General features: G+C 40.6%; 5 protein-coding genes across 5 annotated transcripts; 1 reads left to right on the top strand and 4 right to left on the bottom strand.

Moving 5' to 3' along the window:
* The first annotated feature begins 9,549 nt into the window (after nucleotides 1-9,549).
* On the top strand, nucleotides 9,550-11,641 carry LOC121772745 (pectinesterase-like). The gene is made up of 2 exons (XM_042169954.1): nucleotides 9,550-10,472; nucleotides 10,815-11,641. Exons 1-2 carry the CDS (start codon nucleotides 9,599-9,601, stop codon nucleotides 11,504-11,506), a joined length of 1,566 nt encoding a protein of 521 aa, XP_042025888.1. The 5' UTR covers nucleotides 9,550-9,598; the 3' UTR covers nucleotides 11,507-11,641.
* A 509-nt stretch (nucleotides 11,642-12,150) lies between these two features.
* On the bottom strand, nucleotides 12,151-19,746 carry LOC121772205 (phosphoglucomutase, cytoplasmic). Its single transcript, XM_042169214.1, has 19 exons — nucleotides 19,619-19,746; nucleotides 19,435-19,531; nucleotides 17,550-17,631; nucleotides 16,796-16,851; nucleotides 16,424-16,537; nucleotides 16,283-16,345; nucleotides 15,808-15,927; nucleotides 15,561-15,661; nucleotides 14,999-15,058; nucleotides 14,795-14,894; nucleotides 14,168-14,325; nucleotides 13,990-14,085; nucleotides 13,731-13,794; nucleotides 13,574-13,655; nucleotides 13,323-13,498; nucleotides 13,141-13,217; nucleotides 12,760-12,892; nucleotides 12,516-12,632; nucleotides 12,151-12,427 (listed from the first exon to the last, which is right to left on the bottom strand). The coding sequence occupies exons 2-19, from the start codon at nucleotides 19,513-19,515 to the stop codon at nucleotides 12,356-12,358; spliced, it is 1,752 nt and encodes a 583-aa protein (XP_042025148.1). The 5' UTR covers nucleotides 19,516-19,531; nucleotides 19,619-19,746; the 3' UTR covers nucleotides 12,151-12,355.
* A 3,447-nt stretch (nucleotides 19,747-23,193) lies between these two features.
* Nucleotides 23,194-24,055, bottom strand: LOC121770180 (lignin-forming anionic peroxidase-like). The gene is made up of 3 exons (XM_042166961.1): nucleotides 23,963-24,055; nucleotides 23,715-23,880; nucleotides 23,194-23,582 (listed from the first exon to the last, which is right to left on the bottom strand). The coding sequence occupies exons 1-3, from the start codon at nucleotides 24,053-24,055 to the stop codon at nucleotides 23,194-23,196; spliced, it is 648 nt and encodes a 215-aa protein (XP_042022895.1).
* Nucleotides 24,056-27,107: 3,052 nt separating this feature from the next.
* LOC121770878 (lignin-forming anionic peroxidase-like) lies at nucleotides 27,108-28,520 on the bottom strand. The gene is made up of 3 exons (XM_042167664.1): nucleotides 28,066-28,520; nucleotides 27,823-27,988; nucleotides 27,108-27,641 (listed from the first exon to the last, which is right to left on the bottom strand). Exons 1-3 carry the CDS (start codon nucleotides 28,453-28,455, stop codon nucleotides 27,253-27,255), a joined length of 945 nt encoding a protein of 314 aa, XP_042023598.1. The 5' UTR covers nucleotides 28,456-28,520; the 3' UTR covers nucleotides 27,108-27,252.
* Nucleotides 28,521-46,347: 17,827 nt separating this feature from the next.
* On the bottom strand, nucleotides 46,348-49,734 carry LOC121772608 (putative receptor-like protein kinase At4g00960). The gene is made up of 6 exons (XM_042169780.1): nucleotides 49,502-49,734; nucleotides 49,276-49,412; nucleotides 48,908-49,118; nucleotides 47,328-47,562; nucleotides 47,088-47,238; nucleotides 46,348-46,914 (listed from the first exon to the last, which is right to left on the bottom strand). Exons 1-6 carry the CDS (start codon nucleotides 49,563-49,565, stop codon nucleotides 46,522-46,524), a joined length of 1,191 nt encoding a protein of 396 aa, XP_042025714.1. The 5' UTR covers nucleotides 49,566-49,734; the 3' UTR covers nucleotides 46,348-46,521.
* Nucleotides 49,735-60,948: the final 11,214 nt, after the last annotated feature.

Below are 60,948 nucleotides of genomic sequence, written 5' to 3'. Positions count from 1 at the left end.
AACAAAATTACTAAGTTGTCAAATTTTGCATACATGTACTGCATTGAGGTTATTTTAATCTACATGTAATTTAGCATAATAATCAATATTTTACACCAATAATACCAATAAGAAATATAGCTAGCATAAATCATGATATATATCATAAAATAATTCTTTTAAGTGTCATTTTTTATTTGGGAATAAAAATAATATAATTTATTTATACAAATAATCATTTTCAAATAATTTTTAATCATACATGTCTAATTTTTAAATGAAAATGGCACAATATTTGGTGTACTTAAAAAATAAAATTTAATTGTAATAAAATCTAATTATGGAAACACTTAAGATGATTCGATATTAAAAAAAGTAAAATTGAGAGGGGAAAGTTGAGCATAATTGAGTTGGTCCTAACGGAAAATGGACTTGTTAAACACTAACATCAACTTTAATCTGTTATGTTTGTTGAAGTTTGACAAAATTTTGCCATCTCACATCGGTGGGGTATTAGGGAGTTAGGGGGAGTGGCTGCCTATAAAAGGAGCATTCCTCCCTCATTAGTAATGTACCTCAAACATTTATATTCTCTTATCTGTTTAAATATAAGCGGGCTCTACAGAGGGTGCTCGGAGACGTAGACAATTTGGCCGAACTCCGTTATCAAAGTTTCGGGTGTGTTCTTTCTTTATTATTTATTTTGTTCCACATTTATTTCTGGGTTTATTTTCTGTTGTGATATTGTAATCATTATTATTTGCGGGTTTGGTAGTAGTGTTTTGTACGGTTCTTTTGGGTGTTTTTATATTGTGATAAATACACCGACTGATAAATTCTGTTAGGAATCTGGTATTTAAGAGGGACAGTGTCCCCGCCAGTCTTTCCAAAGAATTTATTTGGAGAAGTAATTTTATCGAGTAGACCCCGTTGGGTTAACTTTGAAATTACTGAATCGGTTCATTTCACTATTTGAGAGAAAATTACCCGGTTTTCTCAACAAGTGATATCAGAGCCAAAGGTTCGTCCTTGGTTCTGTTTGTTTGTAATATTGAATACTTTATTTTGAGTCTGTAATGGCGGGTAATGATCAAGAAAACAAGGCTAATTCTTCGGCATCGTGGTCGAGGTTTCCACTGTCAAATATGAAATTGACGGTGGAGATAACTGGCCATTTTGTTATGTGGCAGGGGAGGTTCTAGACTCTCTTTTCCAGCAGGGTCTTGACATTGCCATTGAAGAAAAGAAACCAGAAGATATAGATGATAAAGATTAGAGTACCATAAATCGGTTAGCTTGTGGAACAATTCGGTCGTGTCTGTCCAGGGAGCAGAAGTATGCTGTCAAGAATGAGACTTCTGCACATAGATTGTGGAAGACACTGGAGGATAAATTTCTGAAGAAGAGTGGTCAGAATAAGCTCCTTATGAATAAAAGGTTGTTCCGGTTTGAATACCGACCAGGTACCACTATGAATGAACACATTACTTTGTGTAACCAATTAGTAGCAGACCTGCTAAATTTAGATGTGAAATTTGAGGATGAGGATCTGGCATTGATGTTGTTGTCGTCTCTACCTGATGAATTTGAACATCTGGAGACCACATTACTCCACGGTAAAGAGAATGTGTCTTTAGATACTGTATGTTCTGCTTTGTATAGCCATGAATTGCGAAAGGCAGATAAAATGAAAGGCAAAGCAGTTACAGATGAAGCATTAGTGGCAAGAGGTCGTCAACAAGGCCGATTAAAGGAGAGAAGAGGACGGTCCAAAGCGAAAAGACGAGTTGCTAAAGATGAGTGTGCTTTCTGTTATGTGAAAGGACATTGGAAGAAAAAAGAAAAGGCTTCGCAAGATGCAAATGTTGCTGAATGCAAAAATGATGCGGAGTCAGATTGTTCTTTGACGGCTTCACCTTCAACATCGCATCCAGACGAGTGGATATTGGATTCAGGTTGCACCTATCATATGTGTCCCATCAGGGAGTGGTTCTTCGATTTCGAAGAACTCAATGGCGGACTTGTTTACATGGGGAATGACAATCCATGTAAGACAGTCAGGATAGGCTCAATCAAGCTACGGAATTAGGATAGATCCACCAGAATTTTGAAGGATGTGCGGTACGTGCCCCAGTTGAAGAAGAATCTCATCTCATTGGGGGCCTTAGAATCTAAAGGCTTAGTTATGATGATGCGAGATGGAATTCTTAAAGCAACTTCAGGAGCATTGGTGATGTTGAAAGGCGTGAGGAAGAACAATTTGTATTACTATCAAGGTAGTACAGTTGTTGGGACAGTAGCAACTGCAACTTCGAGTAACAAGAAGGATGTAGAGGCGACGAAGCTTTGGCATTTGCGATTGGGACATGCCGGTGAGAGATCATTGCAAATTTTCGCCAAGCAAGGATTATTGAAAGGTACGAAGTCTTGCAAATTAGAGTTTGGCGAGCATTGTGTTCTGGGAAAACAGCGAAGAGTGAAATTTGGCACTGCAATCCATAATACGAAGGGAATTCTGGATTACGTGCACTCATATGTGTGGGGACCTGCCAAGACTCCGTCACTTGGAGGTGGACACTATTTTGTCACTTTTGTTGATGATTTTTCCAGGAGAGTTTGGGTGTACACTATGAAGAGCAAAAATGAAGTCCTTGGGATTTTTCTGAAAAGGAAAGCTCAAGTTGAAAATCAGATGGGGAGGAAGATCAAGGTTCTCCGATCTGACAACAGTGGAGAATACAAGAGTGATCCTTTCCAAGATGTATGTCAGGAGTGTGGCATAGTGAAGCGAGCGAGTGTGCTGATAGACATGTGTTCGTGTTCTATTGTTCTAGGTCGAGCCACTAAATCCAATGAATCCACTAGATCACTTGGTCTAGGAACTTAAGAGAATATAGAAGGCTCAGTCGTTGGACACACACTTCTCGCGTTCAAAGATCCCTCAACCCGTTATACTATAGACTAGTATAGAGAAGTAGGGGTCGATCCCACGAAGATGGATACGTAGGAGAGCATCTGAGGAACTTTGGATTAGAAAACGGCTGCTGCCACGCAAATTTTGGTTGAGGTTTAACCACCACTAGACCTAGGCATGAAATTAACCTCTAGACCTAGGAAACTGTAAACATCATGCTGACATCGAACAACCTTGTGGTAACAAAATAACTAACTAGCTTACTAGACCGAGCAAATGACTTCCTAATATCTCTAAACAGAAAGCAGGTAAACAATGGGGACCATATTCCAGAAACAGAAACGTACGAAATTAAAGCTGCAACTAACTAACAAAGCATTTAACTAACAACGACATGTATCTTAGGAGCTCAATCAAACTCGAACATGAAGAAAATAGAGCACATATCTAGATTCAAACAGAATATAGAAATTCGGGCGTTGGAAACTTGCAAACAACCGGAAATAAAACAGGTCTACATATACTAGACGGAATGAAATGAAAACACGAAAGCTAGGCATAAATCTCGATCACTCTGTTTCAGATCCAACGTCGGATGCTCAATCCACTCCGGATCCAAGCAGTCTGAAAACAACAACAACCAAAATCAGCTCCATAGTTCCCGATTCAACAAGATCTACTCCGATCAACACCAGATTCCAACGATTTCACCCAAACTCAACAACCAATACGAAGTTCAAACATCAAACTCAGCAATCACAACAAACTCAGAATAATAAACATCCATAATCGAAATCGACATAAGCAGAGAAATTACGGAAAACAGAAATTTAATAACCAAAAGCAATTCAACCGCAAACAAAGCCGAACTTCGAACGGCGAAGCTCGGCGAGATCCACGACAGGAAACTAAAAATGAAAACGTTTAAATTGTATCTTCGCCCTCCTTGAGGACGGTGTTACCCAACTACTGTCTAGCAAACTATAACCCAGAACTACCCTACGATTCCCTCATGAATACCCAAGTGTGCAGAAGTGAGTGAGCTATGAGCTACGATCTGTTAATGAGGCCTCCACCGAGAAGGTCCCTCCAGATTGCATGTTTTCTCCCTTATATAGGTGCAGACATAATATTCTAGAAGCCTTCGTAGAAATCTCCATTCTACCCTTCAGCATCTTGATTTCCTTCGTCTTGTAATTTTTCTTCAAATTGCTCACTTATCCGCCAGTTCCTTGGACCATGCAAATGTCCTTCTCTTTTCCTGGATCTGGCAAAAACCTTCTACATACCTGGCTTAAAACATGTGTTAGACCCCGCAAACGTGTGAATTTAACCCCTTAACCAATGCACGAAATTAGCCTTATCACATAGTTCGGCACTTCACAGTGAGAAATACACCACAACAGAATGGAGTGTCAGAGCGTATGAATTGAACTCTAGTGGAGAAAGTTCGTTGTATGCTGTCTAATGCTGGGCTAGACAGGAAATTTTGGGTTGAGGCCATCACATACGCTCAACACATTGTCAATCGTTTGCCATGTTCTGCCATTGATGGCAAGACTCCTTTAGAGGTATGGTCCGGTAAACCTGCAACTGATTATGATTCTTTGCGTATTTTTGGTTCTATTGCATATTATCATGTGACTGAATCAAAGTTGGATCCACGTGAAAAGAAGACTTTGTTTATGGGCTTCAGTGATGGTGTTAAAGGATATTGGTTATGGTGTTTGGAGTCTAAGAAGACGATTGTAAGTAGGGATGTTACCTTTGATGAATATTCCATGTTGAATAAGGTAAATCCAAATAGTAGTGATACTTCGCAGCAGATGGAGTATACACCAAAGCAGATGGAGTTCGAAGAAGCAGTTGTGATCCCAACTACGAACATCACATATGACTCTCCTACGGAAGAAGAAGAGTCAGATGATGAAGAGGTTCCACCCCAAGAACCTTCGCAGCAATCAGAGCCAATTGCAGTCAGGCGAACGAAGTGGGAAAATAAGAAACTTGCTCGATTTGCGGATATGGTAGCATATGCGCTTCCAGTTGTTGATGATGTTCCATGTATCTTCTGAAGATGATACAATCTCTTCAGAAGAACAAGACGTGGAAGCTGATGCCATTGCCGAAAGGCAGGAAGGCAATTGGATGTAAATGGGTTTTTGCAAAGAAATAGGGATTTCCTGACAAAGATGATGTTCCCTACAAAGCAAGATTGGTAGCTAAAGGCTATGCCCAGAAGGAGGGAATTGATTACAATGAGGTATTTTCTCCTGTTGTTAAACATTCCTCCATTAGAATTTTGTTGGCTTTGGTAGCGCAGTTGAATTTGAAGCTAGCTCAACTTGATGTGAAGACGGCGTTTTTACACAGTGATCTGAAGGAGGAAATCTATATGACCCAACCGGAGGGATTCAAGGTTGCTGGTAAAGAAAATTGGGTTTGCAAATTGTACAAATCGTTGTAAGGATTGAAGCAGCCTTCAAGACAGTGGTACAAATGGTTTGACAAATTTATGAAGGATCAGATGTACACAAGAAACAAATACGATCACTGTGTGTATTTGCGCAGACTTCAAGATGGTTCCTACATCTACCTACTCATATACGTTGATGATATGCTGATAGCATCAAAGAGCCAAGTTGAAGTTGACAGATTGAAGGCTCAGTTGAGTAAAGAGTTCGAGATGAAGGATTTGGGGGAAGCCATGAAGATTCTCGATATGGAGATTACAAGGGATAGAGAGGGAGGCAAGCTTTGGCTGACACAGAAGCAGTATTTAATCAAAGTACTACATCGTTTTGGTGTAAATGATGATTCCAAATCTGTAAGTACCCCACTTGCTCCTCATTTGAAACTTAGTTCTCAGTTATCTCCAAATACGGAAGATGAGCGAGAATATATGGTGAAAGTTCCCTATGTTAACGCAGTTGGAAGCTTGATGTATGCAATGGTGTGTACAAGACCAGACATTTCACAGGCCGTAGGTATTGTGAGCAGATACATGCATGATCCAGGAAAGGTCATTGGCAAGCTGTGAAATGGATTCTGCGATATATCAAAGATACTATAGATATTGGTTTGTTGTTTGAGCAGGATAAATCACTTGGCCATTTTGCAGTTGGATATTGTGATTCCGACTATGCTGGTGATTTGGATAAGCGAAGATCTACTACTGGCTATTTGTTCACTTTAGTGAGTGCGCCAATTAGTTGGAAGTCTACCTTGCAGTCAATGGTAGCTTTGTCTACGACAGAGGCAGAGTACATGTCCATTAATGAAGCTGTGAATGAGGCGATTTGGCTTCATGGGTTGCTGAAAGAATTGGGTGTTGGTCAGAAACAACTTGAAGTATATTCTGACAGCCAGAGTGCTATTCATTTAGCAAAGAATCAGGTCTTTCATGCAAGGACGAAGCACATTGATGTTCGCTATCATTTTGTGCGGGAGATTCTCGAAGAAGAGGAAATTGTAATCAGAAAGGTTCCAACTTTAGAGAATCCTGCAGATATGTTGACTAAGGTGGTGACGAGAGCCAAGTTTGAACATTGTTTGGACTTGGTTAATATTCTTCGTTTTGGAGCTGGCGCTTGACTGCGCCAATATGAAAGCACCGCGAATCGTTTGTTTGGATGGAGAAGATTTGTGTTCGGTGGGATTTGAAATTTTGGCAAGGTGGAGATTTGTTGAAGTTTGGCAAAATTTTGCCTTCCCACATCGGTGGGGTATTAGGGAGTTAGGGGGAGTGGCTGCCTATAAAAGGAGCACTCCTCCCTCATTTTTAATGTACCTCAAACATTTGTATTCTCTTCTCCGTCTAAATATAAGCGGGCTCTGCAGAGGGTGCTCGGACACGTAGGCAGGCAATTTGGCCGAACTCTGTTATCAAGTTTCGGGTGTGTTCTTTCTTTATTACTCCCTCCGTCCCCTAATAGGAGTCGCTCTTTGACCGGGCACGAGTTTTAAGAAATGTAGAGAAAAGTTGGTTGAAAAAGTTAGTGGAATATGAGACCCACAATTTTATATTGGTTTTATAATAAAATGTGAGTGGAGTGAGTTAGTGGAATGTGGGGCCTACTACCATTTATGGTAAAAATAAAGAGTGACTCTTAATGGGGGACGGCCCAAAATGAAAATTAGCGACTCTTATTCGGGGACGGAGGGAGTATTTATTTTGTTCCGCATTTATTTCTGGGTTTATTTTCTGTTGTGATATTGTATTCAATATTATTTGCGGGTTTGGTAGTAGTATTTTGTACGGTTCTTTTGGGTGTTTTTATATTGTGATAAATACACCGACTGATAAATTCTGTTAGGAATCTGGTATTTAAGAGGGATAGTGTCCCCGCCAGTCTTTCCAAAGAATTTATTTGGAGAAGTAATTTTATCGAGTAGACCCCGTTGAGTTAACTCTGAAATTACTGAATCGGTTCATTTCACTATTTGAGAGAAAATTACCCGATTTTATCAACAAGGTTTACTTTTACTTCTTTGGATACCTAATATGAGTTCCGAGTGGATATGCTTATATATAGGGAATTGAAGCGGGTGGGTATCCACTTATGTCATGATCCGTTTGAGTTTTCGAGCTGTTGGGCTACAAGTTGTTTGGGTTATAATTTTTTTATGTTATGAATTTCTAACACTTCCTAAATCAATTTGTACTAACATTTTATGAGGTTCGTATTAATTTGTGGGATCGTTTCAAGTTTCAACACTAAATAATGAGAATTAACTCATTTGGTGACCGTTAACAGTATTTGGACCAAACAGTGGAGCATCAAATTGTGATATATTCGTGCAGTTTCAGAATGAGGAACATATTACATAACTGATGGATCTGACTTCAATTCGTTCACAAATAAATTACCTATCTTATAAGATCTCCATAATTTTAAAAATCAATTTACTTTTTCTATTTTTTAAAATTGATTCTATACTCTACTAATTAACTCATTACACTCTTATTCTATAATTAAAAATTATTAAGAATGGCGAAGGATAGATTCCACTACTGTCCGAATTAGTTGCAACACATTTTAAGTACAAGTGTGAGGCTTTGTGAGGCGGGCTTCTGGCAGGACAGTGGGTTACACCCTCTCATTAGCAGACCACTACGTATTCTGATTGAAAATCTCGTATAATATTATTAGATCGGGATGTGGGAGGCCTTGGGATTTCAACCTTTTGCAAAAGAAAGATTATCAAATTAAGCACATCGAACTCAATATGGGAATTTATGACGAACCATGCATATATATTATGACGTGGCAGCATGCATGTGAGCCAGATATATATAGCCAAGCGGGTGAAGAGGGTATCAAAATCAGCAACAACCACACCTTGTAAACATCTGATTATGGTTCACAGACAAATACTCGGATTTAATTAATAAACATCCTTATCTCATACTAGCTTTTTAAACCTTGAATTCACGAGTTAAACACTTCGTGGGCACTTGCTAAACCACATATCTGATTTTGATGGGACCATGCTTGCCGCTCTAATTAAATGAAACTTTCTATAAATGTTGTTATGCTTATGCATCGTCACACCTAAAGTTTAAATTATCTGATGCCTCCAAAAAAACCTAAAGTTTAAATTATCTGGTGCCTCCAAAAAAACCTAAAGTTTAAATTATCTGGTGCCTCCAAAAAATATATTTCTCATATACTCCATATTTTTAAGGGAAATGAAAAGGGATCAAGAATTCCGAGAAAAAAAAAATGATTACGACTTTAATACACTGATATAAATAAATTTTCAATCCTCAATGTGTTTTTCCATAACAAGTTGTGAAATTATTATTTTAATATACAATAGGAAATTTTGGAACAATCAGACAGTTTTCAGACCGCAATGAAATTTGCCTGATTTAATTAATGATCAGGTTTCATTAATAATTGTTTATGCTTAGGCGCCAACGCTATTAATTCAGCCCAACCCCACTCCATATGGATACCTGATTTTATTTTTATTTATTTATTTTCATATTCCTTGCACTTGTTGAATTATTCCTTTTGTTATCAAAAGATACATCACTACATTTAAGGATAAAAATTGTAATCGTATTTTTTATAAGGTTAATCTAGCTTTTACAAATAATTTTATAATTCTTTGAATTCAATATTTTTATATGCATATTCCATAGCACCCATGCCATATAAAAGCTCCAATAAAATGTTCACATGGATGTTTCGTCCAATTTAGATTTTAATTTGATAACAGAAGGATCTCCCTATATATTTTTACTTTTAATTTCATTACCAAATAGAATCCCTGGTCCCTACAAATTAAAATAATCATTTCATGTTTTTTGAAGATATACGTACCCATGCATGCTCACACATATTATGGAGAAAATGCATATTATCAAGTTGTGATTTTCGTCATAATCATTTCTTTTAAACTAGTATATTGATAAATTACTAGTACAAATTAAAACTCCAAGTACTATAATAGTGCTTCATACGTTCACGTCTCAATCCTCGTGTACACTTTCAATCCATTGACTGACTAAACATCGTATTGTTCACACATAAAAAAAATATATAATTGAATTAATTTAATAGAACCGAATGGTGCCAACTTCAAAGCTGCCTCTATAAATATAACGAGAAAATTCTTCATTAGCTTCATCCTATAATTATTTGTAACATTATTTGGCTTCAACACAAAATCTTTCCTCTCCCTCTCTTTCTCCTCATGGATAAACAAATTTCTATTATTACCACATTCCTATTCTTTCACATACTTTTGCTACATTTTAGGTTGGCAAAATGTGGCAATGCAACCTCAATTTGCACCTCCGCACCTCACCCCGAACTCTGCAACACTCTCCAAACCACCTCCCCTCGTAAAACCCTAGACGAAAACGACGTCGATTTAGGTCGTCTAAGCTTTAGGGAAACCCTAGCACAGGCTACAAATGCCCACAAGATCATCTCCGAGATGGACTCAAGTTCATTCGATGTGCTAGGGCGGTCAGCATGGAGTGATTGCGTGGAGCTCTATCAAGACACAATCCATCTACTCAACCGCTCCATCGACTCAAAAATCGATGCGTTCGATGCACAAACATGGTTGAGTGCAGCCATCGCCAATGAGCAAACATGCCACAGTGGATTTCTTGATTTCAACAAGTCCTCACAATTGGAATCCTTACAACTCATGCTTGGTGACTTCTCCAAAACCCTAACAAATTCACTAGCCATCAACAAGGCCATTTCTCCATCCACCTCTAAGCAGAAGAGAGATAGTGACCATTTTCCTGATTGGGTTTCGGCCCGTGACCGGAGGCTGCTCCGGTCATCCGTGAAGGCCGATGTGGTGGTGGCACAAGATGGCTCCGGTGACTACACCACGATTTCTGAGGGGTTGGCTGCGGCTAAGCGAAGAGGAGGAGGAGGGTTGAGGAGATTTGTTATATATGTGAAAAAGGGTTTTTATAGAGAAAACGTTGAGATCAAGAGATCAATGCAGAATTTGATGTTGATTGGAGATGGAAATGATGCAACTGTTGTTAGAAGTGATAGGAGTGTTAAAGATGGCTTCACCACTTTTCGCTCTGCAACTTTTGGTAAGATTATGATCATCTCAATTTCATCACAATTCTTTAATTTAATAAATAGTACTACGTTATTTCATCAACTAGATGAGAATTGTACACATCACAAGCTAGGTACATGGTAATAGTAATAAGATAATATGTCCTAACCATTGAATTTTTATTCAAGGCCCAAACTGTCCCAATTTTCCTCGAATCATTAAAAACAACAATAACAACCCCATCAATAATAAGGACATACTATATGTCAAAAGATATGATCCACCATTAATTTCCAATTAAAATTTATAGTAATCATAAAAAATAAAAATAAAAATAAAAACAATTACTCTATGTATATATTTATATATGCAGCTGTCTCCGGCAAAGGGTTCATCGTCCGGGGCATGACATTCGAGAACACGGCCGGGCCCCAGAAACACCAAGCCGTGGCCCTCCGGTCGAGCTCCGACTTCTCCATCTTCTTCGAGTGCAGCTTCAAGGGCTACCAAGACACCCTCTATGTCCACTCCCAGCGCCAGTTCTACCGCAACTGCGACATCTACGGCACCGTCGATTTCATCTTCGGCGACGCGGTGGCGCTCTTCCAAAACTGCAACATCTACGTCCGGAGACCCATCATCAACCAGAAAAACACCGTCACCGCGCAAGGGAGAAAAGACCCTAACGAGAACACCGGCATCGTCATCCAAAACTCGGTCATCACAGCGGCGCCGGACCTCAGGCCGGTTCAAAGTTTGTACAAGAGCTATTTAGGGAGGCCGTGGAAGGAATATTCGAGGACTGTGTTTTCCAAGTGTGTGATCGATGGGTTGATTGACCCGGCCGGGTGGCTGCCGTGGAGTGGAGATTTTGGTTTGGCTACTTTGTATTATGGTGAGTATATGAATAGCGGTGTTGGTGGGAGTACTATGGGGAGGGTTAAATGGCCGGGGTTTCATCGTATACGATATGCGGCGGAGGCCGGAATGTTCTCCGCCCGGAATTTCCTCGCCGGGGACTCGTGGATTCCGGCTACCGGTGTGCCGTTTACGTCTGGCCTGTGATATTGTCACAATTGTTGTTATACGAAGTAAATGTGTGATGTGTGTTTAATTTTTGTGCCATGTTACTATAGATACTATGTTGTAAGGTATTTCAAAATTAATGGGAATGTATATCACAACCTTTACCTGTTATGATTTAGGAAATTTGATTCCTAAAACTATAACTTTGGTCGAAATAAACTATACCTCCAATAAATTTTACGAAGCATGCTTTTTTCTATGACAGGTCAAAAGCGAATCCAACTAGATTACGTGACATATGGGTGCCAAACCAATAAGTGAGGTCTAAAAAAATACTCCCTCCGTCCCGCACTACTCGCACTTATTTTCTTTTTGGGCATCCCAAGTTACTTGCACTCTTTCCATTTTTAGTAAAAAATTTCACTACAGCCGTCATTCTTGACTTTCCTATACACTCATTCCTTAATCTCCGAGCCGAAAAGGAAATGAGCGAATAGCCCGGGACGGAGGGAGTATTAAAGAAACAAAATAGTCCATTAAACATACACACTTTGTAAAGTATGTAGTTGGTGAAAATAGCAGATTTTAAATTTTAGAGATCAAAATCCCTTTGTTTTATTACCTTGATTCGGATTTAATTTTAAAATACAATAAACAATTTGTTTACCTTAACACAAAGAAGATAAGTACCAAATAGTGGGGCTAAAATTATACTCAAATTCATTACCCTCATAGCAAGGTAAATAGACCGTGTTCAGAACACGGTTTCCTGCCTGTGCATACAATGTCGAACTTGTAAAGTTATTGCATTGCTTATTTTCGCAACAAAATTATGTAAATGATCGATATCGAGATGAAACAAACACCTCAGCACCGTGTCTGCAGCATCTATGTAATAACAGTGGGAGCAGATCGGCCAGTGTATTCTTGCATCTTAGACAGCTTAAGAGCAACCTCAACCTGCATAGGAAGAATACAATCGATTGAGTGTATGCATCTTGGCCTGCATTGTGGAATACTAATCTTGGATGTTAAATCTAGCACTTACAAGAGGAGCAAGCGCATCTTGCGAATCTCTCCCAATCTTGTTTGGGTCCTTCTCGTACTGCTCTATGTAGAGACGGATAGTAGCACCTTCTGAACCAGTTCCAGAGAGTCGGAAAACCTAGTGAATCATAAGTGTATATCACTCAGTACTTTCAAGTGATCCTGATACACTCGTATACTGAATGTACGGGATGGTTGAAAAGTGCCTGAAACTGTGTTTACAGATATTTGACGGAGTAACTTACCAGTCGAGATCCATCTTCAAATAGGTATCTGATTCCTTGATGCTTTGAAATGGAACCATCAACAGGATCCTTGTACTCAAACTCATCAGCATTGACAACATTTGAGACATCTGGTCGAATCCCCTTTATAATGCTGTCGGAACATATGTATACAAGTAAATCGAATTAAGACTACAGCTACAAAAGTGGCAGAATCCATTATTACTAAAATCCATCTCAGGCTACATGGTAGCAGTCAAAACCAACTACTTAGACTTTTTACTTGAAAGTGAATTCTTATTGCGGCAGAGAAAAGTCTAGGAACAAATGCAAACGGGTTGCCAAAAGTGTGAGAGAAGCTTTAGTTTTGAGGGGAGAATGGAAGAGAGGCAGGAGGCTTACTTGTTGACTTCGGTTAGGTTTGATTGCAGCTTGACCAAATAAGCCATCAGTTCCTTGGCACCACCAGCATCAACATTCTTCATTACATGGGGAAAAAGAATTAATGAACAAAGTATATAAACTAATACATTCCTCAGAGTAATAAGCACTTAAAGAGGAGGAAAAACACGGCATGCATCCACCTCGTAATCGTATCGAGTGTAATAGTGACGCCCATATGTGGACCAATGCTGGCGCACTATGTCTTCAACAGTGACAAGTTTATCTCCCCCGAGATTGTCTTTGTTCTTATAGGCAATAATAGCTAGCCAAGCCAACACAGCCCATATTCCATCTTTCTCGCGGATGTGGTCCGAGCCTGTTAATGAATATTAATAAAAATGCTCAAGTACATTGCTTCCTTCAATGGTTCTGTATGAAACATAGATCCTACCAGTTCCAAAACTTTCTTCACCACAAACAGAACACTGTCCATCATCCATCAGGTTGCCAAAAAATTTCCATCCAGTTGGAACCTTCACAGAGATAGCATTAGTACACCTCTAACACCAATCCATGACCATTTTATAAATATTCATGTCATATAGTACCTCAAAGAATTTCAGATTCAAGTGCTTAGCTACGACATCAAGAGCAGCTGATGTGGGCATGCTCCTGAGGAGAATAATGGAACATATAAGATTTCATCTTCTAAAAGACTTTCAATTAATAAAAATATAATGAGAGATGAATGCCTCATGTCATGTAAGATAAAGATATTAACGGGAAAGAAATGATGCATCGGCTTCCAGGAGTCAACTAATAGCATCAAAGAGAAAAGTTCAGGAAAAGCGAAAGCAGGATCAGAACCTTGCAACTCCTTTTAGACCACCGGAAAAGTAGGGTATTGCCTGTACAGCATTTGCAGCTATAATAGCAACAGAGTCAGATGGAGTAACAAAGAACCTGAAATCAAAATAAGACTGATTCAGAATAAGAATTAAGTAACAAATTGATGTTCAAAATCAGTTTTTTTTAGAAAACCAGCCTTTTTCCAAGAACCATATTGCGGTCGGCATCTCCATCAGCAGCTGCACCAAACTCTGGCGGGTCTGGATTGTTGTCTGTCTTGCTCAATCCCATACGAGCTACTAGTTCTTTTGCATATGTCAGATTAGGATCAGGATGTCCTCCACCAAAATCTTCCTGCAGAACAGAGAGTATAAAATCATGTGAAAAAGCAGTGTTATCAATCTCGTATGGCGGCTTATGGCGGTTCGCCTAAAAACCGCCACAGGGATATGGCGTATTAGTATGGCGGATATGGCGGTCAATAATTAAATAAATAAAATAATACTTATTATTTATATATAATTCAAAAATTGGAAAATAACAAAAATATAACATCTAAAACTCTTAAAACAATTAATAAAGCATAAAATACAGCTCTAACATCCATGTTTCTTGCATAATGCCTCATTCCTAAATGCAGTACACACGCAATGTTGTCAAATGGCGGATATGGCGGTGCTATGGCAGCGCCATGTTGCTATGGCATTTCCACCACAGAACGCCATGCCATAGCGCCATGGCACCGCCATATCCGCTATTTGATAACATTGGAAAAAAGCAATAGTACTATATACATATAAATTTTTTTGAATAAAATTTTTACCTTGGGTACACAATTAAGCAAAGAGCTTTCCTTTGCACCTAGCTCTTCCACAAATATGCGTTTAGCGTAAGCTCCAGCAACGCCATGAAGTGCATCATAGCTAGAAAATGCAAAGCATAAATAGTGGAATTGGAATAGGCCTCATTCAAACAATCAGTTTGAAATTTTTGCAGAAATGGCATCAAATTTGAAGTCATAGGATACCAGAAAGTGAATTTTGGAGATGACAGAAGCTTCTTGATACTCTGGAAATCAAAAATAGACCTGGAAAACAATACGTATGACAAAAGTGCAGCACAGCTTAGTGAGAATATGCACAGCACCAAAGATTGGACAGAGAATAATATTGAGTTATGTCACCAAATATGTACTTCAATGATATGGGATGGAGGGAGTATGTACAGCACCAAAGATATCATGTACATACTCTCTCCATCCCAATACAAGGGATGGATTTCTTTTGGCATGGGATTTAAGATATTGAGTTAAGTGGAGAGAGAATAAAGTAGTAGATGAATAAAGTAAAAAAGTAAAGAGAGAATAAAGTAGAAGAGAGTAAATGGGTTGCTTTTTGCTAAAAACCGAAATTGATCACTCATATGGGACAACCAAAAAAGAAATATCAATCACTTGTAGTGGGACAGAGAGAGTATTTAATAAAGTTGGATCAAACCCTATTTTGCACCAATCCTTTCCCTTCAAGGGAATCATATAACATATACTTAATGGGAAAATGAGCTTTATGCAATCCTATCAAGATACGTACTTCATCAATTTGACATAGTCACTTGCTGAATCAAAAACATCAACATCAAACTGTCCATCAGGACCAGTAAAGTTGCTTAATCCAATTTTGGAGATATCCACCTGCAATTTCATTTTGATATTGTTAGGGGACAAAAAGAAAGGTAATTCCACCACAAGTGTGTATATTTGGGCGCATAATATACATACATATAATATACTAATATAGGAGTATATCATTATATGCACTTCCATGAAACAAATCATACATCAGGTAGGCCTTCAGCAATCAAGTATTCCTTAATTGTGGTCGTGTTTGAATAGATCTTATCAGTGACTCCTTCTGGAGCAGGTCCACCATTTTCCATGTTGTATTTGATTCCAAAGTCCTATCAAACAAAGAGAAGACAGATAAGGGAATTGAATTAAGGAGCCAGTTTTAGCACAAAACGCCCATTAATGAGTGACCAAGACAAGAAAGAAAGAGAATATCCTTCCGAAGATAGTCTTTGACTAGAACATTCTACCGTAGTGATATACAATATTGAAAAGGAATACTAAGTTCCTGGAAGGAATACTAAGTTCCTCGCACTGACCTTGATGCAAGCGTTGCTAGAAAACAAGCATAATCACTAGACATTGAAACCGACTCAATGATGTACTGGAGCAAAATACAAGACTATACAAGCATTCCAATAATGACAACCAGGGGTAAAGGAAAAAAGAAGTAATTCAGGCGCACACCTCATTTGGCCCCCCCGGGTTGTGGCTTGCTGTAAGTATAAATGCCCCATTTGCCTTGGAGCCCTGAGAAAGTTCAAGATGTGAAGTGTTTAATGTCATTGGTTAAGATTTTTACAGAGGAAGTAAAAGGTCAATACTCACATCAGCGCCTACTCTTTCACGTACAACAGCAGAAACAGCTGGAGTAGATAGTAACCCGTTCTGCCCAACCCATATACGCCTTACTCCATTTGCAGCAGCCATTTTGATGATGATCTAACATTGGATACAACTACTTAGAACTTATACCATATTTGAGATCAAACAATACATAAAAAGCATAGGGTCACAAGTGAGTCCTAGAAGTCCAAAACTGAACACGTGATATTTTTCACCGAATGAGCTACTTTGTTGTTCACTTCCATTACTCGGTTATTTTTCAGACATTACAGGACCAATAAGTGTATTCACATATGCTTCACTCTAATAGACCAACCAATGATGACTGTATCATAAAGTGACAATGCATCTCACCTGGATAGCATCCTTCGAATAGTAGCGGCCATCACCAGAGACAACAAGTGTAGCACCTGAAGAGTTTTCAGCAAAAACAATAAACACTTGACAGTAAAAGAGAAAACTAGAGCTGGTGTGCCTGCTAGGGTATGAGAACTAGAACCTGAAGAGTTTCCAATTCATGGCCATGTATTTCAAATTTTCAATAGCAACAAATATTAAGAATCGGTTCAAAGAACTACATGGAAATCTACTCCAAATATTAAATACTAAAGAAAATCAGATCAGATAGTTATAAAATGACATAACTCCTTGCCCAGTAGACAATCGCAAAAGCTAATGTAATTATTATGATTGTTACCAATTGATAAATTATGAGGGTAACATAGACATTATCAAGCAAACTATGATAGACTAGTGCCTACCACTTATTTAGAAAATCTCAATTATTATGCACACAAATGTACAATGACAAGACTGCTATTGAGAGCATCATTACACGTATAGTGTATACAAACAAAGCTATGATTTGTCTATTGCTTGAATAAAAAGTAAGTATATGTACATTTAAATTTTCTGAGGTTGCTGCTCTGAAGCAAACACAAAGTTACTTTTGCAATTTTTTCATATAATGATACAAATCATGTGTCGGTTTGTCCATCACTCCATCTTAATATTTGCTTGTCAAAGAGTAAGTTGTGCATCTTGATTTTAAAATCACACCATATCAAAGAAAACCAAGAGCACGCAAATGCTAAAAGATATGGAGTACCCTTCATCTTATCAGCTCCAAGGGCATTAAAAGTAGACTGGACAAAATTTTCCAAGTAATGGGGCTGCACGAATACCTTCACCTGAACCATGCATTCCAAATCAACAACAGGAAACAATTTTGCACAGCTTTTAAAACACAAAGAGCAAATAAATGTACTTATAATGCAGACCCATCCTGAAAAAATCAGAAATTAGTAGCAAGGCTAAGTTAAGACATTTAAAAAATGATAATAGTTCTTGCTACAACAAATCGCTTCAGAATATGGTGGCCTTCTATCTTTCTGATTGAACTCTGAAAGCTAACTTTTGTGACTCCCAATCATATGTGATATGGGAAACACCATGACGAACATGTGTAGCAACAATGAAACATTGGTGTTACATACTCCTCTGCTCCATGCAAAAATGGTGAAAATAAGACTTCCTTTATTTCATGCAAAAATAATGTGATGCCTGAATTCACTTCCATTTCACTCAGAATTCTGAGAGGAAACCCCTTTAACATAAAAATGGAAAAGTATCTGGATAAAAATCCAGAAATCATAGTCATGCGAATTAACTTTTAAAAAGTTGATTTCACATTTAGTTTCAAGAAATTAATTAATAGAATTAAAGTAGAGTACACAAATCAAATCTCATAAAAGGGGAAAATTCAAATTTATACAGATATCATATGAGAAGGTCATGATTTCTCATTAAACATGATAAAAGTAATTTCGATTTAGTATTCATATATCAGTTCAGATTACAGAAGAACTTGAGATATTTGAAAGAATTGGTATGGTAAACATTCGAATTCATCAGACTCAGACAACCTAAAACTGTAATGATACACCTAGAGCTTTTCCTATCTTTCTGTTGGCAAAGAGAAAGAGACAATCTAAAGGTCCTCCCCTTTTAATATATCAACTTATCCTGTTTCCAAGACATCTACTGAGTCTTAATCAGTATAGTTAAAAAAATGCATGTAAGGATATATCAGGCCAGTTATCTAAGTTCTACAGATACAGAGGTTTATGCCTCACTTGCAGAAGCTAAAAAACTGTAATTTCTATTTTCTAATGAATGTTATCATCCTGATGCAGTTAAAAGTTTCCACATCAATAAAGAATGCATGCATGTCCTTAGGGATAGCTTCTAGAACACCGAGCACACGTGTCATTAGTCCAAATCACCCTATTTACATGGCCAAAGTATCTTTCAAACCAAGGCATCCACCTTCCTACTCTTCAAATTGTTTTTGAGGAATTCTAAAGTTTGCATATTCAGTTAAATGATAATGGATGAAAAATTAGCATGTTCTGGCTCTGAGTCTGTCAGATATAATTCATGTTTCTGGAGTGGGAGGGGGCGGGAGCTCATCCGAAGACTGATCCTGATATTTCACTATAATGTGTTTTGCAATATGCAAAACCATGCCTTCCACCAGAACAGTTCTCAAATCCCGATTCTTAGAACAGGATGAATTTGGCAACTAAAAATATAGACTTATCACACCAGCTTGGCTTGGCATTTGTATAAGAATAGATTTTTCTTTTTAATCACAACACAAACATTAACAATAGTATTACTAGGCTTATCAGATCTACAGCTCACTCCTGCAATAATACTAGACATCAGCCCCACCGATTAAATGTCTATGGAATAAATAACCTTTCGCATAAACAGAGCATCATATAAATACCAGAACACTTGTCCAGCCGACGATGTCACCAAATACACACAAAAACACGCATTCATGTATATAGAAAATGCATAGATCCGATCGGAGCATCAATTAATGCTGAGGATCCATCCATTTCCTATAAAATTCAGTAGTCATACGGAACAGAACGATATTCATCAGAAATCAGAAAAAAGCAAAAAAATACACAAAATCAAACCTTCTTCCGGAGACCAGAAGTCCCAGGCTTCTGGCCATCGATTGGAGAAGTCTGAACTCGGGTAACCTTAAACGCTCCCATCTTGACTGAAAACAATCTGTGAGAATTCAGCAGCAGAAATCAATCAAACGGATGAACAGCCACTAACAATGTGTAAGTGAAAATGTTGGAGAGAGATGCCTACGTAGAAATTGAAGGAGGCGTGTCGCGTGTTGGGGAAAGTGTTGAGAGAAAAAAAAAAGTGGTATCTATAAAAGTGAATAAATGAATAAAAAAATTGATGTATCATTCTGTGACGCACACGTATTTTAATTTTAAATCTCCTCGGCTTGACCGTCAGATGAATCGGATCTCCGCAATAAACTTCTTGTTTTAAGCCGAAAGTTATAATTATGGAATAAATTAACAAAACTTAATACTATATGACTCAGATCTCCGCAATCCACTACTTTATTAAGCCAAAAGTTGTAATAAATTAACAAAACTTAAAACCAATGTTTTAAAAACTGGACCGACAAGCGGACCGGCGACGTTACTGGTTCACGGTTCAACCGGTCGAACCGTTTTACTGTTGCAAATATATATAAAAATATATTAAATTTAGTAAATGATTTACAATTAATAATATATTACAAAACATTAAACCTTATAGATAATTAGTGATGTATAAATATAAATAATATTAAAATTTAGTAAATATATTCAGATATATATATTTAATATTAGTTAGTCTAGATAAAAAATTTAATATTTCATGTATTAAAATAGATAATGTTTATATTAATTTAAGAAAATTTATTTCGTAAAATAATATATAATTAAATACGAATTAAGTACTTATTAATTAGTTTAGATAAGATTATTCATTAATGTCAATAGCTAGGGTATATAAATTAAGTATATAATATAAAAAATTTATTTATAGTATATAATGAATCTTATATGGTACTAATAATAATATAGGTGGTAAGTAGAGCATCATTAAAATATAAAGGATGATAATTATATATATTATAATTAACAATTATATTAAAGAATAATAAAATTAAAATGAATTATTAGTTTTTGTAGATAAAATTAATGGTTAATGTATAAAAATATTTAATGTTCAAATTGTTCAATGAGTTCATGTGGTGGAGTGGTAGAGGTCTTCTTGACTAGAAGAGAGGTCATGAGTTCAACCTCTACCAACAACAAATTTTAAAATTTTTTGAAAAAAATAGAAACCGATTTCCGGTTCACGGTCCAACCGGCCCGACCGGCCGGTTCACATCGGTTCAATGCAGTGGTTGTTTAAAGGGGTGAACCAGACCGGACTACCTACCGGTTCGCGGTCCAACCGGTCGAACCGGCCGGTCCGGTCCGATTTTTAAAACATTGCTTAAAACCTAATCATCCATATTCAATCACGTTGTATTGTTCAATAATAATTATCCTTAATCACTGGTAGTGGTGGGTGTTTATATCATTGAAATTTCAGCATATGCGCTTCTACCTATATATGTTAAATTAATGAATCGTGAAATAAAATGCTATTTCGGGTTTCAGAGAGTATATAGAGATAAAATTTAAATTGCTTTTCATTTTTTAGATAATTACATGAGATATGGTGTTATATACATTCAAACACATTATAATAGTACTCCATTACAAAACTTCTTCACCACACATAAATTAAGATCTTTCGCTACAAAAAAAATCTTACTATGCATCAATTTCGATTTAAAGTTTTTTTCCTTTGTAAAGGTGGATTTGAAGAATTATATTCAGTCCAATTCCTTTGAGCGGTTCAATAGTAATTTACTTATTAGTTATACTATTTAAAAGTAAGTTATTTTAGTTCTTTTGATAATTAAAAATAATAGTTACAGAATTAGGATGTGGGCCTATTGGCTTAGGACCGTGGCCCAGTTAGTGTCGGAATATTCTGAAGATATTTCCGATATTCCAATTGAACTGTACAACTCTCGGAAAATATTTGATATTATTCTAAAGTTTATGCATATTTCTATAGATAGGTCTCAGTATTAGAAATTTACTATTTTAGCTATTAATATATATGTTTAATACAATTTAAACATGCTAGATTGTCAATAAATTACACTTTAAACAAAAAAGTATTTATGATTACGCTTGAAAACATAAATACTCCCTCCGTTCCCCACATTTTGTCATAGTTTGACGGGCACGGATTTTAAGAAATGTAATAGAAAGTGGGGTGAAAAAGTTGGTAGAATTTGGGTCATACTTTTAAATATTAGTTTTATAATGAAATGTGAGTGGAAATAATTTAGTGGGAGGTGAGTTCCACTACCAAAAATGGTAAAAAGTGAAATGTGACAAATTTTGTGGGATAGACGGAAATAGAAAAATGTGACAAAATTTCTAGGTAGAAGGAAGTAATATTTATGACTACCATTAAAAGTTACAATGTTAGAACTGTTTTATACCCATCAAAAGTTAACCGATCCTTATGCTCTTTTATCTTCACTCTAATTTGTAAATTCTCTTTCATTTTCTGTCCCTTATTCCTTTTTTTGGATAATCTTCATTATCCCCATGACCCCATCTACTCTTTATACGGCAGCAAATCACATTCTTTTCTTCTTAGGGACCTCGCACCTCGGCTCCATCCTACAGCCGGGCCACCTCCGAATCCAGCAACTTAAGCCCAAGTCGAGTCCGAGACTACCATTCCAAGATGAACAGCCGCGATCATCTGAATCGTACAAGGAATCGACCCAAAAAAATATCAAGATTATAGCACTAAATAAATATGGTCTTGTAATATCTTTTTGCAATGTTTACTTCGTTATTTTCGTTAATTAGGTTAAGGATAATCATTTCGAGTTCTCTTCTTGATTATTTCCCGAATTATACACTCAAATCAATCAGGGTCGGATCATATAGATAATAGGATCCAAGAAATTTATTCGAATAAAGAATAAACTCAAAGCTAGTTTACATAAAGAATATATATTTTAGTGATTTATGCAAATCGACGTGCATATAATACTTTGTTTTTATTTTTCTTCAATCTTAATTCATTTGTAACAAAACGGCCAAATCTAACTCATGCATTAGAAAATTACAATTTTACAAGCTATATTGTGTTAATTATTTCATAACTGGATCATAATTTTTTTGAAAACGTTAAATTTGAATAATAAATCAATTATATAAATTTGGTTAGACATAACACGTACTCTTAAAATAATAATTTCAAAAAATGAACATAAATAGACAGAAATGCAAAATCATTTCCCTATTTTTTGTACTTTTTAAAGTTTATTGTATAGAATAATTAGTTATAATAAAAAATTTTAAAAAAAGGATTTTTAAAGATTAATTTGTTAAATTTTTGTAAGTGGAGTTCAGTTTCGTCTTACGCAGTAACGCATGACAATGCGAAATGTCTTATTGGCCCGAAAATGAAATGTGTGGCTCTGCCACTGTTTTATCGAAAGAGGATGTATAAATCAGATTAAGATAGCTACCTTTTACATAAACATAAAGTACATTAAATATAGAACTAGTAAATGAAAACGAACAATTCATTGATTTACCGTATAAATTAATTTACAAAACCACATGATCATATGCTAGAGCTAGCGAAAATGAAGATATTAATTGTGAGTAGATCTGCAATTAATAAATTGAATTGAATTGAATAGTGAAATAACACTTGGAAATATATTGGCGACTGCATGCATTGCAATTTGCATACATACAATAAAAAAAAATTAAGAGAGAGATGAGTTATGAGTTGATGGCGCTGCAAACCCTTCTTATGATTCCATTTTGTCCGAGAGTTGGCTCAATCTCCGACATCTTGATCATTGCGGTCGCAAAATCGGCAGCGAAAGTCCTCGGATTTCTACTGTACTGAGACACGATGGAGGCCGTAGATCCGGTGAAGAGAACTTGATCGGACTGCAGCAGTCCCTTCCTCTGCACCAAATTCCTGAAGTAGTTGTTGTCGAATGAATTCGGCGTCACCAAATCCAACGCCGCCAAGTTGCTGTCGCCGCCGGTCTGAGGGCAGCCCCGCCTCCTGGTGCTGGCGAAGCCGGCATCAATGTCAGTGCCGTTGCTGTATATTCTTTCACGGAACAAGAAGCATTGGGATTGCCCTAATGTGTGCGCTCCTGCATATACCAAATAATCCATTACTCACTTACTCTGCACATTAGTTTGATATTATTTGCTTTGTTTTTTGGTCATTTTTTAAAGACCTAAAACTAATTGGGATGGGTTTGGAATCCAGAAATTTTACTTACCAGATAGAGCAACCATGTCTCTTGCATTAAGACCCTTCTTGTCGAAAGCGTCAATAAGAACTTGAAGGCCGGAAAATGGACTCGGGAGATCGGTGTTGGCCACATCGCGGCTAGCTGTGGTGGAATCTCTTCTTCCCAGTTTCACGCTCCATGATGGTCCACCAACCTTCATACATTTTCAACAATTAATTTAGTCATTTCTTCGATGAATGAATATGTATGTTTAATTAAATTGATGGAATGCTTACAGCAGCAGAGGCGTCGCGTGCGGCTAAAGTGAGCACGTCAGCGCAAGAGACGACGCCGTTATATGAAGTGCCAAATCCAAAATTCAAAAGCATTCAACCACTACAAAATCATTACATGTGATTACCCACCTTATCCAAGAACGAACACGGAAATACTGCTGTGGAAAGCAAAAAACAGAGAAACGAAAAAAAATTAACTTACTATAGTGAAATGCAGAAATAAATTAACTTTATGAATTATATCCACATTTTCTCATCGTATGCGCTTCATGAATTCAAAAGTTACATTAACTAGTCAGAATTTAATCTAGATATGTTTGGTGTTTATTGTCTTACTTTATGAAAATTCTTCATGAAGTAGTAAAACAAATTGAAATTCAACTATTCATATTTGCTGTCTCAAGCTGCAACGCAGGATTTATGTGCTCGTTTGACGTCAAATGTGGAGTTTTTTGTAATTTTTTTAGATTACAAATTTATGCGCTCGTGTGCACTCGGTAACATGTCCAAGTAAATTATGAAGAAATTTATTTCCACTTCCTTTGTGACTACAATTGAGATTTGCATGTGTACATCAGTACATATATTGTCAAGATCAATAAATTGATGGTTAATCCTAACGGCTAAAAGGAGTAGGAGTATAATTTATTGCATTTCTGTTTATATCATTTTCATTATTTGTCAAGATCAATAAATTACTCAATATTTCTCACATAAAAATTGTTCGACTGACAATTATTGTACTATGCTATGTGTATGTGTATGTGTATGTGTATATACAATTCAAAAATAGTTAGACAATTTTTTTTTGCACACTGCTCTTAGGTCATTTACACATTTACTTGTGTCATCAAACCACTCATTAAATTTAAACTATCATCTTCATCATTGCTAATTCAAAAATACATTTAAATACTACCTTCATCCCATAATAAAGTTTTGTTTTGTCATTTTCTTTCATACTTGAATAATAGTCATATTTCACTTTTATAAATGATAAGTAAGTCTCACATTCCACCAATTTATTTCACTCAAATATATGTAATGAGTTTTAATGAGAAATTGGTAAAGTAAGAGAAAATGAGAAAAAATGGGTAAAGTAAGAGAGATGTGGAGAAAAAATAAGTAAAATAAGGAAGAGAGGAGTAAAACGTGGGTAAAGTATGAGGGAAAACTTTTCATTTTTAGAAATGTAACCATTTTTTGTGAACATCCAAAAATGACAAAATGAGACTATTTTTCGTGGACAAAAGGAGTTTATACAAAGGAGCCTCATATTCCATTAACTTATTCAACCTACTTTTCTTTATATTTTTTAAAAGTCTTGTGCAAACCAAATAGAATTTCTATTTTGTGACGAAGGTAAGTATTATATTTATTTCAACAAACCAAATAGAATTTCTATTTTGTGATGAAGGTAAGTATTATATTTATTTCAACAATGTATTAACTTATGTCATTATATACACTAACATTGGACATCATATTAATGCAATTAAGAGCATTATACTCTAAATCGTTATAGATATGCACAAATTATGTTTTCATGTAAATTTCTTTGTTGAAACGTATGAAATTGAGATTTCATTTAAATACTATTACCTTTAGCTTGATACTCCATTCGGATCATCATAAGCAAAAAGCTACCTTTAAATACTCTCCCTTATATTTTATGATATTTAATAATGAAAGTGGAGAGAAAAAGTATTTCTTTCTATAGAGCTTATTCATGACTGCGTTTTAAATTATTTACATTTGATCTGGTCTTTAAGTTTATAACAATAGTTCTTATCAGGATTTAGTCTTGTTAGAAATTGATGTTTCTTATGAGATGTTCAATGCGGTATTGTCATTATATTATATATATGTGCGTGATGTTAAAGAAATTAATAAAATGGTGACAGCAACGTGCATACAGCTAATAATTTGAAAGCTGATAGTTTACTTTAATGAAATTGTCAAAATTATGAAAGTTTACTTCAGTGACGAAATTGTTAGAATTAATTCAAATTAATTCGTGGATTAGGAAAATATGATTGAAGCGGTGCGCGCCTTCTTCTTGGTTGAATAAAATATTTATATTAGGAAAATATTAGGATAAACTAGAAAGTTTAACGTGATGCCTAAACAAATATACCAATCATTTTTACTAGTATTTCTAAGAATGCAATGGCACCGTGGGGTGCCGTAAATAATTTTTTAATTGAAAGTCGAATTTTTATCTGTAAATGCATTCATCTCTCACTTCATTCTTCGGCCATTCACATTTTAATTATTCTTTTTGTCCTTTCATAATTTTTATTTTAACTCTTAATATTTGATTTCTACTACTATTTTTAACAACTTCACTCTTATTTAACCTTTAGTGGCTTTGTGTCTAGGTGTTGAGCGATACCACCGAATTCAGGCCAATATATACCCTATCAAAATTCATAAATTCTTAAAGGATAAAATTCAAAATTCTTAAAGGATAAATTGTCAAAAAATTATGTATGATGGGACAAACAAAAATTACTATATGGAAAAAACGTTCAACTACTTAATAATATCGTTTAATACACTTAGTCAAGTCATGTCTTTAGTTTACACATGTACTCACCATGTGAATAAATTATGACATGTAGCATCCAAAACTTTTTGTCATGATAATTAAGAAAAATATCAAAATTATTATATAACTAACTTTTTTTTAATTATAAAATTGACCAGAATTTGCAATAGACATGGTGATTTTTTTTTGGCAATTTTCTCTTTTTTAAATTATGTACTAGTTTTTTAAATATCACACGTAGAAAAAAATTGTTCGTAAGGAACTCCTTTGATTTTATATTTTGTTAACAGACAAATTATTGGAGTAACTTTTCCTATTGGATTAATTTTTCTCTCTTTTTAACTATATCTATGTAGCCATTACTTTTCAGTACTAGTCATTTTGTTTCATTTTCTTTATGAATTCAAGCCAATATGCATCCTCCAATTTCCAACATTTCGGTGTTCAGTGTGGCATAAGCCCGATAAGGGTTGAAGACAACTTTTGATAATCTCGAACAAAATTATTTGCATGCCCATATATAGCTAGATACTAGATCGTCTAAAATAAACAATTCATTGATTGATGGTATAAATCAAATTACAATTTCACATGATAAAAACTAAAATGAATAGTGGGACTAAGCGGGGTTACATAATAAATTGAATGAATGAAAAACACATGAATAGCTGATAGCATGCAATGCAATTTGCTCGCAATCTAACTTACAAAACGAAAAAGAACAGAGAGACATTGTCATTTATGAGTTTATGGCGCTGCAAACCCTTCTTACAATTCCATTCTGTCCGAGAGTTGGCTCAATCTCCGACATCTTGATCATTGCAGTCGCAAAATCGGCGGCGAAAGTCCTCGGATTTCCACTGTACTGAGACACGATGGAGGCCGTTGATCCGGAGAAGAGAACTTGATCCGACTGCAGCAGTCCTTTCCTCTGCACCAAATTCCTGAAGTAGTTGTTGTCGAATGAATTCGGCGTCACCAAATCCAGCGCCGCCAAGTTGCTGTCGCCGCCGGTCTGGGGGCAGCCCCGCCTCCTGGTGCTGGCGAAGCCGGCATCAATGTCAGTGCTGTTGCTGTATATTCTTCCGCGGAACAAGAAGCATTGTGATTGACCTAATGTGTGCGCTCCTGCATATATCAAATAATCCGTTATACACTTGCACGCACTGCACATTAGTTTGATATTATTCGCTTTATTTTTTGGTCACTTTTTAAAAAATCTAAAACTAATTGGAGCTAAACAACACAATATCATATATACTGTGTGTGGTGGGATGGGACGGGTTTGCAACCTAACAATTTTACTTACCAGATAGAGCAACCATGTCTCTTGCATTAAGGCCCTTCTTGTCAAAAGCGTCAATAAGAACCTGAAGGCCTGAAAATGGACTTGGGAGATCGGTGTTGGCCACGGCTTGGTTAGCGGTAGTAGAATCCCTTCTGCCCAGTTTCACGCTCCATGATGGACCACCAACCTGCATACGTATATAATTAATTTTCTTATTCCTAATAAATAAATATATTAATTTCACTAATTTGTATGCATACTTACAGCAACGGAGGCGTCGCGTGCGGCTAAGGTGAGCACATCAGCGCAAGAGACGACGCCGGGGCAGGCGCGCTTAGCTGCTTCGATAATCTCGTATCCTCTAACGGAGTTAGCGTTGGGCCTGGCCGACTTCTCACTTTGGATTGTGGAAGTCTCGTCTAGCAAGATGGAAGCGTCGCAGCCCTGGACGAAGCAGTCGTGGAAGTGGAGGCGGATGAGGGACGCCGCCATCCTCCGCTCGGCCGAAATAGCGCGGCGGATGGAATTGCGGATGATTGTAGAAGCATTGGGGCATGCGGCGTCGTAGAAATTCGTTGATAGCTGTGCTTCGCTAGAGATGATGCTTAGCACCACCACTAGTGAGATTATTGGAATAACAAACCTACTAATCATTTTTATGTGATTGACTAATTTTGCAATTATCGGAAATTAAGTAGTGTTGTGAAAGTAATGGGTTGAATTGGAGTGAAGATGCGTGAGGAGAAGAGGTTGATTGGGATGAATATATATAGGGCAAAAAAAGTTGGATGGGGTCTCTAATGGCTGCATGCTGCTAGCTAGAGACGCGTGAGGACCATATTCAAATTAAGTTAATTACTATCTCCGTCCCCGATTAATTGTCACTCTTTGACCGGACACGGGTTTTAAGAAATTTTAAAAAAAATTGGTTGAAAATTTTAGTAGAATGTGAGATCCACTTTTTATATTGGTTTTATAATAAAATGTGGGTGGGGTGGGTTAGTGGAATGTGGAACCTATTTGTCATTTATGGTAAAAATGAAGTGTGACAATTATAGAGGGACAGACCGAAATAGAAAAAAAGTGACAATTAATCGGAGACGGAGGGAGTAATTAACAAGGTTGTAGTTTGCTTAAAAAATCAGTTATGTATCCGTGTTTGTATATATGTCTTTCTTGGAATTCAACTATTGGATTCGGTGCTTATGTGATTGTTTCTGAAAATGTCAATTTCAATAATAAAATAACATAGTAGTACCATGATTTGGTCAACAATGGGATGTGGATGTGGTGAGGGTAACTCTTTTAGGAAGATTCTGTGAGGACGACAGCAATAATTAAGAAAGTCAATTTACGTTACATAAAAAGTTATAAAACACAAAAGCAATCCACACAGTAGCACATAAATATGATTATATATATGTCACATGCATCACCTCCGGGAAGGAGCAAGGAAATTCCGGTATTGAAGAATTAAAAAAAAATGTAATAAAGAAATCAACAAAATATTGTACCAATCAAAAACATTTTTCTGTAAAACGCAGAAATTCAACTATTGATACATTCTGTCTCAAGCTGTAAACCAAGACTTTTGTGACATGCCTGACGTTAATACTCCTATAATATTAACATCAAAGGAAATGTTAGCTTGTTTAATTTTTAATTCATCGGTCATATTGTTCGATTATACTAATATCCATTTATATAGAATTAAACGCTTCAAATAAGAACACTTATTTATTATAGGGACGGGGAATTATTTTTAGTTCTGCTATCACAAAATTTACTGTACTTGCAATTTTTTTGTTAGAATAACGCACTTGGTTTATTGATGGTCAGATTGTGATGGAAGAACTAAATACTCCATTCGTCCATCAAAAACGGTTTCATTAGTGAATTATACGAGTTTTAATGTGAAATTGATAGAAGAGATAAAAAGAGAAAATATGAATAAATTAGAAAAGAAAGATAAAAAAAATGAGTAATAAATTAAGATAAATTTTTCATTTTAATATAAGACTAACTTTAGTGGATAAATGGAAAGATAAGACTACCATATCGATTTGGATGTCAGGATGCTTCCTAGCTCTATGTTTTTGGTGGGTATGGATAGTATGAAACTATGGATATTGAATTTGAATCAGCTCCAAATTGTTTAAATTTGAGTTCGTGAATTAATAATGAATATTTGAAGCATTCGCGTTCTTTTTTCGAGGAATATTATATTGGACGAGACGTTACTTCGAGTCCCTAAATTATGAATTTTCATTTTCCAGATACCCAAAAGGTGCATACCTCTTTTTCCAAGGATTAATTATGAAGTTTAATATTATTACTACTTGCAAGTTGAAAACTAGTCGAACAAATTTTCTGATTGATGGATCCGCGAATTTCTGATGTTAGTAAATGCTGGTAGAGAATGAAGATTACGACACAAAGAATTTACGTGGTTCGATTTACTGAAGTAAATCTACGTCCACGGGAAGAAGGGAGGGCAAGATTGTATTGCTTGATCTGGGATTACAGCTTACAACACAGACTTGCTATATGGTATTTTATCTCTAGAGAGCTTAACCTTTTTCTATCTGATCTAAGTTCTATTTATATATTGAACTAAGATCGTGGCTTGCATCACCACCCTAAGTCGTGGATGTCGTGTAGGTCATGGCCTAAGATCGTGGATGTAGCGTAGGTCATGGCCTACGATCGTGGCCTGAGTTGACACCAAGTGGTAGTGGGTGTGTTGGAAGTTGTGGAAATCCTGTATGGGTCCACTAACTCCTTGTTCGGTCGAATACTGAGACCGAACTGCTTTGGTTGCCGATCTGAGAGCAGAGCTTGATGCCGACCTGAGAGCAGAGCTTGATTGGTTGGCTTTTACCGAGCTGTAGGCTGAGGCCGAACTCTTTGTTCGGTCGAATACTGAGACCGAACTGCTTTGGTTGCCGATCTGAGAGTAGAGCTTGATTGGTTGGCTTTTACCGAGCTGTAGGCTGAGGCCGAACTCTTTGGTAATGCCGAACTCATACTCTTCCTTGGGCTTTGGGCTGATGGGCCGTCATTGCTGTTGGGCTTGTTTAGTACGCACCCCATCACTACCCCCCCCGAAGGGCGAAGTGAATCACTTCGGCGAAGTGAGTCACTTCGGCATTCTGGATAAAGGCAAGGGGGAGGCTGATGTCAGGGGACGTGCCTTGCATTAAATGCGACAGTAAAATCCGGCCGTTGAATCCTGAAAAGGTGGGATTCGAAACGGTGCGACGATTTTGAAATCTTCGCCGAATCTGATAAATACCTCCTTTCTTCATCATTGAAGCACTTTTGCGACTGCTTCTTCTGCACTCTCTCTTTTTTGCGAAAATTCTCTCTCCGCTTTCAAGAATTTCTTCAGACTTTCTTCACCTTCAAAAAGTAAGAAAAATGTCTTCTTCTTCTTCTTCGGAGTCGGGTAGCTGTTACGATCTTACGCCGCGATCGACCTATCTTAGCTCGTCACTGCCGAACTCAGTGACTTCTTCGTGGTCGGACTATCTTAGCTCGTCACTGCCGAGCTCAGTGACCTCTTCTCGGTCTTCCTCTCTTAGTTCGGCGTTGCCGAACTCAGCGATAAAACGCAGATCTCAACACTTGAATGATCAATAGAATGGATTGCATTAACAATGATAATGTTCTACAATCGAAATAGAAGCAAAGAGGAGCTCGCGATCCACGATCGGAGCTTAACAAACATACAACTCACAATATTCACGACAAACCAAAAGAGAGCGGCTACGGCTATATTTATACTCTGCCTCTTAGCTCATCTTCACTTCACTTCTCCTCCGCATGAGCTGTCATCCCCGTGCCTCCTTCTCATTGGTCAGCAACACGTCACTGCCTCCTTCCTATTGGTCCATGCCAGTTCATTACTAATGCCACGTCACTAACTACACAATATTGCATGTGTGTCTCGTGCTCACGTTGCATGCATGAGCTACTTATAGTATTTATAGTAATGCATGCAACAATACCCCCTTCTTAGGGTTCCTTGTCCTCAAGGAACCAGGGAAATCGAGCCTGAATTACATCAGCGAACTCCCAGGAAGCATCGGCCGGTGACTTCCCTTCCCAATGGATGAGCCACTTGGTTACTGCACGATTCTGTCTTTTTACCATTTTCCTATCCAAAATGGCTTGAGGAATGGCATCATTTATATATGACACATCCGGTAATTCAATGATAGGGCCGGATGGTGGAGAAGCCGGCTTTAATAGCGAAACATGGAACACGTTGTGGATTGTGGCCGAAGATGGTAAATTGAGCTTGTATGCCACTGCACCAATTCTATCTAGAACCTGATAAGGCCCAAAGTACTTAGGCTCGAATTTGTGATGCTTTCCTCTGACAGATTTCTGCTTATACTCCCTCAGCTTCAACCAAACCCATTCTCCTATTTCAAACTCTTTATCAGTTCGATGTTGATCCACTTGCCTCTTCATTCGGTCAGCCGTTTTCTGAATATTTCTCTTGAGTATAGCAAGCATATCTTCTCTGTCTCTCAAAGCTAAATCCACTGCCTCAACATTTGAGTCACCTGGCAGATAGGGTACATGCAGGGGGGGTTCAAACCCATACAGTGCTTCAAAAGGAGTCATTTGAATACTAGAATGATAGGTAGTGTTGTACCAATATTCGGCTAACCCCAACCATTGTGACCAAGTATGTGGCTTTTCACCCATGGCACACCGCAGATAGCATTGCAAGCTTTTATTTACTATCTCGGTTTGTCCATCAGTTTCTGGATGATAGGCCGTGGAGTAGAGCAGCTCAACACCCAATAAACTCATAAATTCCTTCCAGAAACTCCCCACAAAAATAGCCCCCCTATCACTCACAATCTTCATAGGCATTCCATGGAGCTTAAAAACTGAATCCATGAATATCTCAGCCACTTTCTTTGCTGTGAAGGGATGAGATAGGGCCATAAAATGTGCATATTTACTCAACCTATCAACCACCACAAATATAGTATCATAGCCTTGAGAACTTGGTAAAGCTTCAATAAAATCCATTGAAATATCTGTAAAGATTGCAGCAGGTATGGGAAGCGGTTGTAGTAAACCAGCTGGGGAAGTGTTACTTGGTTTATATCTCTGGCAAGTGATACACATTCTGACAAATTCCTTAACATCCTTCCTCAATTTTGGCCAATACACTATAGCAGATATTCTCTTGAAGGTTCCCAATACTCCAGAATGGCCAGCCAAAGCAGATCCATGGAAGATGGACAAAATCTGAGCCTTTAAATTCAAGTCATTTCCCACCATCAGCTTCCCTTTTCTTCTTAGCTCTTCATTGATCCAAGTGAATTTGGGATGGAGATCTGTATTCTGCTGTTTCTCTTTTATCAACTTCTGTATCAGAGGATCCTTTTTCCATGAATCCTTAATCTTTGCAATTAACTCCAGAGGAATTACAAGGGAAGTCAGTGCATAGGTCATCACCTCAGGTACCCTGGATAATGCATCAGCTGCTGAATTCTCACTGCCCTTTCTATATCTGATCTCATACTCAAATTGCATTAGCTTAGTCATCCAAGCTTGTTGAGTAGGAGTAGTCAGTTTTTGCTCTATCAAGTACTTAAGACTTTGATGATCAGTTAAGATAACAAACTTCTTGCTCTGTAAGTAGTGACACCATTTCTTGATAGCCATCAAAATGGCTAACAATTCCTTTTCATACACTGATAAATTCTGATATTTAGGAGATAGAGACTTGCTGATGAAGGCTATAGGATGCTTATCTTGCATCAACACAGCTCCAATCCCAATCCCGGATGCATCAGTCTCCACTATAAACTCTTTAGAAAAATCAGGCAAGGCTAGCACAGGAGCAGTAATCATGGCTGATTTAAGTTTCTCAAAGGCTTCTTGTGCCTCCGGGGTCCATCTGAATAAGTTTCCCTTGATCACATCAATCAGTGGCCTAGATATCACTCCATAATTATGCACAAACCTTCTGTAATATCCAGTTAACCCCAAGAAGCTTCTCACCTGCTTGACATTTTTAGGTTGAGGCCACTGCTTAACTGCCTCTATCTTTCCTTCATCAGTGGAGACCCCCTTATCAGATATAACATGGCCCAGATATTCTACTTTTCTACACCCAAAAGTGCATTTACTTCTTTTAGCTAGCAAGCTGTTCTTTCTCATCAGTTCCATAACCAACCTTAGATGATGTTCATGATCTTCTTGGCTGTTACTGTAAATGAGGATATCATCAAAGAAAACCAATATGAATCTTCTCAAGTAACCTCTAAAGATGGTATTCATCAAGTTTTGGAAGGTAGCTGGAGCATTTGTCAAGCCAAATGGCATGACTAGAAACTCATAATGCCCTGAGTGAGTCCTGAAAGCAGTCTTATAGATATCCTCAGGCTTCATTCTCACTTGCCAATAGCCGGATCTGAGATCTATTTTAGAAAACCAGGCTGCTCTTCCCAACTCATCCAACAGCTCTTCTATCACTGGTATGGGATATTTATCTTTAACAGTTATAGCATTTAGAGCTCTATAATCCACACACATCCTCCATGTGGAATCTTTCTTCTTAACTAACACAATAGAGCTTGCAAAAGGGCTCTCACTATGCCTTATAACTCCAGCCTTCAACATTTCATCAATCATAGTCTCAATTACATCCTTTTGATGTGCAGCATATTTATAAGGCCTCATGTTTACTGCATCAGCACCATCTTTCAATATTATTTTGTGATCATGCTCTCTCTGAGGAGGCAATGTTCTAGGCTCCTCAAATATTTCAGTATACTCTTCAAGAATCAATTGTAGGCTTGGCCAAATCTCTTCCACACTGAGCTCGTAGCAACAGCTTAAATCAATCTCAACCTCTGGTATCCACTGATTCAGTTTCCTTCCATTCACATCTTCCTCTCCTGGATTCAGTATATGTAGGAAATTTAATTGTTCAGCTTTTGGTGACCATCTCTCCCCTTGCAGCTTCACTTCTTCACCATTAATTTTGAAAACCATACTGAGATTATTGAAATTCCACTGAATCTCACCCAAGGTAGACAACCATTCTCCCCCCAAAATGAGATCATAAGTTTCTAAGGTTATGAGATAAACTTCTGCTTGAAACTGAGATCCTTGCATCTCCCACTCCAATCTGCTACACTTCTGATTACACTGTAGGATTTGCCCATTTGCCACTTCCACAGCTTTTGAAGTAACAGGAAGCAGCTTGCAATTAAGTTTCTGTGCTACTTTAGCACTTAAAAAATTATGAGTGCTGCCAGTGTCTATCAAGATTCTTATGATCTTCTTCTGACATCTGCCCTTAATCCTCATTACTTGAGGCCCTTCCTTTCCCCAGACCGCATGTAATGAGAGCTGTAACTCAGATATCTCCTCTACTTCTTCTTCATCAGTTTTCTCTTCTACCTCACCATTCTCTACTTCTCCTACTTCCAGTAACTGAACCACATAAGATCTCCTTTTGCTGCACTGGTGGTTTGGGGTAAACTTCTCAGTGCACCAAAAGCATTCTTTTCTTGCTCTCTTCTCATCCATTTCCTTAGGAGTTAAGTTTGTGCTAGCTCTCACTCCTCCAAACTTGTTACTCTCTTTGTTACCTCCACTCCAATTACTCACGGTTCCAACCTTATTAGTAGCAGTTACAGACATAGGCTTGCTACTGGAGTAGTAGCTACTGTTAGCTTGCACATGGTTTTGATTAACCTTAGCCTTAACACCTAAAGCTCTAACAGTAAGCTCTTGCAATTTAGCTAGAGAGTAAGCTTCAGACAATGCCTTAGGTCTAAACATACGCACAGGCATTTGCAATTCATCAATTAGACCAGATAAAAAGAAGCTCAATGCTTGATCCTCTCTAATTCCAGCTCTAGGATATAATTCATCAAACTTATCCATGTAATCTTGTAGCGTACCTTTTTGTTTGAGGTTCCTGAGATCAGCCAATGGATCCTCATATGCGTGAGCACCAAAGCGAGCAGCTAGGGAGGAGCTATAACACGGCCAGTCAGCGTATGCCATATTTCCATGTAAGCTCTCAAAACCTCGATGCCACAGCAATGCCTTCCCTTCCAAATGGATCGCAGCTACTCTAACCTTCTCTTCCTCTGGCACTTTGGCTACTTGGAAGAAGTATTCAGCTCGCATCATCCACCCTTCAAAACCGTCACCATCAAACTTAGGAAATTCATACCGCGTTGATCTTCCCCAATCGGTTCCATTTTCATACCGATTTCCTCCCCTACTACCCTCGCCAGTTTCCATTTCCTTATATTTCTGATTTTGCAAGTTAATCGCCGCAATTGATTGCGTCAATTCCAGAATTTTGCGTTCATGCTCTTCTCGCATCTCATGCATTCTCTGCTCCATCATCTCCATCATCTTCTTCTCCATTTCTGCTCCTCGAGTCACCGTTCCGACGTCCGGAGATCGATTGCTCTGAATACCAATTGTTACGATCTTACGCCGCGATCGACCTATCTTAGCTCGTCACTGCCGAACTCAGTGACTTCTTCGTGGTCGGACTATCTTAGCTCGTCACTGCCGAGCTCAGTGACCTCTTCTCGGTCTTCCTCTCTTAGTTCGGCGTTGCCGAACTCAGCGATAAAACGCAGATCTCAACACTTGAATGATCAATAGAATGGATTGCATTAACAATGATAATGTTCTACAATCGAAATAGAAGCAAAGAGGAGCTCGCGATCCACGATCGGAGCTTAACAAACATACAACTCACAATATTCACGACAAACCAAAAGAGAGCGGCTACGGCTATATTTATACTCTGCCTCTTAGCTCATCTTCACTTCACTTCTCCTCCGCATGAGCTGTCATCCCCGTGCCTCCTTCTCATTGGTCAGCAACACGTCACTGCCTCCTTCCTATTGGTCCATGCCAGTTCATTACTAATGCCACGTCACTAACTACACAATATTGCATGTGTGTCTCGTGCTCACGTTGCATGCATGAGCTACTTATAGTATTTATAGTAATGCATGCAACAGTAGCGGTAGGAGAGGCGGTAAGGGGTCTTCTGGCCGGAAAGAGTCCGGGGAGAAGACCGTAGAGTATTTCCATAGTATTTTGAGTAAGGATACTGTGATATCCCTACCCGAAAAATACTTTTTTCCTGGGGGGAAGGTGGTGGTACCTGACGGTGATCATAGGGCTGACTCCCCGCCGGAGGGTTACGCCACCGTGTACGAGGCCTGCTTAGAATGCGGGCTTCGTTTCCCCCTCCCTTCTGCTTTTATAGATTTACTAGATTTTTTTCAGCTTCCTTTAGGCCAGGTGACTCCGAACTCTTGGAGGCACTTGTCGGCCTTCGCTGCCGAACTCCGTAATTTAGGAAGGGATTTGTCTTTGAAGGCGATCCTTAAATTCTTTCAATTTAAGAGGAAGGGGTCTTGGTTTTACTTGATCCCTGTACAGCCCTTTAGGGCCTTTTGTAAAACGAAGTGGCCGAAGTGGCAAAACCGCTTCTTCTACTATGATAGGACCGCGGCTCCTAGTTTTCCCTGGAGAGGGCCGAAGTCCGTTATCCGTCATCCTCGGCCTGAACCGTTGGACGAGCTCGATGGCGAGCTCAACAAGATTCCCATAGTTAGGAAACAATACACGGAGTCTGAGCTCGTCAAGGGCGACGTCGTGTTCGACATCTCGTCTTCGGACGAAGAGGCCGAGGGTGAGGATTTCTCTTTATCTTTATGCTCTGCTTTAACGAAGAAAACTAACCTTGTTTTCTTGCTTTTTGGCAGTGTACATGCTGAATAAGGCTATCCGAAAGTCCTCCGAGCTTGTGGAGCCGGAGAGGCAGAGAGCCCCTCGCTCGGCGTCTGAAGCCGAGAAGGATCCGAAGAGGCAAAAAACCTCTTCTTCGGATCCGAAAGAGCCGGAGTCGTGTTCGGCTAAAGGGAAGGGGAAATTTCATGAGTCCCCAAGAGTGCCGGGGAAAGACCTGGTCATCTCCGAGGTGGTTGCAGACATCCTGGAACACGTCCCTGAGCCTTTTCAATGGCCGACGAATTTTGTGGAGGTAAGCTTTCTGACTTGGCTTCTTTTCCACATTTTTTGATGGCCATTCTGTTGAGTTTTTTCCTTGTTCATCTTCAGAGAGCCAAGCTCGTCTCCGTGGAGCTCTCCAAAGCATCCCACGACTACGAGGAGATGCAGAAGAAGTTGCATCTTGCTCGTAGTCTGGCCGAACAGGCTGAGGCCAAATTTGAGAGGGCCCGAGCTGCTAGGATCTCGGCTCAGGATGAAGCCCGGTCAGCCAAAAACCAGCTCATCATCCTGCAAGAGCAGACGAAGCACCGGGAGGCTCAGAAGGAGGCTGCCGCCGTGGCTGCCCAGGGGGAGGCTCTCCGTGTTTACACGGAGAGACTCTTTTTGAGCAGCCAGTTCTCGGCCTTTGTCGGTAGTCTGGTAAGGCTAATTGCCGATAAGGGCGAGCAGGGGCCCGACGTCGTGCTGCCTCTGTACAGCCGAGAGATAGCTGCTCGGCTTCAGAATCTGCCGCTCCTTGAGGAGCTCGCTTCATCCTCGGTCCTGCTTTCTGCAGACCGAGTCCGGAGTTGTCGAGCTGATCGGGACGAGAACCTGGAGGCTATCTTTGCCTCCGTGGGACCCGTTTCACCCGCTTCGACTTACAACGGAGAGGGTGAGGCCGAGCCGCTGGAGCTGGAGGCCGAAGTCGAGCGGGCCGGGCATCCGGAGAAGGAAGCCGATCAGGAGGCGGAGGCGAGGCCGGCAGGATGCGAGGCCGAGGCTGAGGTAGCTCAGGAGAAAGAAGCTGAACCAGACCGAGGATCCGGAGACGAAGCTGGCGGAGTATGATTTCGTCTCCCTTCTCTTAGTCTAGTTTCTTCCTTGTAAAATGGCCTTGAAGCCCTCCTAGTGTAAAAAATTTTCCTTGTGAATGAAAAATTCTCTACACTTGTCTTCGTATAGCTTTTCGTACTCGCCTTTATTCCTGTTGTATTTTACTATCTGCTCGGTACAGCTGCCGAACTAATATAGCTGCTTTGTACTCAAGGAGATGGAGATACTTCACTGGAAACGGCTGTACTCTTCGGCTTTAGACGAAGCTGAGAAAAGAGCTATAGCCGATCAGACGAAGAATGACGAGCTTCTGGCTCGTTTAGTGAAGCTGGAGGCCGATAATAAGGACTTAGAGTCCGATAAGAAGGATCTGGAGGCCGAGCTGAATACGACCATTGCTGAGAGGACTGCGTACGAGGATTACATCCGTGTGCGCGGGGGAGTGACCATATCAGATGTTCAGAGTCGAGTTGACGAACTGTGGGAGGAATATCATGTACTCCGGAGGAACAATGCGCTGGAGAGCTTGGCTTGCCAACAAGTTGTGAAATCATTACGGCGCTGGGCTTCTCGGTACGACATCATTCTTTCCCGGCGTCCCGCAATCGAGAGATTCCTTAGGCATTTCCCGCCAACAGATGCTCGCACTCCAGATCAAGCCTCTGGTTCCCTTGTTCAAAATCCTACTCCAAGTCAACAACGAACTCCGGAACAGCCGGAAACGTCAAGACGAGAACGGGCTCAGGAGCAACCGGAATCGTCAAGACAGGGACGGACTGAAATTCGCCGAGGAGTTGTGACTATGAGCGAGCAAGATCAGCAGATGCTTATTGCAGAGACTCTTCATCGCCGAGGGGTTAGAGCTTCTGGGGCTCGCGGAAGAGGTGTTGGGTCGAGGATAGCGTCTCGTCGACCTGCTTATTCTTCATCTGCTCGGAACAACCGAACTCGGCTTCCAGAGGATTTTGCAGATAGGTGGCTTAACTTCAGCAACCCTGGACAGTAGAATAGTCCTTTGTAATAGCGTAACGCCATTTTGTAGGGTAGCTGAGTTGTATGCCGAACAAGATTTGAAAAATGAAATTTTGTTTTCGCTTCTAACACTGTATTTACAGCTTAGCGAAAAAATTTCATCGTACTTGTCCTCGGTCTTATGAAGTAAACTTCTTTGACCGGACTTGGTCCTTGGTCTTATGAAGTAAACTTCTTTGACCGGACTTGGTCCTTGGTCTGATGAAATAAACATCTTTGACCGGACTCGTCTTTGGTCTGATGAAATAAACATCTTTGACCGGACTCGTCTTTGGTCTGATGAAATAAACATCTTTGACCGGACTCGTCTTTGGTCTGATGAAATAAACATCTTTGACCGGACTCGTCTTTGGTCTGATGAAATAAACATCTTTGACCGGACTCGTCTTTGGTCTGATGAAATAAACATCTTTGACCGGACTTGGTTTGTGTCCTAATTTGGCGAGTTTTATCGCTCGGATCGGACTTTCCGTTGTCCTAATTTGGGGATCGGACTTTCCCTTGTCCTAATTCGGCGAGTTTTATCGCGTGGATCGGACTTTCCCTGTTAACCGAAGTGGTCTCATGCAGTAAACCTCTTTGACTAGACATGGTCGTCCCCGGTCTTATGAGGTAAACTTCTTTGACCGAACTTGGTCGTCCTAATTCGGCGAGGTTTATCGCGTGGATCGGACTTTCCCTTATTGCAGTTCGTTTCAGACGAAGTGCTTATTAAGCTGAATTGCGGTCTTGTATCCTCCTTGGAAGCTTGGACTCACAATCGTTGGCTTATTGCAGTTCGTTTCAGACGGACTGCTTGTTAAGCTGAATTGTGGTCTTATATCCTCCTTAGAAGCTTGGACTCACAATAGTCTTTAATAATCGATCTAAAAAGGGGATCAGTCTTTAAAGAACGATATACCTTGGTACCATTTGTAAGAGACGACAAGCACATAGAGACAGAACACATAGAGAAAAAATGAAAAAGATGAAGGAAAAAAACTTTAAACTTTTTTTTTAAAAAACGACAAGTAAAAGGTACAAGTAAGAAACAAACAAATAAAAACACATACCCCTATGACCGAACTAGACACGAGACGGACTGACCGGACTTTTGTCTCTTACAAGTGGAACTTCTTGAGGTTGGAGACGTGCCATGTTCGGGGTACTTGTTCTCCTGACATGTGAGTCAATTTATAAGACCCTTTGCCGAGGACTTCTGACACCCGATATGGACCCTCCCATGTGGGTTCGAGTTTGCCCAGCTTTTCTGCTCGGCTTACTTCGTTGTTTCTCAAGACGAGATCTCCCACTTGAAATTGAAGCTTTTTCACCCTTTGGTTATAATACCGGGCTATTTGCTCCTTATACTTGGCTGCTTTTATGCACGCCAATTCTCTTCTTTCTTCGGCGAGATCTAGTTCTGCTCTCAGTCCGTCGTCATTCATTTCTGAGGAGAAATTTAGAGTTCGGGGACTGGGTACGCCGATCTCCACCGGAATTACGGCTTCAGTGCCGTACACCAGACTATACGGAGTTTCACCGTTGGAGGTTTTGGGTGTAGTTCGGTAGGACCATAGGACTTGAGGGAGATTTTCTACCCATTGTCCTTTGGCTTGTTCGGCAATAACAGGAATTGCTTGATCGAACTTTGCTTCTGCAAGAAAATCTGCCAAGGCTTGTCCCTTGATGGCTTTCCGAGGTAGATATTCAATTGTGTGCTCTCCCAACTCTATAGCCCACTTGGCGATTCTGCCTGATGCTTCTGGTTTGGTCAACACTTGCCGAAGTGGCAGATCAGTTAAGACGCATACCTTGTGAGCATAGAAGTATGGCCGCAGTCTCCTTGCTGCATTTACTAATGCCAGAGCAATCTTTTCCAGAGGTTGATACCTGGTTTCTGGACCTCTTAATGCTCGGCTTGTAAAATAGATGGGAAGCTGCTTTAGGCCTTCTTCTCGTACAAGCACCGCGCTGATGGTTTGATCCGATGCCGCTAAGTATAAGAATATTACTTCGGCTTCGGTTGGAGCAGAGAGAATAGGAAGCTCGGCTAGATAACTTTTGAGCTCGTCAAAGGCCTTTTTCTGCTCGGCTCCCCACTCGAACTTTGGTGCCTTTTTCAACACCTTGAAGAACGGCAGTTGCTTTTCGGCTGCTTGGGAAAGGAATCGATTCAGTGCGGCTAGACATCCGGTTAGCCTTTGCACGTCATGTATGGACTTCGGCATTGCCATGTTCTGAACGACTTGAACTTTTGAGGGGTTTGCCTTGAGTCCGTCCTTTGAAACCCAACAACCCAGAAACTTTCCCGAATCTACCAAAAAGGTACACTTTTGGGGATTAAGTTTGAGGTTGGCTTTCTTGAGCACGTTGAGAGTGGACTTGAGGTTGTGCTCGTACTCCGAAGTGCTTTTGCTTTTGACGACTATATCGTCAACATACACTTCGACCTCCTTTCCAATCAGGTGCCGAAAAAGCTTGTCTACCATCCTTTGATAAGTGGCTCCGGCATTCTTTAAACCGAATGGCATCTTTTTATAAGCGAAAATGCCGAAATCAGTAATGAAGGCCGTCTTTGAAGCGTCAATCTCATCCATTAAAACTTGATGGTATCCTTTGTATAGATCAAGAAAACAAAAAATTTCAAAGCCTATCAAAGCTTCTACTTTTTTATCTATGTTCGGAAGGGGATTGCAATCTTTGGGACAGTGCTTATTTAGATCGGTGAAATCTATGCACATCCGCCATCCTCCTTCCTTTTTCTTGATCATGACAGGATTGGCCACCCACGAAGGATACTTCACTTCGAATAACACATCCGCCTTCAATAATTGACGGACTTCGTCATGGATGACTTGACTTCGTTCTGCCGCAAAGAGTCTTTGCTTCTGTTTATCGGCCGGACCGAAGGATCAATATTTAAACGATGAGTGATTACCTCGGGGGGCACTCCGGTCATGTCCAACGGAGACCATGCAAAGACGTCTTTGTACTCCTTGAGGAGCTGGATGGTTTTTTCCCGAAGTAGAGGCGTTCCCGCGAAGCCGATCTTAACCGTTCTGGATGGATCGTCTTCGTACAGCTGAACTGTCATCGAATTCGGCTCCGGTATGACTTCGGTCATTGCCTCTGACTCCGGCTGCTGTGATTGCTATGCTTGGTGGTGCCGATCTGAATGCTCGGCACTTCTAAGCGCAATTTGCAGACATTCCTTTGCTCTCTTTTGGTCACCTCGGATGACCGCTATCCCTCCTTTAGTAGGGATCTTGATGGTGAGGTGATAAGTGGAGCAAATGGCCCGAACTGTGTTGAGCCAGTCTCTTCCCAGGATGACGTTGTACGGGGACCGAGCTTTCACCACGAAAAACTCAATCATCGTACTGGAGCTAGTAGGCGCTTTCCCCACCGTGATCGGAAGGCTGATAATACCTTCAGGGCGGGTGTCCTCCTGGGCGAAGCTCTTCAGGGGAAGCGGAGCCGGGCTGAGCCGAGCTGGGTCCACTTCTAGTTTGTCGAAGCACTCTTTAAAAAGAATGCTGACTGACGCTCCTGTATCCACAAACACCCTGTGGATCAGTTTGTTTGCCACTCCGGCTTGGATGACAATGGCGTCTTGGTGAGGAGAGATGGCCGGGACGGGATCAGCATCCGAGAACGTAATCACTTCGTCCTGCTTCAGCCTTTTATGCGTTGGCTCCTCTCGATTGGAGCCCCTGCGCTCTGACTTCAGGGACGACTTGGTCTTCCCGGCAGGGAGAGCGTCAATAGTCAGGATTACTCCATCATATTGCGGCTCGTCATCGTCTTCGGGATCCGGCTGCCTTTTCGGATCCTGAGGAGCGCAGTTCGCACCTCTCTGCTTCTTATTCTTCTTTGACTGCTTGCTTTGGTATTTTTTCAATGTCCCTGCCCTCACAAGAACATCGATACCTGCAGCCAAGTTTCTGCACTCCTCGGTATCGTGACCGTGGTCTTGATGGTAGGAGCAGTAGTTATCCTGGGGTCGGCGCGCGGCTGATTTCGTCATCCGCTTTGGCTTTTCGAACAGGTCAGAGTGCAGTTCGAAAATTTCCGCTCTCGGCTTGTTCAGCGGTACGAACTGAGCGGGCGGCTTCTCGGGATTGAGACGGGGTCCCAATCTGTCTTGCACCGGAGTCCTTTGAATCCTTTCAAAAGGAGTTCGGCGAGGATGTCCCTGATCGCCAAAAGGAGTTCGGCGAGGATGTCCCTGATCGCTATGATCGGGCTTCCTCCTGTCTCCTCGGGATGAGCTGTCTAAAGACCGTTTGCGACGGTCAGCCTCATCGGCACGGGAGAACTGGTCCGCAATGTCCCACATCTCTTGAGCTGTTTGCGGACTGCATTCCACGAGCTTTCTGTAGAGAGCTCCGGGCAGGATTCCATTTTGGAATGCCGAAATGACAAGTAGATCGTTGAGATCATCTACTTGTAGGCATTCCTTGTGGAATCTCGTCATGAAGTCGCTGATCCTTTCGTCGCGACCTTGACGTATAGAAAGCAGCTGAGCCGAAGTGATCCGGGCTTCCGCTTTCTGAAAGAACCTCCTGTGGAAAGCATCCATTAGATCTCGGTAAGATCTAATGCTGCCTTGGGGGAGGCTATCGAACCACCTTCTCGCGTTCCCGATGAGCAGCTCGGGAAACAGCTTGCACATGTGGACCTCGTTGAGACCCTGGTTCGCCGTGTTATATTGATAGCGTCCCAAGAAATCATGAGGATCCACGAGTCCGTCATAGGTTATCGACGGAGTTCGGTAGTTCTGTGGTAGGGGAGTTCGGGTAATGTCGTCCGAGAACGGAGTCCTCAATGCTCCGTACATGGCGAACCCGACATTTCTTCGGTATGGAGGAGATGGAGTTCTCCTGTGATTCCGGTACCGAGGATTCTTTCTCCTGGAAGACATGACACTACTGCGGTAGTGACTATCTCGTATGGAGGGAGAGGGGGAATCCGCCGTTTTCGTCTCCGGCTGCTTTTGGCTTTTTTGCAGGAAGGTTAAGAATTCCTCCTGCTTTTCAGCCAAAAACTGCTTGACAGCCTCATTCAAATCGGGCTGCTGGGAAGACTCAGTGGGACGATTTTTGGAGCGGCTTGTTCCTTCGCCATGAGAACTGGTGGTGGATTTATCCCTAGGCTGTTTTCCAGACCTATGGGATGGATTGGCTTCCTCCTGGTTCTCACGGGCAGGAATACGGGTACTCTGCGATCTGGTATGCATTTTTTGGGTGGAAAAAATGGATCAAAAATTCGCTTTATCACAAATTTTGTTCTTCGTTTCCCACAGACGGCGCCAGTGATGGATCCGCGAATTTCTGATGTTAGTAAATGCTGGTAGAGAATGAAGACTACGACACAAAGAATTTACGTGGTTCGATTTACTGAAGTAAATCTACGTCCACGGGAAGAAGGGAGGGCAAGATTGTATTGCTTGATCTGGGATTACAGCTTACAACACAGACTTGCTATATGGTATTTTATCTCTAGAGAGCTTAACCTTTTTCTATCTGATCTAAGTTCTATTTATATATTGAACTAAGATCGTGGCTTGCATCACCACCCTAAGTCGTGGATGTCGTGTAGGTCATGGCCTAAGATCGTGGATGTAGCGTAGGTCATGGCCTACGATCGTGGCCTGAGTTGACACCAAGTGGTAGTGGGTGTGTTGGAAGTTGTGGAAATCCTGTATGGGTCCACTAACTCCTTGTTCGGTCGAATACTGAGACCGAACTGCTTTGGTTGCCGATCTGAGAGCAGAGCTTGATGCCGACCTGAGAGCAGAGCTTGATTGGTTGGCTTTTACCGAGCTGTAGGCTGAGGCCGAACTCTTTGTTCGGTCGAATACTGAGACCGAACTGCTTTGGTTGCCGTTCTGAGAGTAGAGCTTGATTGGTTGGCTTTTACCGAGCTGTAGGCTGAGGCCGAACTCTTTGGTAATGCCGAACTCATACTCTTCCTTGGGCTTTGGGCTGATGGGCCGTCATTGCTGTTGGGCTTGTTTAGTACGCACCCCATCACTGATCTTCTCGTGAAAGGCTTCGACTTGGAACAGTTCGTCCTAATCTTGAATGTCCTAATCTTGAATGGGCAAAATATAACAAGAATATATATTTATCGCAAATTATAACAAGAATCAAAAGAAGGTAGTCTTATGTGATCACAACTCTTTCGGTTTGACTTTGCATTCGTCAAAAAATTAAGCATACATTGCAAAATTGAAAAGAATTCAATTTATAATACTCCCTCTGTCCATAAAGAGTATGCACTATTTTCTTTTTCGTCCGTCCCCAAATAATATAAACATTACAATTTTAGAAATCTCTTCTCTCTAATGAGGTAGACTCATTTTCCACTAACAATACTTAAAAAACTTTCTATATCTATCTCTCTTTTACTTTACCAATAATGTATTAAAACTCGTAGCGAATGCAAAATTCATACTATTTGAGGACGAAAGGAGTATATCGATATAAGAGAGACATAATAGATGCAAATCTGAGCCAATGTCCACATTTCCAGCACATAGATGCCACGACAAGATACATCATCTCTATTTTCTCCTCTTTTCTTTTCGATTTTTTGAGTGAATCGTCTAAACACATCATCTCTCAAGTACTGGAAATTGTGCAGTTACACTAATAGTACTACCATATTGCACGAGTATTTAACAGCCCAAAATAATAAATATGTAAAAAATACCAAACATCTCTCTCTCTCTCTACACCAACAGAAGGTCAGTTAGGCTTTGAGCCGGTGAGAAGATATATTATCTTCCCTCAAAAATCAACACAAAAGACACTATTTGAATCTATTCTATGTACGAAAGAATGTTACAATCTAATCTTGAATAGGACGCTTTCCATGGCGATCTAAACGGGTATGTGCAATGCTCGATGAAGTAGCAGTTGATGAGGCGCTTCGTGTCTGTGTGGAGCCAAAGGATCTTGAATTCGACCCGTCAGAGTTCCCGGTGACTGATGAGGCGGTTCCTGTACGGTATCGCCTGAATCTTGACCCAGGTACTCCCGGTTTACCCGGTTCTTCAAGATGTCTTGGCTTTCTTGACAGCAGCACCACTACACGGTCCATATCTGGCCGTGCTTGGGAATCAGACTGGACACAGAGCAACCCGATTTGAACGAGGATTGGTATCTGTTCCATATCTGCTGATGACACCAATACTGGATCCATGATCTCAAAGCTCCTTTGCTTTCTATGAAGCTTATACGCCTGCTCACAATGATTATCAGAATGAATAATTGTTAGATTAGTTGATCATGTAAGGAGGCACACTTGCACAAGGATACACGATGCAATGACATAATTCCCCCCATTCTCTCTCTCAAAAGCTAGCATATATAAGGATCCCTGCTACTACAATGAATACCAAATTTTATTCTTACCCATTCAAGCAGGCTATCCGAATCAGGATCTCGGGAAAAAGTGGAGTTTTTCTCTCCACTAATTAGCTCAAGAACCACAACCCCAAAGCTGAAAACGTCTGCTTTTTTAGAGAGGCTGCCATGCAAGAGATACTCTGGCGCCATGTAACCACTGCAATCAAATAAATGCATACATATTTGTTCACTAACACCACTCGAATAGCCATGCAGCAACAAGAGTAAATTTAAGAAAAACCATACTTGGTACCAGCTACACGGGTATGAACATGTGTTTGATTTTCTGGGAAAAGGCGAGCCATGCCAAAGTCAGCAATCTTGGGAACCCATTTCTCATCTAGTAGGATATTGCTGCCTTTAATGTCTCGGTGAATGATGGTACAATGAGCTTGTTCGTGTAGATAGAGCAGGCCCTTCGCAACACCTATTATCACATCATGCCTTCGGTTCCAGTCCAGTAAAGCTTTTTTGTCAGACTCTAAATAAGAAGAACCAGATAATGTGAGGTCAATTTCACTCTCTTGCCTAGCTAAATGCCACAAATTATTAAACTACAGTTAAATATGACATGCCATACTGAGATTTACCAAGGGGATACTAAATTGGAAATTTTACCTCAGACTGACTTCTAGAACAGAGAGTAGAGATGTTTCGAAAAATAAATATTACTAGCATAACATGTAATGTTGAATATTAGCCTTAACAACAGGTCGAGCATTAACTAAACCATATGACTCGAATTCTCCCATCACTGGTCAAGGGTTCTATAATCTACATTAAAATGCAAAGTGAGTAATATTGTGAGAGGTTTTTTTGCCTCCCCAAGTTACAAAATTCATTAATCAATCTTCTGAGAAACCTAATATTGCAGGTGCATCAGAACTTCTTTTCCACTCCCTTCTCATTGTTGCTCACCCCACGAGAATAAATAGTTGTCGTTTTTAGCATGACAGGTAGAGAATTGTTTTAATTTGCACGGAAATTAGTTAGGCTTACCTACCTCATACGTCTATCATAAGCAGAATGAACTTCCATCTTGTTTACCTAATTCATATTTGCTCGGGGCTGTTGTAATAGAATTAAAAATTTATATTCTTGTAGCTTTTATAGACAAAAAAATTATTTTCTCAATTTCGAAATCTAGATTCCCATTCATGCTTATAATTCTAACTTCAGTGGATACGAAACTGGCTGAAATGTTGGTCATTCTAAGATCTATGTAGTGTGTACAAATCTGTCACTAAAAAACACAGTAGTGGCTGTTTCCACCTCACCCAAAATTTAATTTTGTTTTTCAAGAATATGTAGGTATCTCATAAGTCATAAATAAAAACAACTTATTCTCCCTAGTTGCAATTGCAGATGACTAAAATGTAATATCAGTCACTCTCCAAAGTTTATCCATGAAACACAATACGAGCTAAAAGAACCATTTACATTGCCAAATTTAAGTTCACTGCACATCAATGGTTTCATCCTAAATGTGCATTTGGCAACAATATGGTGAAGCCTATAATATATCATACTCAAAGTTACAATAAAGATGCAGCCATAAACAACTGCTTTCAACTTCAAGTGGGACTTGAATATTGGAGATTCCAATTGAAGTCTCTATCCATGACCACAAACTCAAACTACTATATAATCACAACTTACATCTCAATCATTTATAATTTTTTTAACAGAGACAATTTATCCATAAAAACCAATAATAATTTGCATTCGTTTGTATCCCGAACCAGCAAGCTACAAAGGCAAAAACGTAAACCACGATAACCTTCATTCATCACACAAAACATGAAACTTTAAGGAGATAAACTTACTGAAAAGATACTTATCGAGGCTCTGATTCGCAACATATTCGTAAACAAGCAACTTTTCTTCACTGCGAATCGAATATCCCAACAAATTCACAACATTCTTGTGCTGCACACGTGACAACAGCTTGGCCTCATTCAGAAACTCCTTATTCCCCTGAGCAGATCTCTGTGACAGCCTCTTCACAGCTACTTCTCTCCCATCACTCAATTTCCCCTAATTAAAATCAAGCAAACCCCACAACCCTAAAAACATTAAACATTTATTCAACCACTAAATACTCCTGAATCAAATCATAGTTCCCCTCCAGCTCAATTCAGTATACATATAATCTAAAATTAAATATTGAAGAATTTAATAGCAGCATTTGCACCTGGTAAACTGGGCCAAAACCCCCTTCTCCAAGCTTATGAGAGGAATGGAAATTCTTAGTCGCTGCAACAAGGGCTTCGAAGTGAAAGTTTTTCTGCTCTCGCTCTGCAATTCTCCCTAACTCGTCTTCGTCTTGATCTTTAATCACATTTCAAAACACGAAAACAAAAAATATTCAACAAAGCTCATCAACTCAGTCTAAAAAAAACAACGGAAAAATATATTACCTCTATTGGAGGTGGACGTGAAGGGTTTGAGGAGATTCTGGAGGAAGTTTTTGGATTTTCTCATCTCAATCTCATCTTCATGAAGAAAATTGGAGACGAGGATGAGAAATTTTGTGTGTTTTAATGAAGTTTTTGCGATTTTGAGAAGAAGAAGCGCATTGACTGGATATTGACTTTTAATACGGGTTGAACCTCACACGCAAACCAGAGGCATAGATGGTTGCTTTCAAATTTTCTTGCAATAAATTAACTGCAAATGTGTAACAATGTCAATTGTTGAAAATCTCTTCAATATAAAATTCACTGATGTCTCATTCAGTATGTATACAAAACATTTTATTAATATATAAACTATGTCAAAGTAATCTATGCCGTGACAAGTCGTATAAACTTTGTACAATTTATATACACAAAATTGTATAGGATTTATTAAATAAATTTCTAAATTGCAGAGATTTAGGAATACGATTTGCCAAATAGAAAATGATGAAACTTTATGAGAATGCACACAAATAGTTCACAATGAATAAAGTCGCACAGTATAATGTCAGAATATAGATAGAGCACAAATATAGTTCAATCAACAAGTGATAATTTGAACAGCTGCATAATTTGTCCACGCGCATAAAATTCAACAATTGGGAAAATCAGACTTGGGATTTCATAAGTTCACCCGCAACGCGTCACGCGGGTGGCTCGTAACCCGTCACGGCGGGACGAGGCGGCGGCGAGACGCGTTGCAGTGTCCCGTCTCGTCCCCAGTCCGCCGAGCGTCATGTCCCGCCGAGACGGATGGCGAGCTGTCTCGCCACGCGCCCGCGACGTGGCACGCTCCGGCGCCATGCGTGACGCCCACTCGCCGGCCCTCGAGTGGGCATCGTCACGCTGACGCAATAAATCATTTTGTAATTCGAATTTTAAAAAAATTAAAAATTAAAAATCGAAAAAGGTAATATTACCGTTTTTTATTTTATTTTTTACTCTATAAATACTCCTAATTCATCATCATTTCACACACAAATACACATCTATTTTTCCCAAATCATCTTCATTTCCTCTCCAATTTTCATGTAACCTCTTATCACAAAATGTCCGGCGACGGAAACTCTGGCGGTGGCGGCTCCGGCGGGTTTGACATCAACGCGTTCGGCGACTGGGGGCATGTACAATGTCCTGGGTGGTGGTTTCGGTTCGTCAACGCCGGGCACCCAGGGTTCGCCGACGCCGGGGGGTACCAACCACCCCATTTTGACGTGGATGCATACGCTCGTCCCTCCGCCCCGAGGTATTCGCAGGGATTATTTCAGATTCGGGAGGATTATTCGGTTGAACCCACTCCGGAAGGATGCCGAGGCGGTGGAGGAGGCCGAGGCGGTGGAAGCTCCAGGGCGGAGGAAGAGGATCTAGGTCGGCATCCGTACAGCCCCAAGGAAACGTTGGCTGTGTACAACGCCTGGATCAGCGTCTCGTACGATCCCATCATCGGGAATCAACAATCCCGGAAGTGCTTCTAGGAAAAGGTCACCGTGGCCTACCACGAGATTAAGATGCTCCGCGCTCACTTTGACCGAGTCGACAGAGAGGTTAAAAAATTTTGCGCCATCTACAAGAGTGAAGCGGCTCATTACCAAAGCGGAGCCACGGGAGCCGACATTCTGAGGTCGGCTTTGCGAGTCTACTTCGACGACACCGACAAACAATTCAAACATGTCGATGTTTGAGAGGTCGTCAAAGACTAGGAAAGGTGGGCCGGCGGTGTCCGGTCCAGCTTGGGCTCGACCTCGAAGCGCATGAAGCACACGGCGGGTGGCCAATACTCGTCTAGTGAGGGCGGTTCGGGCAGCACCGCACAAGAGTTTGCCTCACAGGAGGTTGAGGGCACGACAGACGATGCCGGGGGGTCCTCCCGTGGGCGCCGTCGGCCGCAAGGGAGAAATGCGTCGAAGGCGGCTAGAGGGAGGAGGGGCCGAGCCGAATCTAGCCAGGCGGGCTCGGGGGCACCCTCGAACTCCCTAATGTCCATGTACATGACCGCCACAATGGCGGACACTTCCCGCATGACGCCTCCCCAATACCAAGCCTATCTTGCCGGAATTGAGTTTATGGCAAGACAACTTGGTATTCCGCCTCCACGTGGCTTTAGTGCACCTCCACAGCCTTCGGGGGATGATTCGCCGGCTGACTCAACTTTATTTTACCCAAATAATACCCGCAAGTGTACGGGGTTATCGTAGCAAATAGCAAGCAAGAGTATATCGTATCCCACAGAGACAATTAAGTGTAAACTTAAGTACCACGAACCAATTTCAACTACTATCCAGACAATCAGAAATTTTTGGTTTTAAAACTAACAACTACTAAAAGCATGTAAAGTCAGAGAATAAAATAGAACACTTAAACACGAAAGCAATTAAGAAAGCTGTGTAAGATGGTGGAGAAATATGCAGAATTCAAGGATCCGATGCACAACTCATAGCCTAACCCAGTTGAAATCGATTTACCATTTAAAGTCTCTAGAATTATTGAATCAATCACACATGTAGATTAAACCTCCTCCCGAGGTGAGAAACCTGTAGATTAAGTGTAACAATTGAAGTCCCCTTCTAATTCTTAGACCTAACTCCCAATAGGTCGATTAGATAACAGATTCCACTCAAAACCTCAACTCTCCCGAGTTCTATTGAATTAAGGTGTGAATTATTCTTCTTTCAAGATTAATTATTTCATCTCCCGATTACTCTAAGAAACCCTACACTCCCAATTGGTGATCAAGCAATTGTTAGGAAAAAGCACAAGAATAATTCAAATAATTACAAGAGCAAGATAAAAACGAAGTCAATTGGATTAATAACTATGAATCAATGCATCTTCACCAAGAATTCTACACAAAGTGTTTAGCTACTCATGTTCAAAGTAGAAAACAAACAAAAACTAAAGAAAACAATAGAATTCATGATACGGATTACAATTGGCGGATGAATTGAAGCTTGAATCTCCAATCTTCTTCCAAGAGTGCTTCCTAGAGAGAGAGTGTGTGTTTTTGCGGCTTGTAGAGAATGATTTTTCGTTGCCCTAGCTTCTCTCTTTTATTTTTCCTTCAAAAAAATCACGTTTGGGCTAAAAATCATCAGTCAGACGGACCCGGTCGGGTGGAATTATTGCACATAAAATCCACCCGGTCGGGTAGAAGTCTCTGGACTCTTTATGAACAAAATTGGCCATCCGGCCGGGTGGAATTATTGCACATAAAATTCACCCGGCCGGGTATCTCCCGGCAGTCCGCGCGGCTTTCGTAGATCGGTCATATCTCTCTCATCCGAACTCCGATTGGGGCGTGTGAGGTACCCACGCGAAGCTCTTTCGATGATGAAGACAATGGTACTCTCAAAATAGGATTTGGACCCCATCTTGATAGGAAGATTAACGTTTGAAGTAGACCCCAGTCACGACTTGGCTCATTTTGACCCTTTTTTACCTATTTTAACTTCACACACTGGATAAACTCATCAAATCACCTTTGTAGTGAAATATGGACGTAAACTCAAGTAATATGCATTTAAACACCAATTATCATCACGTTTAACTCCCTATAAAATAGTTAAAATACGAGTTTATCAACTCCCCCAAACTTAATCACTTGTTTGTCCTCAAACAAGAGGCTGAAGACAACTAAATATAAACTCGTACAAGTGTATCGGATATCATCATTGCCTCAGTAATCAAACAATATTCATGCATCTATAACTTCACACACATGTAAACCAAACTGATCATTGCTTCAAGTTACTAACACGTATGCAACCTTGTCAATTTGCCCTCACAAGATAGATATGTAGTGTAATTCTCTCACTCTCAAAGTGTATAGGTAAAATACAAGCTCTCAAATCAATCAATCATGTATAGTTTACCATAGGCTTGCTCGAAATCTAACCTCTCCTCTACTATTTTGTGACTATAAATCAAGGATCTGAAAGGTCTTATTTGTAGGTTGTAATGTAGGCTTTTTGGTTAGGTGAGGAAAATTTGGCCAAAGTGACTTATAATCCCTTTCGAAACTATAATAACTTCGTTCTTTTAACAACTCAACTCCTCAGTAGTCTTTATAGACTCTTCTCATCTACCAATTCTCCCCCAAACTTGGTTTCTTACGCACTTCTAGACTTCGTCTAGCTTATACCACCAAATTATTCTTTTTTTACAACTCTTTTTTTCACAACTAAAAGCATACATCCACTTTCCCAAAGATATTCAAGCCAATACTTCATCTTTAAACTCTTCTTATCATCCAAAAGTGTTCTTTTCCCCCAAACTTATTTTCAAGCATATATACAACCCCAAGTTATCAAAGGAAAAATAGGCTTTTAGGCTCAAACTTGGCTAACAAAGGATTATCAAAATCTTGTATTTTAGGGTGAAGATCTTAATAGGCTAGAATGGATGGCCTAACGTCACTTCCTATCTCTATATTCACGATGTAGACTCAAGGAAGATCGCGAGCAAGTTCTAGAAACATATAACACAATTGATGATAAATCACACATTTAAAATTGTAGGCTCAAATCTCACAAGGTTATGGCAAAGGACAAGGCAACGAGCAATCCACTTTAGACAAATCACAATAAGGACATACAAGCATGCTTGGTCATATCAACAAGTTTTCACAAACAATTTAGCACATAGCATCATTAGCAACTCATCCAACAAACATGCTTGAATTCAATTCAAATTGATCCGACCCCCCATTCAATTTCATCCACGGGGTTTATTAATCCTAAAACTAAAATCCTAAACAAAAAAAAAATTTAAAAATCTACTCAAAAATAAACTAAAAAAAACAATAAAAACAGTAAACTTCACCATCCACCATATCACCCCTCAAACTTATTCAAAGCTACGCAAAGAAATAAGTTTGAAACGTTGGTGGAGAGGTGATGCTTACTTAGCAACAACACCAAAAGAAATACATAAAACAATAAAAGATACCTTCCATGGGTTGCCTCCCATGGTAGCGCAACTTTTTACCGTCGTATGCCCGACGTCTCTAAATATCAACCGAGATCCTCTTTCATCCCAGAGTTGCCTCCAGGTGATCGCTTGGCTCCTCCTCCATGAGGAAATAGATCATTCCAAGTCTTGGTGAGCCACCACTTTTCAGGCTCTCTCGGGATAAGCTCCTTCAGTGTTGGAGCAGTTGTCTTTCTTCCCTTGGCAGCAGTTGGTATTTTACCCCCCATCCTAGGGGGTGCAGTAATGATCACTGAAGAGGTTACGAGGTGCGTAGGTGTCGTTCAAGTGATGATATATCCTACTGGCAGGATAAAGATCCTAACTAAGCCTAGACCTCGTCTTCAAAGATTCCTCAACCCACTTCTACTGATCAGTATAGTGGAGGTAAGGGTCGAATCCCACAGAGATGGTGCGTTTAAACTACTGCGGTGATGTTTTGGAGGGTTGGTTAGCTACCACGCTCGGGTTGAGTTTCTACCTAGGCGAGTAATTAAAGGGTGGCGTCCTACTGACTAGGATGGGGGAGCAGATCATGGAATGCAACTGTGTACGTGGAAATGAGGGGACATGGTGTAACAGAAATTGTTTGGAAAGGACGGTATTTCTATTTTTGGCTAAACAGAATATTCAGAGTGTAGTGGAGGTAGTGGTGACTAGGCTGACAGATCTGCAGGTACAACCAGAGGTGAAGGACAAAAGGAAGCAAAAGTAAATAAAAGTAAGGTGGTCCCCAATCTGGATGTAGACATCATCTTCTCCAACAACACAAATTAAACTCAGATAACAATTCCAGATCCAACCCGGCAAACGCAGATTAACAACTCGCGAACACAGATCTAAAACTAAGAAATCAAATCTGAAATCAAACGCTGAAACTGGACTTCTGCATGCTGGTCAACATGAAAGATCGATTCAGAAAATAAAACGAAGCCTTGCATGCAACGATCTACTTCCAGATCAAATAGTACTTGTTTACCTATCCTAAAGAAATTTGTTACGTAACAGAATTTAGAGATTTAGCACTTAAAACACCGAGAAATCTTAGATCTAAGCTAACTAGACAAGGAAAGAAAAGAACACTACAATGAACGAAACGGAAATCAACTTCATAGCATTAACACGTTCGGATATCCAAAGCAAGCATTTCAAAAACAACAAAATCCCAAAATGTAACAGAAATCCAACGTAAAGACGGAGAACTAATTAAACTACGAAAGCAATTTAAAGATTGTTTGCCACTCCGGGCGATAAAATCTCTGACTGGAACTACGATCTAGCTAACTGGAACGGACGATGACTGGAACTCGGGAACATTCTGAACGTCAGGTGATCATGGCTCGGCGAGGCAAGAAGTGGGACACGGCTGAAAGACTGAAATTACCGAGAGAACTCTCTACCTAAAGATGATGGTGAATTGAAGTCTCTCCCAGGCCCCTTCTCTCTCCAACTTGGCTACCTTTTATAGGGAGGCTACCCTTGATTTTAGGGTAAATCCTCGCTGCAATTTGACTTCTTTGCCCTTAATTGTGGGTAATCCGTCCCAGCTATCCGTCTTCTTCATCTCAAGCCGTTTTAGCACGTATACGGATCAGTATGAGACCATGCTGGCGCTTTTTCTACCCGAACACTCCGGAACTTCCCTACTGGCCAGAACACTTATCCTGCACACTTTGAGCAACTGCTTTGCAAATATAATCATTTAAACCTGTCATACTGACCAGTAACCGAGGCCTAGAATACGACTTATCAAACTGCTCACACTTACCACATGCTTGCCCTCAAGCGTGAAGAACAAACAAAAAGCAATAAGTCGCATTCTAGCCTGGTTACTTCCCTGCCCGACTCTACCTAAAACTGGACTCTAGACTACAACGACGAAGAAGAAAGAAAACACAAACACAAACACAGAAACACATAAAACACTAACAGATTGGGCTACATTTTCAACCATCCCTCCCCTCGGGATCAGGTGCAATCCGGCCTTAGACAGCCTTGAACTTCTGCCGCCCCCCCTTTCTCTCCCAGTCAGTACATCTGCTTGTCAAGATCGCCCACACTCTCGGTCAACCACTAGGTTCACTCAGTCACTCGCACCTCACCAGGAACGTTAGGACTGAATTCTCTCATCATGCTCAACCACAATTGCTTTGGACTTAGATCTCACGTGCAGCTACTGAAGGACTTTAAGGCTTGTAACGGGGCTGTTGGGTTGTAGTGTTTTGGGTAGATGTTCCTAAGGCTCTAAGGTTCAAAAACTTCTATTTAATTTATGAAGGGGGATTGTGTGCATCAGGCTTCTGATCAGTTGCTTTTCTTAGCTGGTGCTTCTGGCTTGAGTTTCCAACTGGTTAGTAGGCTTCTTGTGGCTTCGCCACCCTTATTCCTTCATTTTTTTGTGTGGTCAAATCTCTGACCATTTTCTTCTTTTCTTTCTTTCTTCCTCTTTTTTTTTTCGTGGCTTCGCCACCCTTATCCCTTCTTTTTTGGACCTGGAATGTCTCCCTGGTCGATTTTCTTCTAACTTTCCTGCCCAGCTGGTTTCTGCTTTTTTCACACTTCTTCCTGGCCAGTAAGCTCCATTTGTTTCATGCCTTACACACAGTCCCAGGGGCTAGGGGTGTTTATCTGGGTATAAAAGGTTAAGAAAAAAAAAAGGGTTCTAAAAGTGGTGGTTTTCTTTTTTTTTTTTTTTTTTTTTTTAGGGGGGTTCCTACTGCCTTCAGTATTTGCTACCCGTGGTCACTTCACCCTAGGCAAATTGTGGCAGCCTCTCTTTTCTTTAAGTGTATGTGGAAAGTGGTTCCACTTTAAGGCTTATAACTCACATTTTAGAGGGCTTTCGTGTTTGGCTCTAAGTGTGGGCTTTTCTCTCATACTCACATCATCTATACTGGTCAGGAGGTACTAAGGAGAGTGGTTTCGGTTTTCCAGCTTGTCTTATCTCCCTCAATTCCCCTCACCTCCAGCTCAGGACGGTTGAGTTTTAAGCTCAAATCAGCACACAACATAAAAAAAACTAGACCTAAAAAACACAAAACGAGCACAAACACAGAACACACATATATACATCATACTGGCCATTACGTCCCCCCTCCTACTTCACAAGTGTCTGCCCCAGATAAGGCTGTGAAGTGGAAAAAAAAGTACTGGCCAGTATGGTAGACACACAGACAACAAAATAACAAACAAAAATAACAACTCAAACAGAAACTTCTCACACTTAGGCTATGGAATAGGCTAAGTGGGAGAGGTTTGAACACCGGACAAAATCCACTAAACAAAGAAACACGTATATACAAAAGAAACACAGAAAACATGCTACCAAGAAACAAACCCTAACTTCTCACACTTAGACTATGGAATAGGCTAAGTGTTATGAAGTGGGGTTTGCTCGCAAACACAGATTATACTACCTAACCGAATACCACAACATAACAAAAATACGAAAAGTTAAAAAAGCTTAAAAAAAAACTAACTTGGTCAGTAGGGGGGGTCTATCGAAGTCGCCTGCTCCTTCGTGGGGCAGGTGGTGCAGGTTGTTCCTTCGGGTTGTCCTCTTCCGTTCCAGTTTCATTTTCCTTCGCCGGCTCCTCGGCTCTTGCCGGCACCTCGGCGTCCGCTGTCTCTTGCTCATCTGCTATTCCGGTTTCTTGGATATGTGGTTCATCAGTCCGGCCACCATGGCCACTCGGTCCTGCAGCTTGCTCCTTCCTCAGGTAGGTCATTTCTTCTAAGATGTTATCCATACTGGCTAACATTCTGTTCATTGCTTTTTGCATCTTGGAGTTTTCCTCCCCGAGATCTGATACGATAGCTTCCATGGCCGCCTGCCTCTGATGCATCATATCCTGCTCTGCAGAGCCCTTCAACATCCTTTCCACAACTCCTGCCAGCTTGATCACCTCTGCCTTCAATTGCTGATTCTCCTCTGCCATTTCAGTGACTGTCCTTTCTAGAGCGGCTTGCCTCTGAGTCAGTATTCTCTGCTCCGCAGACTCCTTCAATACCTGTTCCATTGCTGACGCTAAACGAATCATCTCTTCCCTCATCTGTCTATTTTCCTCAGCCATCTTTTCCACAGATTGTTCAATTCTGTCTCGCCTCTGGTCATGTCCTGGTGCTTCCTGAGCTGTTGCTATCCGAGCAGTGGGTATTGCCTCTTCTCCCATCGCATAAAAGTAGGGCACGCCCTGCCTCATGTACACCGTGTTCGTTCGGACGAACAGAGGGGTGTCGAACAATCCTGGGGCGCTCACCATCGTTAGTGGGGTTAGGTCTTCGTCCTCCGAAACGGTGATGTTGTTCCTCATGAAGATTCCCAATATATGGCAGAGGGAAATATTCCGTGCTGGGTGAGTTGCGACGAGGTGACATGTGTATGCAGTCCAGAACCCTAAGTGCAGCTTCTTGCCCTTTTTTGCACACCATATAAGGTACAACTCCGTCATTGATGTCCGGACTGCCGAATTAGACTGCCCCAAAAGATTGTAGTCTAAAAAAAGTTGAACCAGGCGTAAAACGGGGTCGCTAAGGTGGATCGATCGGGAGATCGTGGATTGGAACTGCCCTGCTCCGGGGTGAGTAAGTTCCTCCCAAGCCGACTGGGGCTCAAATTCCACATGCCGGCGGGGAATCCCCCGCTCCCTGTTTCTCCATTCAAGTCCTATTGCCTCCTCCAAACTGCATATACCCAACCTCACAGTCCACTCAATCAGATTCATCCTAATTTCTCCTCCAAATACCCTGAAGCTAACACACTCTATATCCAAATCAGTTGTGACTTCGAATCGAAAAGTTGCGAAAAACTCCTTGGCCAAATCGACCGGGACACTTAACTTCTCATTCCTCAACAACCATTCAAAACCCAACTCATGCAAAAGGGCTAGAAACGATTCACTAATTTGCAATTCATCTAAGGATGGGAGATGAATTACCTTTCCACACTTAACCTTCTTGCCTTTTGCGTTCTTTGTGCGGTAAACTGACTGGAGCTTCTTGTCGTCAAACAACTTCATCTCTTCCACAACGTCATCCGTGAGTTCCACCGTCCAACGCTTATACCGGAGTGGTTCGGCAGGTGGATGCAACAGTTCTCGATGATCGTTGGGGAGTTCCCGCTCCTTGTATTCCTCCTCTTCCATGGTTGTGTCGCTATCTGATTCAGATTCTTCACTGGCCTCGTACTCACTATCGCTCTGTGTCTGCCGGTTTGATGGGGTCCTCCGGGCAGTCTCAGTGATCACTATGCCTGTGTTCGGGGTACGCATTCTTTTGGTTTTTGATTTTTTCTCCACAACGGTCTTGCCCTTTCTTTTCCTTTCTACTTGGTATCTAGCTTCCTCTTCCGCCTCGGTTGGTGGCGTCTCCTGGGTAGTGGAGCTACACTCTTTCTTGGCATCTTCCTTCTCCAATTGTTCGGGGCTCACTGACTCGGGTGCGAGGTCCAGTCCCTCAGCCACCCGCTCGGCTTCCACACCCTGATCCTCTTGCGCCGGACAGGGTTCGTCGTCACTCACGATCTCTAGGGGATCCTCCGCCGTGTTCGGTTTCGCCCTGTTGGGTGCCCACTTACCCAAACAACGTTGCGATTTCCTCTGCGGTTTGGGTGGCTCTGCCTTGGAGCCTGTCTTCACTACCAGTTTCCTTCTGACGGGGATCGGTTTAACTACCGGAGGTGCCACTGGGGTGGATGCCTCTACCTCTGGTTCTGTTGTCTCTGTTCCTGCTTCCTTGGCTTCACTCTGCTTTTCCCTCTCCTCTTCTCCTTCTGACTGGGATGTCTTATCCTTCGGTATGGGTTCTCTAAGAGCTTGTTCATTCTCTCCTACTGATCTTGGTGCGAGGTCCAGACCCTCAGCCACCAAGTCAGTTGTCTCCTCTCTTCGGTTTACCCTGTTCATTATCGAGTCAAACTCCTCGTCCGTCATGAGGCCCTGTTTCTTGGCTGATTCGTTCAGATCTATCTCTGGCCGTCTTACTTCTTGAAATACTGGGTCCTTCTCGGGCGTCATTTTTGCTCCGCCACTCTCTCCCTGGGTTTCCCTTACTTGGCTGGACCTTTTCTTTCGCTCCTCAGAGTCGGAGCTGTAAAACGCGGCGATAGCTTCCAGGTCTGCCGAATCTGGTACCGAGGGTTCCGATGCCGCGGTGGCTGAGGGAGATCCTTCCTCCGACTGTAGTTCTGGGTGTCTGACCTGTGCATGAGGAATTCCACTGGGTGCGGTTCCTATGCCCCCCGTGTGGCCGAAATTGGTCGATGCCGCCGTCCAGTCCCTAGTCGGGTCTTGTTGGCGAAGGAATACCATTACGGCATCCAAAGAAATAGTGGCCGGCGGTTGAGCAGTCGGTGCGGGTGGTTGGTTCGACTGTGGTTGGGCCTCCGGGGTTTCTTCTCGCAGCGGCTGCGTATCTTGGGTGTTCGCACGACGGGGCTTGATTTT

This window comes from Salvia splendens, chromosome 16, assembly GCF_004379255.2.
Source record: "Salvia splendens isolate huo1 chromosome 16, SspV2, whole genome shotgun sequence".
NCBI lineage: Eukaryota > Viridiplantae > Streptophyta > Magnoliopsida > Lamiales > Lamiaceae > Salvia > Salvia splendens.
The sequence above is the reverse complement of the archived record's forward strand: the minus strand, read 5'-3'. Positions and strand labels throughout refer to the sequence as shown.

What these genes read in the sequence shown, in the direction of transcription:
- LOC121770180 (XM_042166961.1), bottom strand. Translation starts at nt 24,055, where the DNA reads ATGCTTTTGAATTTTGGATTTGGCACTTCATATAACGGCGTCGTCTCT. An exon ending in CACGCGACGCCTCTGCTGCT is followed by an intron (nt 23,881 to 23,962) that starts GTAAGCATTCCA and finishes AAATGTATGAAG; the next exon opens with GTTGGTGGACCATCATGGAG. An exon ending in AGACATGGTTGCTCTATCTG is followed by an intron (nt 23,583 to 23,714) that starts GTAAGTAAAATT and finishes TGGTATATGCAG; the next exon opens with GAGCGCACACATTAGGGCAA.
- LOC121772745 (XM_042169954.1), top strand. Translation starts at nt 9,599, where the DNA reads ATGGATAAACAAATTTCTATTATTACCACATTCCTATTCTTTCACATA. An exon ending in TTTTCGCTCTGCAACTTTTG is followed by an intron (nt 10,473 to 10,814) that starts GTAAGATTATGA and finishes TTATATATGCAG; the next exon opens with CTGTCTCCGGCAAAGGGTTC.
- LOC121770878 (XM_042167664.1), bottom strand. Translation starts at nt 28,455, where the DNA reads ATGATTAGTAGGTTTGTTATTCCAATAATCTCACTAGTGGTGGTGCTA. An exon ending in CACGCGACGCCTCCGTTGCT is followed by an intron (nt 27,989 to 28,065) that starts GTAAGTATGCAT and finishes ATACGTATGCAG; the next exon opens with GTTGGTGGTCCATCATGGAG. An exon ending in AGACATGGTTGCTCTATCTG is followed by an intron (nt 27,642 to 27,822) that starts GTAAGTAAAATT and finishes TGATATATGCAG; the next exon opens with GAGCGCACACATTAGGTCAA.
- LOC121772205 (XM_042169214.1), bottom strand. Translation starts at nt 19,515, where the DNA reads ATGGGAGCGTTTAAGGTTACCCGAGTTCAGACTTCTCCAATCGATGGC. An exon ending in TGCTTAATTGTGTACCCAAG is followed by an intron (nt 14,326 to 14,794) that starts GTAAAAATTTTA and finishes TCTGTTCTGCAG; the next exon opens with GAAGATTTTGGTGGAGGACA. An exon ending in GGTCTAAAAGGAGTTGCAAG is followed by an intron (nt 13,795 to 13,989) that starts GTTCTGATCCTG and finishes TATTCTCCTCAG; the next exon opens with GAGCATGCCCACATCAGCTG.
- LOC121772608 (XM_042169780.1), bottom strand. Translation starts at nt 49,565, where the DNA reads ATGAGAAAATCCAAAAACTTCCTCCAGAATCTCCTCAAACCCTTCACG. An exon ending in GTTTTGGCCCAGTTTACCAG is followed by an intron (nt 49,119 to 49,275) that starts GTGCAAATGCTG and finishes GATTTTAATTAG; the next exon opens with GGGAAATTGAGTGATGGGAG. An exon ending in ACCCGTGTAGCTGGTACCAA is followed by an intron (nt 47,239 to 47,327) that starts GTATGGTTTTTC and finishes ATTTGATTGCAG; the next exon opens with TGGTTACATGGCGCCAGAGT.